Source organism: Somniosus microcephalus, chromosome 17 (assembly GCF_052327205.1).
Source record: "Somniosus microcephalus isolate GS21.2 chromosome 17, FLI_Smic_1.0, whole genome shotgun sequence".
NCBI lineage: Eukaryota > Metazoa > Chordata > Chondrichthyes > Squaliformes > Somniosidae > Somniosus > Somniosus microcephalus.
In genome coordinates this window covers 7,550,555-7,622,643 of record NC_141003.1, presented here as the reverse complement: position 1 = coordinate 7,622,643, position 72,089 = coordinate 7,550,555, and positions in this window count along the sequence as shown.

The window sequence follows — 72,089 nt, the reverse complement described above, 5'->3', positions numbered from 1 at the left end:
ATATAAGATTGTGAAGGGGTTGGATCGGGTGGATGCGGGGAGGATGTTCCCGATGATGGGTGAAACTAGAACTAGGGGGCATAGTCTTAGAATAAGGGGCTGCTCTTTCAAAACTGAGATGAGGAGGAACTACTTCACTCAGAGGGTGGTAGGTCCATGGAATATGCTGCCCAAAAAGCTGTAGAAGCTACATCATTACATAAATTTAAAACAGAAATAGACAGTTTCCTAGAAGTAAAGGGAATTAAGGGTTACGGGGAGCGGGCAGGAATTTGGACATGAGTCTAGGTTCGGATCGGACATGGCCCTGTGGGTAGCGGAGCGGGCCCAGGGGCCGTGTAGCCTGATCCTGCTCCTATTTTGTGTTTCTAATTCTGTTAGATTCAGGAGATGGTTCTGTGATAGTAGATTGGCGGTTAGGATCAGATCAGCCATGATCTTATTGAATGGCGGAGCAGGCTCGAGGGGCCGATTGGCCTACTCCTGCTCCTATTTCTTATGTTCTTATGTTCTAACCCTGGGGATTTATCCACTTTTAAAGTTGCTAACCCCCTTAATACTTCCTCTCTCACTATGTTTATTTCATCTAACATTTCACACTCCTCCCCCCGATAACAATGTCTGCTTCGCCCCTCTCCTTTGTGAAAACAGACGCAAAGTATTCATTAAGAACCCTACCGACATCTCCCACTGCCACACACAGATTACCCTCTTGATCTCTAATAGGCCCTACCCTTTCTTTAGTTGTTCTCTTACTCTTAATATATTTATAAAACATCTTTGGGTTTTCCTTGATTTTACTTGCCAAGAATCTTTCATGCTCTCTCTTTGCTTTCCTAATATCCTTTTTAATTGCACCCCTGCACTCTCTGTACTCCCCTAAAGATTCTGGAGTATTTAGCTCTCGGTATCTGTCAAACGCCTCCCTTTTTTTCTTTATGTCCCTAGACATCCAGGGGGCTCTAGATTTGTTAGTCCCACCTTTTTTCTTTAAGGGCACATATTTGGTCTGAACCTTCTGTATCTCCTCCTTGAATGCCTCCCACTGCTCTGACACTGTTTTACCTTCAAGTAGCTGTTTCCACTCCACTGTGGCTAAATCCCCTCTGAGCTTAGCAAAATTTGCTTTTCCCCAATTTAGAACTTTTATTCCTGGTCTATCCTTGTCCTTTTCCATAACTACCTTAAATCTAACAGAATTATGGTCACCAGCACCAAAATGCTCCCTCACTGATACGCCTTCTACCTGCCCAGCTTCATTCCCTAAAACTAAGTCCAGAACCGCCCCCTCCCTTGTTGGGCTTGCTACATACCGGCTAAAAAAGTCCTCCTGGATGCATTTTAGGAATTCCACACCCTCTATACCCTTCACACTAATTTTATCCCAGTTAATATTGGGGTAGTTGAAATCCCCTACTATTACTGCCCTATAGTTTTTGCACTTCTCTGAAATTTGTCTACATATTTGTTCTTCTATCTCCCTCTCACTGTTTGGGGGTCTGTAGTACACTCCCAGCAGCGTGATCGCCCCTTTTTTGTTTTTCAATTCGACCCATATGGCCTCATTTGATGATCCCTCCAACATATCATCCCTCCTCACAGCTGTAATAGTTTCTTCAATCAATACCACGACCCCTCCTCCCTTTTTACCTCCCTCTCTATCCCATCTGAAAATCCTGTAACCAGGAATGTTGAGCTGCCATACCTGCCCCTCTTTCAGCCACGTCTCTGTAGTAGCTATAATATCATAGTCCCAAGTATCTACCTGTGTCCTCAGCTCATCTGCCTTGTTCGCTATACTCCTTGCGTTGAAGTATATACCATTTAGTACAGGCAAACCTCCTTGTTGACTACTATCTAGCCCGCGATTCCTCTGTCCTTCCAATTTACTTTTTACGTTTTTGTTTTCCAATTCCAGTTTTTCTTCCCTCCCTATTGACTCCATACTTAGGTTCCCATCCCCCTGCCAAGCTAGTTTAAACCCTCCCCAACAGCACTAGCCAACCCTCCTACGAGGATATTGGTCCCGTTCCCGTTGAGGTAAGGGAGACAATACAAAAAAATTTGGGGGGGGAATTGCTTTCCCCATCTTCAGGGGTCTATGCCACTTCCCCAGCCTAGACCTCCCCAATGTGGGAGCCAAAACACTTCATCGCTCTCGATGTACCAGCCTTCAGTTTTATACCACCTTCTAACAAGGACCAGGGAAGCAGGAACTTCCAACATAGGGAATCCCAGCTCTGCCCCACTAACCTGGCTCACCCTACAAGGATGCTCCCGCCCTTTACAAGGCTAGCTGGGATTTCCAAATCAAGGTTGGGACCTCTGCTTATCCCGGCCTTTATCCGAACTGTTCTGCCGCACTCCTATCGGTGTCACAATGGGCAGTTGGCAGAACTGCCGAGGAAATACAACTACATGGTGTGAGGGTCAATGGTCTCCCTGAACCATGGAGAGACCATTTAAACAGTTAGCCAAGTCCAGCATCGGCTTCTTGCTGCCTCTCACTCTGCCTCGGTGCAGACACCCCTCACCACTCCACCTCCCACTCCATCATCGCTCAGCTCCATCTCTGCGCACACCTTTGGTGGTCACGACTCAGGACCTCTTAGGAGATGCTCCGTGGGGCCCCTGGATCCCAGTTTGGAAACCAAACTCTACAATAAATGGTGCAAAGACAAATAAATTCTACCTTAAGCCTGACCTATTAAGGTAAAGCTCTTTCAGAAACATCCATTTGTGCTGCTGTTGCAAATTTAAGCTACATCCTATGCATTGTCAAAAACTAAACACTGTCTTAAAAATGTATGGGCGCCTTACCAATGAGTCACAGCTGACAATGAATTTACAATCTCTGTGCCAACTGATGCACAAATTGGCTGCCGCATTTGCCTATGATACACTTCAAAACTACCTCTGTACTTTGGGTGTCCTTAGGACATGTAAGACTTTCTATAAATGCAAGTCCGTTCTTGTACAGAAATGTACAAATCCGGGCAGCAGGTTTCTGTTACAGGGGTGGGGATTTATTCACAATGTATTGTTTCTTAGACAGAAAGTACAACTGTGAATAAAATAACAGATTAAGAAAGCTTTTTCAGTGGTGCATTAATTGTCAGAACATAGTGACCTGAGGGCTTCTCAATAAAACACTCAAGGCATATCTTAAAAAGTAACAGAATACAACAGCAAATGACTATATTGGAAGAGGATTCCAGTCACAAGAGTATGATTACAACTCAGGTCAGTTGTAACAGTAAATTACACACGGAAATATATAGAAATTACCACACGGAAACAGGCCATTCGACCCAACCAGTCTGTGTGAGTGTTTACCCTCCAGGCAAACAAATAGTTCTAATCACATTTCCCCACCCTGTTCCCATATCCCTTCATCCCCACTCTCCTTCACCACCTCTCCAATCTTGAATGTTGATAGTTTCTGCCTCGGCCACTAACCCCAGAAGTGAATTCCACAGCCAGACAACTCCCTGTGTGAAGAGGGCTTTCCTGCCCTCTATTCTAAATCTCTCACATTTAATCTTCTAATCTTGTAGAGTACAAAAACAAAGAAGTTAAGCTAAAGCTTCATAAATCTGGAAGATTTACTACAATGATTTTGTTTTTTTTCTCCGTTTTGTTCCCTCTCCCGGGAGATTACACGGCTGTGGGGGCGGGGACGGGGGAAGGGAGGTCGAGGAGGGAAGACGTGTTGGGGGCGGGGCGGGGGAAGGGAGGTCGAGGAGGGAGGACGTGTTGGGGGCGGGGCGGGGGAAGGGGGTCGAGGAGGGAAGACGTGTTGGGGGCGGGGCGGGGGAAGGGAGGTCGAGGAGGGAGGACGTGTTGGGGGCGGGGCGGGGGAAGGGGGGTCGAGGAGGGAAGACGTGTTGGGGGCGGGGCGGGGGAAGGGAGGCCGAGGAGGGAGGACGTGTTGGGGCGGGGCGGGGGAAGGGGGTCGAGGAGGGAAGACGTGTTGGGGCGGGGCGGGGGAAGGGGGGTCGAGGAGGGAGGACGTGTTGGGGGCGGGGCGGGGGAAGGGGGGTCGAGGAGGGAAGACGTGTTGGGGCGGGGCGGGGGATGGGAGGTCGAGGAGGGAAGACGTGTTGGGGCGGGGCGGGGGAAGGGAGGTCGAGGAGGGAAGACGTGTTGGGGGCGGGGCGGGGGAAGGGAGGTCGAGGAGGGAGGACGTGTTGGGGGCGGGGCGGGGGAAGGGGGGTCGAGGAGGGAAGACGTGTTGGGGCGGGGCGGGGGAAGGGAGGTCGAGGAGGGAAGATGTGTTGGGGCGGGGCGGGGGAAGGGAGGTCGAGGAGGGAAGACGTGTTGGGGCGGGGCGGGGGAAGGGAGGTCGAGGAGGGAAGACGTGTTGGGGCGGGGCGGGGGAAGGGGGTCGAGGAGGGAAGACGTGTTGGGGCGGGGCGGGGGAAGGGGGTCGAGGAGGGAAGACGTGTTGGGGGCGGGGCGGGGGAAGGGGGGTCGAGGAGGGAGGACGTGTTGGGGGCAGGGCGGGGGAAGGGGGGTCGAGGAGGGAGGACGTGTTGGGGGCAGGGCGGGGGAAGGGAGGTCGAGGAGGGAAGACGTGTTGGGGGCGGGGCGGGGGAAGGGGGGTCGAGGAGGGAAGACGTGTTGGGGCGGGGCGGGGGAAGGGAGGTCGAGGAGGGAAGACGTGTTGGGGCGGGGCGGGGGAAGGGGGGTCGAGGAGGGAAGACGTGTTGGGGCGGGGCGGGGGAAGGGAGGTCGAGGAGGGATGACGTGTTGGGGCGGGGCGGGGGAAGGGAGGTCGAGGAGGGAAGACGTGTTGGGGCGGGGACGGGGGAAGGGGGATCGAGGAGGGAAGACGTGTTGGGGCGGGGCGGGGGAAGGGAGGTCGAGGAGGGAAGACGTGTTGGGGCGGGGCGGGGGAAGGGAGGTCGAGGAGGGAAGACGTGTTGGGGGCGGGGCGGGGGAAGGGAGGTCGAGGAGGGAAGACGTGTTGGGGGCGGGGCGGGGGAAGGGAGGTCGAGGAGGGAAGACGTGTTGGGGGCGGGGCGGGGGAAGGGAGGTCGAGGAGGGAAGACGTGTTGGGGGCGGGGCGGGGGAAGGGGGGTCGAGGAGGGAAGACGTGTTGGGGGCGGGGCGGGGGAAGGGGGTCGAGGAGGGAAGACGTGTTGGGGGCGGGGCGGGGGAAGGGAGGTCGAGGAGGGAAGACGTGTTGGGGGCGGGGCGGGGGAAGGGGGTCGAGGAGGGAAGACGTGTTGGGGGCGGGGCGGGGGAAGGGAGGTCGAGGAGGGAAGACGTGTTGGGGGCGGGGCGGGGGAAGGGGGTCGAGGAGGGAAGACGTGTTGGGGGCGGGGCGGGGGAAGGGGGTCGAGGAGGGAAGACGTGTTGGGGCGGGGCGGGGGAAGGGGGTCGAGGAGGGAAGACGTGTTGGGGGCGGGGCGGGGGAAGGGAGGTCGAGGAGGGAGGACGTGTTTAGCCACGATGATCGTGGTGAAGGGGCCGGCTCGATGGAGCAGCTGGGCCTTTCCTGCCCATCTATTTCATATGTTTGTATACCAGGGATGAGGGACTTCAGTTATGTGGAGGGACTGGAGAAGCTGGGATTGCTCTCCTTATAACAGAGAAGGTTAAGGGGAAATTTAATAGAGGTGTTCAAAATTATGAAGGGATTTGATGGAGTAAATAAGGAGAAACTGTTTCCAGTGACAGGAGGGTCGGGAACCAGAGGACACAGATCATTGGCAAAAGAACCAGAGGGGAGATGAGGAGAATTTTTTTAATTCAGCGAGTTGTTATGATCTAGAATGCGCTGCCTGAAAGGGCGGTGGAAACAGATTCAATAATAACTTTCAAAAGGGAATTTGATCAATTCTTGAAAAGGAAAAAATTGCAGGGCTCTGGGGAAAAAGCAAGGGGAAGTTGTACTAATTTATGAGGATGTTGCCTGGGCTGGGGAATTTTAGCTATGAGGAAAGACTGGATAGGCTGGGGTTGTTTTCTTTGGAACAGAGGAGGCTGAGGGGAGATTTAATTGAGGTGTATAAAATTATGAGTGGCCTAGATAGAGTGGATAGGAAGGACCTATTTCCCTTAGCAGAAGGGTCATGAACCAGGGGGGGCATAGATTTAAAGTAATTGGTCGGAGGTTTAGAGGGGATTTGAGGAGAACTTTATTCACCCAGAGGGTGGTGGGGGTCTGGAACTCACTGCCTGAAAAGGTGGTAGAGGCAGGAATCCTCATCACATTTAAAGAGTACTTGGATATGCAATTGAAGTGCTGTAACCTACAGGGCTACGGACCAAGAGCTGGAAAGTGGAATTAGGGTGGATAGCTCTGTCGGCCGGCACGGACACGATGGGCCAAATGGCCTCCTTCTGTGTTGTAAATTTCTATGATTCTATGATAATTGGATCGTTCTTTCAAAGAGCTGGCACTGACACAATGGTCAGGACCTCGCTGTCAACCTGCCTCCACGCTAACCTCCCAGGTGTCGGGTCTGTCATCGCTGAACAGACCCGACACCAAGCGGCAGGGGAGGCAATTTAGATCATTAGCTGGATTGTTATGAGGCAATTAATTATTATTTTAAATTTACCTTTAGATTTTTAGAGTTCGCCAACAGCTTCCCCGCTGCTCGGGGATCACATCAGGTAAGTAGTGTAATGTATGTACCTTTAAGGGGGGAACTATTTTCTACAGCTCGTGTATACTGTAGTACCGGCAGTGACCACACCTGTATATAACGCTGAGTAGTAATCTGTTGTTTCAGTTGCAGTTTGAACCACGTTGAGTAAACACCTGTTGTACCGTTCTCTGCAGTCCTTTTCTTATTATTACACGGATGTAACAGTGGCGACGAGCAAGTTCGAACCTACCTGCAACTCTGCATCACCTCCCAGGGATTCACTCCTGGAGAACAGTGGAAGAAGGTCGAGTCCAGAAGCACGGGCGTCAACCACGGGCAACCGCCCAGTCACCCAGCGGAGATTTGAGCATCGCAGGGGAGGCTGTCGAGAGCCAGGCTTGGCTTTCCAGTCACGGTGGTCCAGCGAAACGGGCTGGCAACAGGTACTGTGCAGACCCTTCCCGGACAGCGACGGTCTAGAGCCCGACCGAGCGGCACAGAAAAAGGCCGAGCAGCGTCGACGGGGGAGAGAGGGCAGAGCGCACAGGGCACAGCCGGTGTTCAGGACCGAGCGGCGTCAACGGGGGAGAGAGACGAGAGAGAGCAGAGCGCAGCCGGTGGTCAAGGGCCGAGCAGCGTCAACGGGGGAGAGAGGCGCGCAGGAAATCGCGAGGCGCTGCCATTGGCACGAGGACCGCAGAGAGCGGCGTTGGCAGCAGCGCAGGAGCAGCGCACAAAACCCACAGGACGTCGCCATTTGCCATGAGGACCGCCGAGAGCGGCATTGGCAGCAGCGCGGGAGACGCCATTTTAAGCCGCAGCGGGGAAGAAAGGAAAGCGCGGGAGATGCCATTTTAAGCCAGTCTAACCACACCCAAAAATGCCCAAGCGTGGCAGTATCACAGCGTTCGACAATGAAGTCGAAGATTGGACGACATATGTCGAACGCATAGAAGTATACTGCAAGGCGAATGAAGTGCCAGATGACAAGAAAGCGCTGGTATTGTTGAATTCAATGGGTGCAAAAACGTATGGCTTACTACGAAACCTAGTAACCCCAGAGAAGCCAGTAGAAAAGGATTTTGAAAACATAGTGTCAATCCTACAGGACCACTTAAACCCCACACCGCTGCTGATAGCAGAAAGATTTAAGTTTCACAAAAGGAACCAGCATAAAGATGAAAGTAATGCTGAGTATTTAACGGAACTGAGCAAGCTATCGAAACACTGCCAGTTTGGAACGGGACTAGCAGATACTTTAAGGGACAAGTTTGTGTGTGGGCTTCAAAGTGAAGGAACCCAGAAACGGCTTCTATCAGAAAAGGATCTTACGCTAGACAAGGCTTTCAGCATTGCAGTATCACACGAAGCAGCAGCACGGGGCGCTGCAGAGATACAATGGAGACCACAAGAATATGGCACAAATGAAATGTCATACGGAACAGTGAAGTGCTATTGCTGCGGCAGAACAACACACGACCATAATGATTGCTGGTTCAAGGACAAAGTGTGCAGACAGTGTGGAAAAGTAGGACACATAGCAAGAGTCTGCAGGTCGGGAAAGAAAACCAGCAGCAAGAAATCTCCACAGGAGAAGTACAAGAAGGTAGATAAGGTGATGGAGAGTAGTTCAGACGAACAGAAGAGTGATACAGACTCCGGAAGCAAGGAGCTGGGTTGTCTGAAACTACATAATGTGATCAAAACGGAGGATCACCAAACTATCTGGGTCACACTCAAGATAGCAGGAGTCCAAGTGAAAATGGAATTGGACACAGGATCAGCCCTAACAGTCATAAACCGAAGGGACTACAAGTGGCTATTCTCACATATACCCTTGAGAGATACAAAGATTGTCTTGAAGACGTACACGGGGCAAAAAGTCTACCCCAAAGGAAAAATAAGGGTGAACGTAATATATAACGGCAAGGAAACACCAAAAATGGACCTATATGTATTGCCAGATGGAGGACCACCACTACTAGGACGTGAATGGATCCGGAAGATACAGCTAGATTGGCATTCCATACAAGCACTGATTGTAGATGCCAAACAAGGATGACGACGTCACACCTGGACGACTGTCAAAAATGCTAACTGACGCACAAGAAGTGTTCCAGCAGGGACTCGGAACACTAAAAGGCATAACAGCGACGATCAAAATAGAGGAAAATGCAAGCCTAAAGTTTTTTAAGGCCAGACCGGTACCTTATGCCATCCGCCCAGCCGTCGAAGCAGAGCTGGAAGGTTTGGAACGTTCGGGAGTATTGTCCAAAGTGGACTGGAGCGAGTGGGCTACACCCATCGTTCCTGTAATGAAGAGGTCGTTGAGTAATACGCCTGGGGAACCAAAGAAGGTTCGCATCTGTGGGGACTTTAAGGTGACAGTGAACCCAGTCCTTCACACTGTACAATATCTGCTTCTGCGGATTGAAGATATTTTCGCCTCGCTATCTGGAGGAAATGCTTCACTAAGATTGATCTGGCCCAGGCGTACCTGCAAATGGAGGTAGAAGAAGCCTCGAAACAGTACCTCACGATCAACACTCATAAAGGTCTCTACCAATACAACCGGCTGGTGTTCGGGGTAGCATCAGCTCCGGCTATTTGGCAAAGGGCAATGGAACAAGTCCTGCAAGGGATTCCAGGGACCCAGTGTTATTTGGACGACATCCTGGTCATGGGCGGAAATGATAGTGATCACCTCGCCAACCTGGAGCAGGTGCTCACTAGATTGAAGGAATATGGGCTCCGAGCTAATCGAGTTTTTCCAGAAGCAGATCTCGTATTGTGGCCACGTTATTGATAAAGAGGGGTTACATAAGTCCCCTGAATAGATTGAGGCAGTAGTCAAGGCTCCAGCACCGGAAAATGTGTCACAACTGAGGTCGTTCCTCGGGCTGGTGAACTACTACCATAAGTTCTTGCCGAATTTGTCTACCGTGCTACACCCACTGAACACCCTACTGCAAACGGGGGTACCATGGAAGTGGAGTGACGAATGTAAACGAGCTTTCCAGAAGAGCAAAGCATTGATCACATCAAAAGAGGTGTTGGCTCATTTCAACCCAGCACTACCAATTCGCTTGGCGTGTGATGCATCACCCTATGGCATTGGAGCGGTGCTGTCGCACAAATTCCCGGACGGCTCGGAGAGGCCAGTAGCCTTTGCGTCTCGGTCACTAACCTCAGCCGAGCGTAACTATGCCCAGATTGACAGGGAGGCCCTCAGCCTAGTGTGGGAGTGAAAAAGTTCAATCACTATCTGCACGGGCAGAAATTCACCTTGCTGACTGACCACCAACCACTTGTCTCCATCTTTAATCCAAAGAAGGGCGTTCCGGTGATGACTGCGCAACGGCTACAAAGATGGTCCCTTTTTCTAGGGGCGCACCAATATGAAATCGAGTATAAGGGCACGAAATAGCATGGAAACACTGATGGGCTATCACGCCTGCCACTGCCTACTGCGGAGGAAGCACCAGCAGTGGATCCTGTCGAAATATTTCATTCGACTATAATTGAATGCTTGCCAGTAACTAACGCTGGTATAGAGAAGGAGACCCGAAATGACCCGACACTGTCTCGGGTATATGATTTGACGGTGAAGGGATGGCCAGCACATGGCGACTCACTGTTGCCAGCATTCTCATCCAGAAGAGAACAGCTGTCAGTATGCCAGGGGACCTTGATGTGTGGATCCCGAATGGTATTTCCACCCAAGTTAAGGGAGAGAGTGCTCAATGAGCTTCACGAAGGTCATCTGGGAGGGGTGAAAATGAAAAGCCTTGCTAGGGCTTATGTGTGGTGGCCGGGGATCGATCAGCAAATCGAGGACCTGACAAAGAGCTGCTCAGGATGCCAGAAGGTCCAAAATGCACCACCACATGCCCCTCTACACCCATGGGAGTGGCCCTCATCTCCATGGCAACGGGTGCATATTGATTTTGCTGGTCCATTCATGGACTCAATGTTTTTAATAGCCGTGGATGCGCACTCGAAATGGCCTGAGGTGATCAAAATGTCCTCCACCACCACGGAGAAAACTATTGCAGTCCTACGGACCACTTTTGCCAGGAACGGCTTGCCAGAACAGATTTGCTCTGATAACGGACCACAGTTTGTGTCCGAAGAGTTTCGAAGATTTATGAAAAGGAATGGGGTTAGGCATTACACATCCACCCCGTATCATCCGGCCACAAATGGGTTGGCTGAGAGGTTCGTACAAACCTTTAAAAAAGCAGTAAAGGCCATGAGCGATGACGACATTCCACTGCAGCATAAGGTGGACAATTTCCTGTTAGCCTACAGAAATGCAACATATGCAGTCACCAACCAGGCCCCGGCCATGATGTTCTTTAACCGAAGGTTGAGATCTCGTCTGGATTTGCTCAGACCAAATGTACGAAGAGATGTTGAGAGTAAGCAATTCCAGCACATCAATGAGAAGCCGACAAGGAGCTTCAATGTAGGGCAACCAGTCTTGGCCCGCGACTACTGAACAGAGAAATGGCAACCAGGAACGATATGCACACGGCAGGGGCCACTAATGTACACAGTGGACGTTGGGGAGAGCATCGTGAGACGCCATGCTGACCAGATCCTACAGTCACAGGAACGAGTCAACCCCATGCCTCGCCCATACGTACCTAGTGATGAACCCGACGTACAGGTAGCATCTACCCCAGAAACAGTAGCATCGGAAGCTGATGAACCAACCGACGACAGGGGGCCAGAATCGCCTCCGCACCAAGAGCAAGACACTCGGGAAAGGCGCTATCCAGAAAGGATCAGGAAGCCGCCCCAAAGACTGAATTTATAAATAGACTATTTTCAGCTAATGTTGCATGTTAAAAGTGTTAATTGTAATTAGTTTGATATTTAATTGTTAAATGAGTGTTATGGTACTGTTAATCTAAAAGGGGAGGAATTGTAATGTATGTACCTTTAAGGGGGGAACTATTTTCTACAGCTCATGTATACTGTAGTACTGGCAGTGACCACGCCTGTATATAACGCTGAGTAGTAATCTGTTGTTTCAGTTGCAGTTTGAACCACGTTGAGTAAACACCTGTTGTACCGTTCTCTGCAGTCCTTTTCTTATTATTACACGGACGTAACAAGTAGGTCGGGTGTTGTGTCAGCATGGGATGATTTATTAAACTGACAGCTGCAAATGTTCTATGAAAGCTCCCATTTCATAGGTCTTCACTTTCCAAGGTTAGAAGCTGTTGCTTACTGCATTTGGAAGACAGATTAACCTTGATGCAGCTTGCAAATTTGCTCCTCCATATTTTTCCCACTAGTTGGTGGCCTGTAGAATACACCTAGTAGTGTAATGGCACCTCTTTTGTTTCTCAACTCTAACCAAATAGATTCTGTCCTTGACCCCTCCAGGACATCCTCTCTCTCTAGCACTGTAATATTCTCCTTGATCAATACGTCCACCTCAATATCTTTTCTTCTCTATCTTTCCTGAACACCTTATATCCAGGAATATTTAAAACCCAATCCTGCCCTTTTAAGCCAGTCATTGCTATGACATCATATTCCTGTGTGGCTATTTGTAACTGCAGCTCACCAACCTTGTTTACTGTGCTTCGTGCGTTCACACACATGCACTGTAAACCTATCTTAGACCATCCTGTGTTCTCTCTTAGTCTGACCCCACCTAATACCGTACTACTTCTTACTTTAGTGCTATCTGTCTCTCCTAATCGTTACACTGTACCCATACCAAAGGTGCACACATGGGAACAATAGCTCGTTTGTGAGACACTTTGTTGTATTAATGCAAAACAATCTTCGCACAGCTGCTAGGCTGGAAAAAATGAAGTGAGAATTTCTAAAACTTCATGTCAATGAATTCCAAAAGCTGTGAAGTTGAAACTAAGTAAAAAGCAAAGTCACATTAAACTCTCCGATTACATTCTTTAAATGTGCAGAATAACACCTGAAAAATGTGCATGAGGATGCCATTGTGAATCCAGAAGAGCCCTTTAATGAGATGTTTCATGATAAGAGGGTTAATTATGGATTGACATGGCTCCAGGCAATGTATTATTGCATTCTTCAACTGTTTATGAAAGCATCAAACAACAGACTCCATAGCTCAGACCTGGTTTGGATTAGGGTGATGCTCTGTTAGAAATAACAGGTTTTCTTTTTCTTTTCATTTTCTGATTCAAGGAAGGTTCTCTTGTTCAAAATACTATTTTAAGTTCTATCAAATACTTCCCACTGTCACCATTTTCCATGCTATTTTTCTTCGCCCTGGGCATTTGCACGAGTCCCTCAAAGCCATTCTGATGTTCCAGTCAGTAGACATCTCCATAGACACCATCAATGTAGGTCACTGCGTGAATTAACAGAAGGTTTTCTTGAGCCGTGGCGGAGTGAGGTTTGACCAACTGGAGGTGGGGGAGGGGGGGGTCCAAGCCGAGATTTGGCCAACTTGGCAGGAAGGGGACCGAACTGTGCACAGGGGGATGCCTACCTAGCCTAGTGCAGAGGCTGAGCTGACAACAGAACCAATCGTGTTGACCCTGTTCTTGAGTGGCATGGGAAAATGATCCATTTAGTCAGGAGTTGTCTCCTTCTTGACATGACTAACAAAACCCATCATCCAGAGAAACTGAGTCAAACTTGGCTTTTGGTCCCAATAATTCAAGCAGATTAATCCAAAACAGTTATATTATTGAGACGGAAGTAGGCCATTCAGCCCCTCGAACCTCTACCGCCATTTAATTAGCTCAAGGCTGATCTGAACCTCAACTCCATTTACCCGACTTTATTTCACATCCCTTGATACCCTTACCCAACATAAATCTATCCATCTCAATCGTAACAATTTCAATTGACCCCAGCACCCACGGCCTTTTAGAGGACAGAGTATTATAACCAAGATTTGTAAAAGTGACATAGAGCATAAAACAGATGATTTGGTATTTATCACACTGCTGTTTGTGGGACTTTGCTGTGCGCAAATTGGCTGCTGCATTTCCTACATTACAACAGTGAATGCACTTCAAAAGTACTTCATTGGCTGTAAAGCACATTGGGACATCCTGAGGTTGTAAAAGGCGCTATATAAATGAAAGTCTTTCTTTCTTTCACATGTTACCATATTATAAAAAATAAGTAAACATGTTAATGTATCAGAAAAACCTTTAAAAAATAAATATAAGGCACCATTTGGGCCAGTTTACCAGCTATCTGATGCGCTATATTGCTTTAAACTAAGCAGGAAAGGATTTGCATTTATATAACACCTTTCGCAACCTCAGGATGTCACAAATGTAATGTAGGAAACGCAGCAACCAATTTGCGCACAGCAAGGATCCACAAAGAGCAATGAGATAATGACCAGAGAATCTGTTTTAATAATGTTGGGTGAGGGATAAATATTGGCCATAACTCCTCTGCTCTTTTTCGAAAAGTGCCATGGGGTCTTTCACATCCACCTGAGAGGGCAGATGGGGCTTCTTTTCAACATCTCATCCAAAAGACAGCACCTCTGATAGTGCAGCACTCCCTTGGTACTGCACTAGAGCGTCAGCCTGAATAACTGGCCTCAAGTCTCTGGAGTGGGACTTGAACCCACAACCTTCTGACTCGGCAGTAAGAGCTACCCACTGAGCCATGGCTGATACTGCAAAAGATCTGGTGAGACTGTACCATTAACTATCCATTAAGAAAAATAAATATTTTCCATTGGCAACTCTGAGCACACCCAATCATCGAAACCGATAAAATTCTGTCAGGCCTGGACAGACTAGATGCAGGAAGGATGTTTCTGATGGCCGGGGAGTCCAGAACCAGGGGTCATAGTCTAAGGGTAAGCCATTTAGGACTGAAATGAGGAGGAATTTCTTCACCCAGAGAGTGGTGAACCTGTGGAATTCTCTGCCACAGAGGGCGGTGGAGGCCAGTTCATTAAATTTATTCAGGTTACTGAATTTGGATGATCAGCCATGATCTCATTGAATGGTGGAGCAGGCTCGAAGGGCCGAATGGCCTACTCCTGCTCCTATCTTCTATGTTTCTATAATCACCACCAGTTAACTGAAGCAGATTGACGTACAGTGAAGGTATGGACCCCCATGAACTCAAGAATATCTGACGGAGGGCGTTAAACCAAGGAGAGGGATCGTATTGTAGTGAGTATGAAAATAAATTACAAAGCTAATCTATAAATGTGCACAAGAGAGATGTTTAGCTAGTTCGACACATCTTAGATTTTGATAAATTTTTGTGGTGTGGATGTGATTTGATTTGCTGCGGAATGAAATATATTTCCAGTTTTGGCAACTGGTGTGAGCATCAAACTCTCTTGAGTTACAATTAGTACGGCCAGACACAGCAGGAAGCTCCTTCTGCAGTGCCCACCGCCTATAGTGGGCAAGTTGGTGTCAACGCGATTTGCCCGCTATATGTGGTGGGCACTGTAACCAAGAAATTTAAATCAAGAACTCGCCCATGCTGAAGAGTCAGGACCAGGGTCCAAATCATATTCGGGCAGGGGGTGGGAGACCCAGTTCCAGCAAGAGCTAGTCTCGCATCACTTCAGTTTCACACCAGTTACAATATGACTGCAACCATTGTCAAGCCAACTTTGTAAGAGTACCTGCCGGCCGAGATCCTGGAGCTGGCGGGCAATGCGGTGCGGGACAAGAAGTTGCGCGTTTGGCACCCGATGCCGACCTCGACAGGAACAGAGGCTACCAACGAGCAGCAGGTCCAGAAGAGGGCCAAGAAGGCAAGTGATGTTTATTTTTAAGGCTCCTCTTGCTCCACCTGGTCCTCAAGGAAACCTTGGACATCACCTGTCCAGGGCTTCCTCTCCCGTACTGACCACGATCGTGCTCCCGCCGCCCCTTCCCACCTGACCATCAGGCACCCAGCGACCTCCTGCTGCGTTCGTCCCGCTCCCACTCACTGGCCTCCACGATGTTCCCGCTGGGCTCGGGCGGGAGTCGGGTCTGGACTTTGGTAATGAGGCCTGTGTATTAAAATGGCCGGGGCCTCACAATGGTGAGTCGGAGTGAGTCTGATGCTCTGTGGCTCAGTGGGCAGCACTCTCGCCTCTGAGTCAGAAGGTTGTGGGTTCAAGTCCTACTCCAGAGATTTGAACACAAAAAGCTAGGCTGACACTCCAGTGCAGTGCTGAGGAAGTGCTGCACTGTCGGAGGTGCCGTCTTTCAGATAAGACATTAAACCGAGGCCCCGTCTGCTCTCTCAGGTGGACGTATAAGATCCTATGGCACTATTTCGAAGAAGAGCAGGGGAGTTATCCCCGGTGTCCTAGCCAATATTTATCCCTCAACCAACATAACAAAAACAGATTATCTGGTCATTATCGCATTGCTGTTTGTGGGAGTATTGCTGTGCCCAAATTGGCTGCTGCATTTCCCACATTACAACAGTGACTCCACTTCAAAAGTACTTCATTGACTGTAAAGCGCTTTGAGATATCCGGTGGTTGTGAAAGGCGCTATATAAATGCAAGTCTTTCTTGCTTTCTCTTGCCACTGGCCCCACACTCCCCTCTCGCCCCAGGTTAAAATCAGGGCTACAGTGTTGCCTTACATAGATACATAGATACATAGAAGATAGGAGCAGGAGTAGGCCATTCGGCCCTTCGTGCCTGCTCCGCCATTCGATGAGATCATGGCTGATCCTTTAATTCAGTATCCCGTCCCCGCCTTCTCTCCGTAACCCTTAACCCCTTTTGCCCGTAGAAATATATCTAATTCCCTCTTAAATATGTTTAATGAGCTGGCGTACACTGCCCTCTGTGGCAATGAGTTCCACAGGTTCACCACTCTCTGAGTGAAGAAATTCCCCCTCATCTCTGTCCTAAATGGTTTAGCCCTTATCCTTAAATTATGTCCTCTAGTTCTGTTCTCACCCGCCAAGGGAAACATTCCTTCTGCATCCAGTCTGTCTAGACCTGTCAGAATTTTATACACTTCTATGAGGTCCCCTCTCAATCTTCTAAACTCCAGTGTGTACATCCCTAAACTACATAGTCTCTCCTCATAGGTCATTCCCACCATTCCTGGTATCAGCCTGGTGAATCGCCGCTGCACCCCCTCCATGGCAAGAACATCCTTCCTCAGATGAGGCGACCAAAACTGTACACAGTACTCGAGGTGTGGTCTCACCAGTGCCCTGTACAGCTGCAGCAAGGTATCCCTGTTCCTGTATTCTAACCCTTTTGCTATGAAGGCCAGCATACCGTTTGCCTTCTTGACCGCCTGTTGCACCTGCATGCTCGCCTTCAGTGACTGGTGTACAAGAACACCCAGGTCTCTCTGTACTTCCCCCTCTCCCAATCTATTGCCATTTAAATAATAATTTGCCCTCCCGTTCCTGCACCCAAGGTGGATAACTTCGCACTTGTCCACATTATAGTGCATCTGCCATTTATCCGCCCAATCGCCCAGTCTGTCCAAATCGCTCTGGAGCTTCCTGGTCTCTTCCTCTGAGCCCACCCCCCCTCCTAGTTTAGTGTCGTCTGCAAATTTGGAAATGCTGCATCCGACTCCCTGATCCAGGTCATTAATGTAAATTGTGAACAGCTGGGGGCCCAGGACAGATCCCTGTGGTACCCCACTTGTTACTGCCTGCCATTCAGAAAATGAGCCGTTTATTCCAACTCTCTGTTTTCTATCTGACAGCCAGTTCCCTATCCACGCCAAAACTTTCCCCTTTATCCCATGAGCCTCAATTTTCCATGCTAATCTTTTATGTGGGACCTTATCGAAGGCCTTTTGGAAGTCCAGGTACACCACATCTACTGGCTCTCCCCCATCTATTCTACCAGTTACTCCCTCAAAAAATTCCAATAGATTAGTCAAGCACGATTTACCCTTTGTAAATCCATGTTGACTCTGTCCTATCCTGTCCCCATTTGCTAAGTGCTCCGCTATTTCATCCTTAATGATGGACTCCAGCATTTTGCCCACAACTGATGTAAGGCTTACAGGTCTGTAATTACCTGCTTTTTCCCTACCCCCCTTTTTGAATAGTGGGGTAACGTTAGCTACCCTCCAATCCATCGGCACTGTTCCCGAGTCTAATGAATTCTGAAAAATCATCCTTAGTGCATCCGCTATCTCTAGGGCCACCTCCTTCAGTACCCTAGGATGCATGTTATCAGGCCCTGGGGATTTGTCCACCTTCAATCCCTTTAGCTTCCTTAACACCATATCCTTAGAGATATTGATTTGCGTCAGTTCCTCCTTTGCCAATGTCCCTATTTTTCCCGATATCCCAGGGAGGTTTTTTGTGTCTTCCTTCGTAAAGACTGACCCAAAGTATGCATTTAGTTGATCTGCCATTTCCTTATTTCCCATTATATATTCCCCCGTATCTGACTGCAATGGACCAACTTTGGTTTTCACCAGTCTTTTCCTTTTGATATATTTATAAAAGCTTTTGGAGTTAGTTTTTATATTTTCCGCCAGCTTGTTTTCGTAAGCTATTTTGCCCCTCTTGATCATGCCCTTTGCCCTCCTTTGCTCTATCTTAAACTGTTCCCAATCTTCCGCTCTGGCGCTTTTTTTGGCTATTTTATACGCCCTATCTTTGGATTTTATGCTGTCTCTAATTTCCCCTGTTATCCACGGTTGAGTCACCTTTTTAGATTTCCTTTTATGCCAGATTGGTATAAACAATTTTTGCAATTTTGTCATTCTATCTTTAAATGTTTGCCATTGTTTATCTACCTCCAGTCCTCCCAGGAACGTTGTCCAATCAGACCTACTCAGTTCCCGTCTCATGGCATCATAATTCCCCTTGTTTAAATTCAGGACCTTAGTCTCTGAGTCAATTTCTTCGCTCTCCATTTCGAGTGAGAAATCGATCATGTTATGATCGCTCTGACCCAAGGGTCCCCGTACAACAAGATTACTGATTAGTCCCTTCTCATTGCACAGTACCCAGTCCAATATAGCCTGTTCCCGAGTTGGTTCCTCGACATATTGATCCAGATAACCATCCCTTAAACACTCAAGGAATTCCTCCTCCTCATTATTTTTACTGATTAGGCTAGTCCAATCTATATGTAAGTTAAAGTCACCTATGATGACAGCTGTGCTCTTATTGCACGCTTCTCTAATTTCCCTCGTGATGCCCTCCCTAACCTCTATTTTACACAATGTAAATTTATGAAGGGTTTGATAGGGTAGAAGTAGAGAAGATGTTTCCACGTGGATAGTTCAAAATTAGAGGTCATAAATAGTCACTAATAAATCCAATAAGGAATTCAGGAGAAACTTTTTATACAGAGAGTTGTTAGAATGTGGAACTCGCTACCACAGGGAATAGTTGAGGTGATTGAAGTCAGTGGGAATCAGGGGAAAACTCTCCACTGGCTGGAGTCATACCTAGCACAAAGGAAGATGGCTGTGGTGGTTGGAGGTCTATCATCTCAGCCCAGGACATCGCTGCAGGAGTTCCTCAGGGCAGTGTCCTAGGCCCAACCATCTTCAGCTGCTTCATCAATGATCTTCCCTCCATCATAAGGTCAGAAGTGAGGATATTCGCTGATGATTGCAGTGTTCAGTTCCATTATCAAGGTGAAAGGTCACAGTCCTGAGTGCAAGACAATATCAAGGTGAAAGGTCACAGGCCCAGGTGCAGGACACTATCAAGGTGAAAGGTCACAGTCCTGAGTGCAGGACAATATCAAGGTGAAAGGTCACAGGCCCAGGTGCAGGACACTATCAAGGTGAAAGATCACAGGCCCTGAGTGCAGGACACTATCAAGGTCATAGAGTTATACAGCACAGAAAGAGGCCCTTTGGCCCATCGTGTCTGCGCCGGCCATCAAGCCCTATCTATTCTAATCTCATTTTCCAGCATTTGGTCCATAGCCTTGTAAGCTATGGCGTTTCAAGTGCTCATCTAAATGCTTCTTGAATGTTGTGAGGGTTCCTGCCTCTACCACCCTTTCAGGCAGTGAGTTCCAGATTCCAACCACCCTCTGGGTGAAAAAGTTTTTCCTCAAATTCCCTCTAAACCTCCTGCCCCTTACCTTGAAACTCTGCCCCCTGGTTATTGACCCCTCTACTAAGGGGAAAGATCACAGGCCCAGGACACTATCAAGGTGAAAGGTCACAGGTCCAGGTGCAGGACACTATCAAGGTGAAAGGTCACAGACTGCGGATACAGGACACTATCAAGGTGAAAGGTCACAGGCTGCGGGTTCAGGACACTATCAAGGTGAAAGGTCACAGGCCCTAAATGCAGGACACTATCAAGGTGAAGGGTCACAGGCTGCGGGTTCAGGACACTATCAAGGTGGAAGGTCACAGGCTGCGGATACAGGACACTATCAAGGTGAAAGGTCACAGGCTGCGGATACAGGACACTATCAAGGTGAAAGGTCACAGGCTGCGGATACAGGACACTATCAAGGTGAAAGGTCACAGGCTGCGGATACAGGACACTATCAAGGTGAAAGGTCACAGGCTGTGTGTCCAGGACAGTATCAAGGTGCACACAGTAGCTATAAACTCTGGGACTCGTTCCCTAAACCCACCTGCTTTCCTGTCTCTCCCCCCATTTCAAAAGGCTCCTCGAAGCCTACCACTTCAACCATGTCTTCAGTCGCCTCCTTTAACGCTACTCCCAACAACTGTGCAGCACTTGGTTTTGCCTTTACGAAGGTCTTTGAAATACTCCCTACATTAAAGGCCACTCTACAAGTACAAACCGCTGTTGGAACTTACGTAAAGTTCATCTAAAGAAAGAAACCACCATACAACTTAAAGTAATAAAAAATGTTTCATTATAAATGAGACAATAGACAAATATTGATGAATAATAGACAGAGAGACATTTGAAAACAGTTCTCCGTGACCTTCGCCCTTCACATCTCCTCGCTAGATTTGCTGGGTGACTTCACTTACCACTTGAAAGCTGATATGAGTCTTTGTTATTACTGAATGAGAAAGTGAAGAATGGAATATCGTCATTAGCAACCGAGGCAGATTGTAGTATATTGTTTGGAAACAAAACAACAACTGTATTAATTCAAGCAACATACTTGGATAGAGGAATTCACAGTGGGAGCATTAACTGCCTGGGTCGCTGTCGTTAACTACTTCACTTCACTAAGTGTGTTTATAGGAATCTGAAAACTTCTCCAGCCTTGTGATATTTGTATTGAAATTGCTCCATCCATGTACTTGGGTTAATATAATGAGTAAAATATAATTCACAAAAGTTCCTTTATATTGAAGTTGACAGAAAGGAGCTGTGGCCCAGTGGTAGCACTCGCACCTCGGAGTCAGAAGGTTATGGGTTCAAGTCCCACTCCAGAGACTTGAGCACAAAAATCTAGGCTGACACTCCAGTGCAATGCTGAGGGAGTGCTGCATTGTCGGAGGTGCCATCTTTCGGATGAGATGTTAAACTGAGGCTCGGTCTGCCCTCTCAGGTGGATGTAAAAGATCCCAATGGCACTGTTTTGCTGAAGAGCAGGGGAGTTATCCTGGCCAACATTTTTACCTCAACCAACATCACTAAAACAGATTATCTGGTCATTATCACATTGCTGTTTGTGGGAGCTTGCTGTGTGCAAATTTGCTGCCGCGTTTCCCACATTACAACAGTGACTCCACTTCAAACAGTACTTCATTGGCTGTGAAGCGCTTTGGGACATCCTGAGGTCATGAAAGGTGCTGTATTAATGGAAGGCTTTCTTTTCTTTTTAAAACGGGTTGGGTATATAATGGTTGGCTCAACTGATATCACTTGTTTTACATCACTGTGGAAAGTTAATATGACCCCGAGAGAGTGTGTGTAGAACCACGGGCAGCACTGGAACTAACATTGACAGAAACTGGATAGGAGAGTGACAGTGGTGCAGAGAATGAAATGTAGGAAGGTTCACAGACACAGGCTGAGGTTTATATTCCGGTCTATTTAACCACACAAATGGTGTGAAACGGGAGAAAATATTGAGGACGAGGTCCTACCATTAAGTTCAGCAGGACCTCCACCTTCCCCGGCCATTTGCACTCTCCCCGCCTCCCTGTAAGTGTGAGTTTGGGTGCCTCGTTACCTTTTTCTGACTATTAAATAGAAATTAAATTAAATTAAATTCATTAAATATATTCAAGAAGGAGTTGGATATATTTCTTAAGGCTAAAGGGATCAAGGGGTATGGGGAGAAAGCAGGGACCGGGTACTGAATTTGGATGATCAGCCATGATCGCATTGAATGGCGGAGCAGGCTCGAGGGGCCGAATGGCCTACTCCTGCTCCTATCTTCTATGTTTCTATATTTCTATGTTAATACATTGACTGATCAGATTAGTGGACCATCTCATTCGCCAAATCAGTCCAATGATTTCAGATAATATACATTCATAAAGGAAAGGACTTACATTTCATATCACGCCTTTCACAACCTCAGGACATCCCAAAGTACTTTTGAAGTGCAGTCACTGTTGTAATGTGGGAAACACGGTGGCCAATTTTGTGCACAGCAAGCTCCCAGAAACAGCAGTGTCATAAATGACCAGATAATTTGTTTTGATGATGTTGGTTGAGGGATAAAAATAGGCCAGGACGCGAGGAAGAGCTCCCCTGCTCTTCTTCGAAATAATGCCATGGGATCTTTTACGTCTAACATCTCCTCAGAAAGGTGGCACCTCCGACAGTGCAGCATTCCTTCAGTAGTGCACTGGAGTGTCAGCGTGGATTATGGGCTCCAATCCTTGGAGTGGGATCTCAACCCACAACCTTCTGACTCAGAGGCCAGAATTTTACCACTAAGCCAGGGCTGACACCGTGTTGCGTTTGAAGAATGCTCACGTATTTATACCACGTACTAAAAACTCTTCTTATTATTTCGATTTACCCAGTTTGTTTTCTCCTTCGAAATACTTGTTAGCTTTTGGGTTTAATCTACACGGAGCAAAGTTAAACGTAGGTCTGGTTAGAATTTATAAAATGTTGGTTGTGAGTGTTTTGCAGGTTTGTTTCTGTTAGTTGCTAAAAGATATATATTAGTGGTGGTGATGGGTGTTAATTGCTCTTTGCACCCGTTTTAAAATGAACATTTGCTGAATGTGTGTATGATTATTTCAAGCAGTAAATTTTATTCTAATTAATAGTTTCACCGAGTTGTGTCACAGATCAAACGCGATACTGTTGTGGGGGAGACTGATCCTGGAACAGGCCTTTGATCTGAGATATCCTGCACACTCTTCATAGTTCACATTTCATTCTTCGGTCAGCATTTTGCTGAGGCTGAAATACATCTCCAGCTCTTCCAACATTTGATTATACCCAGAGCTTCTTCATCAATTCTTGCCCTGTGCATCTAGGCAGGACTCACTGGGGCCTACTTTGACTTTCGGCCGCTGGACCTAGCGGAGTCGCTAGTGCGCTAGTCGGCCGCCCATTCCGGGGGCTTAGAAGCCCCTCAGTGCGATTTGGAGATCACAGCCTCATTTAAATCTGGCAAGCAAGCTAAGGGGAACCAAACGGGTGTCTCAGTGCAGCTTACAGATTGAAACCTCAGGATCGGGCTGGGGTGGCTGGCAGCAAAGTGAGATGAGGGTGGGGGGGGGGCGGGGGGGGGCGGTCACGGGGCGGCAGTGGCTCAGATTATTTTTGTAGTCCCCAGAGGAGCAGACCTACCTTTACCAGGCACCTTCAGTTCCAAAAAGACCACGGTCCATCTGGTTCACCTCATCTTTTGATTAGGCACTCTACGGCCCTCTGGACTCAACACAGAGTTCAACAATTTCAGATCGTAACCTCGGCCCCCATCATATTTATATTTTTTATCCACACATTTGGTTTGTGGTTTTTTTTCTTCCCTCCCACAGGGCAGCTGTCCTTCATTCTGCCAGCGCAATTCACACTTCATCTCGAGCCATCCTTTGTTTCTTAACCTGTCCCATTACCACCTCCTCTCGCCTTGAATATCTCTTAATCTCTCTTTACTTCTCCTGCCTTCCATCCTATCACAGACCTTCCCTTTTTTTCCTTTCATCCCCTCCCCCATTGCCCAGCCCCTAAACTTGCTTTTAAATCTGCTCCATTTCCTGCTTTATTCCAGTTCTGACGAAAGGTCTTCGACCTGAATCGTTAACTCTGTTTCTCTTTCCACGGATGCTGCCTGGCCTGCTGAGTTTTTCCAGCGTTTTCTGTTGCTATTTCACCCTCTACCGTCCTGGGAGTCACATGGCGGAGTTGTTGACTAATCACAGCAACCAATCTCTATCAGTGAGTCTACAACAGACCCAGACATGAGGTGAGGAAACCCCAGTGGTGGAGAGCTTTGGGAACCAGAGGTCCACAGTCACCTGTTCCTCCCGAGCCTGCTGCACTCACCTCACATCATGTCTCCAATTACTCATATACTGGATCCCCAAATCTTGGGTTATAACAATACAAGGTGCCAAACTAAATAAAAAGTCATTTCTCAAGCTTACTAGGTTGATGTTATTGATTCTATTAAATCAGCAAGAAATTGACAAGTTCAAAGGGTGATCAATGTGTGGAATAAACTTCCAGAGAGAGGAGCAGAGGCAAAAACAATGGAATCATTTACAAAACAATTAGGTGCCATAATGAGGGATGTTAGGATCTTGAGAGAGAGAGATGAAATAAGATGGGCCAAATGGCCTTCTTCATCTCTAATTGTCCTGTGATCTCAGCATCAAGCACTCCCAGATTGGATATGCCACGGGTTAGGTACAGACTGAAGTTTCCTATCTGTTGTACCATGGTCCCAACCTCCGCACGTTCTCGCTGCTGCTGTTAGGCACTCCATTCCCCATGGCTGCTCTCCTTTAGTCTTCTGACCATAACTGTCGGTTAAGGCCAATTATAGGCAGGTTTGTGCTCCCAACCTGAATCCTCCGAGAACAGATCTGAGACTTTTCAAATCTCCCACTGAATATTCACCCTGTAAGCAGAGGCTAGACTCAGGCCCAAATTCAGACGAAAAATGACGGGCAGGAAAAGACCCACTGGTCCATTCAGCTTGTCCCACACAATTGTGATGCATCACAATACAGTCACTCCCCACCCCACCCAGAGCCATGTGATCTCCTGGGAGAGGCGAAAAAACAGATTTAAAAACCCACTCTAATCTGGGGAAAAAATCTGGAAAATTCCTCTCTGAGCCCTTATGCAATCAAATCTAGTCCAGGAGATCACTGTGGCCCTGAATTCTCAGCAGTACCTACCTTCTGTAAGAGGTGATCTCCGCCCCAGCCAGAAACAGGGCCAGCTCTCACTTGAAGGAATTCAGCAAATCAGCATCCACCGCACGGGCCGGCACCTGTTCCTGAGGTCATCTATTCTCTGGGAAAAGAACCACCTCCTGACATCCAACCTAGATCTGGCTTTTACATAATTTGAGATTGTGACCCCTGGTCCTCCTGAACCTATTTAGTTGAAACAAAAATAGTTTACACCAACGCAATCTAACTCCGGGGGTAAAAACCGCTGCACAATGCACTCTCTCTCTCTCACCGATTCCTCATTTAATTGGGCAGAGGTGGGCGGGGGATTTTTCTCCCACTTTCTCCAGTCGCTTTCGCTAATTCAAAACATTTACATGCACTTCAGAAATTAAGCATAGTTTCATGTATTGTTTACACCTTATCAGATCTAGAAATATTTAGGTGCTTAGATAAATTACTTTCACCCAGGTAAACGGAACCATTTGCAGGGCTATGGGGAAGAGCGGAGGAGTGGGATTAATTGGAGAGCTCTTTCAAAGAGCCAGCACAGGCAGGATGGGCTGAATGGCCTCCTGCTGTGCTGTGTGATTCTGTGATTCTAAGGTAATCTAGACAGATTTTGTTTTTATTTTAACTCAATGCCTGTAAACGAGTAAATTGTGTGCAGTTTTGGTCGCCTTATCTGAGGAAGGATGTTCTTGCCATGGAGAGAGTTCAGCGAAGATTCACCAGACTGATACCTGGGATGGCAGGAATGACGTATGAGGAGAGATTGGGTCGATTGGGCTTGTACTCGCTGGAGTTTAGAAGAATGAGAGGGAATCTCATTGAAACATAAAATTCTAACAGGACTAGACAGACTAGATGCAGGAAGGATGTTCCCGATGGTCGGGGAGTTCAGAACCAGGGGTCACAATCTAAGGATAAGGGGTAAGCCATTTAGGACAGAAATGAGGAGGAATTTCTTCACCCAGAGAGTGGTGAACCTGTGGAATTCTCTACCACAGAAGGCAGTTGAGACCAATTCATTAAATATATTCAAGAAGGAGTTGGATATATTTCTTAAGGCTAAAGGGATCAAGGGGTATGGGGAGAAGGCAGGGACAGGGTACTGAATTTGGATGATCAGCCATGATCTCATTGAATGGCCTGCTCCTAATTCTTATATTCTTATGAATCTTCAAATGTTGCTTCAGTAACAAGAAGAAACAAAGAAATACTGGGAAAGAAAAAGAGAGAACAGAACAACAAAAAAATCACAAAGAAAGATAGTGACAAAATGAGACAATGGAATATTGTGTCCAATTCTGGGCACCGCACTTTAGGAAGGATGTGAAGGCCTTAGAGAGGGTGCAGAAAAGATTTACGAGAATGATTCCAGGAATGAGAGACTTCAGTTATGTGGATAAACTGGAGAAGCTGGGGTTGGTCTCCTTAGAGCAGAGAAGATGGAGAGGAGATTTGATAGAGGTGTTCAAAATCATGAGGGGTCTAGACAGAGTAGATAGAGAGAAACTGTTCCCATTGGCAGAAGGGTCGAGAACTAGTGGACACAGATTCAAGGTGATTGGCAAAAGAACAAAAGGCAACATAAGGGAAAACTTTTTTACGCAGCGAGTGGTTAGGATCTGGAATGCACTGCCTGAGAGCGTGTTGGAGGCAAACTCAATCGTGGCTTTCAAAATGGAATTGGATAAGTTCCTGAAGGAAAAAATTTGCAGGGATACAGGGAAAGGGCGGGGCAGTGGGACTAGCTGAGGTGCTCTTGCAGAGAGCCTGCACGGGCGTGACGGGCCGAATGGCCTCCTTCTCTGTTGTAACCATTCTATGATTCTATGAAAATATAGAAGTGGGAATAGTAAAGAAAACAAAGAGGAAGAAACAGAAATAAAGGGAAAATAGGACTTTGTAAAGAAAAATTGAAGAGTGAACAGCAAACAAGTTAGAGTGTGTGAGAAAAAAGGAAATAAATAACATTATAAAATAAAGAACAACTGAAGACAAATATATTGGGGTAGATCTTTGTGCGATAGTGTGATACGGGTGATAGGGAGGCGGCAGCCTGTTTCACAGCTCGCCCCAGTTTTATTTACACTGACTTCAATGGGGGGAGATGTAAAGCGGGTTGCTGACTCGGTATCACCCGTTTTACGCTAGTGCACAAAGTCAAGGTCTACCCATTGAGTGAAAGAAGAAAGAAAGATTTGCATGTAAGAATTTTGTATGTTTCAATAAGATCATCTCTCATTCTTCTAAACTCTAGAGAATATAGGCCTAGTCTACTCAATCTCTCCTCATAGGACAATCCCCCCATCCCAGGAACCAGTCTGGTGAACCTTCGTTGCACTCCCTCTATGGCAAGTATATCCTTCCTTAGGTAAGGAGACCAACACTGTCCACAATACTCCAGGTGTGGTCTCACCAGGGCCCTATATAATTGCAGTAAGATGTCTTTACTCTTATACACAAATCCTCTTGTAATAAAGGCCAACAAAGAACAGGAGGAGGCCAATCAACCCCTCAAGTCTGTTCCACTATTTAATTGGATCAAGGCTGATCTTTACCTCAACTCCATCTACCCGCCTTTGCTTCATATCCCTCGATACCCTCACCCAACAAAAATCTATCGATCTCAGCCTTGAAAGCTCCAATAGTCCCCCCAGCATCCACAGCCTTTTGGGGGAAGAGAGTTCCAGGTTCACACTTACCTTTAAATGAGTAAATAAAGATAAAGAAATGCACACAAATGGCGTTTGACTGAAAACAGCCTGGGCCATGCCAGCTCGTCATTGAGTACAAGTGTATTACAAGGCTGACTTTTCAGCACTGTTACAATGCATGTTAGTTATTGGGAGTGAGGAAGCATTGCTGACTTTAAGCATCTCAAACCCTCACGTTCTGTAATCCACCCAATCCCGTAGCAAGTTCTGAAGTGTAGTGATGTTCTAACACATCCTGTTTACTTTTATAAGCAGTACGATGTGTCCCTGTGCTCCACGTACAGTTAGCTGTGTAGAATAGCCACACTACTGTATTCTGTAGCTACTTAGAAACCCCCTGCTGAGCTGTACATGGAGTGCTCACCCTGTCCACTACTGTACTGCCCTCGCACGCTCCTGTTGTTTTTAAGAATTCCTGACTTGCAAACAACAACTTGTATTTATATAGCACCTTTAAAGTGGTAAAACGTTCCAATGTGCTTCACAGGGGAATTAACAAACAAAATTTGACACCGAGCCACATAAGGGGATATTGGGGCAGGTGACCAAAAGCTTGGTCAAAGAGGTCGGTTTTAAGGAGCGTCTTAAAGGAGAAGAGAGAGGTAGAGAGGCAGAGAGGTGTAGGGAGGAAATTTCTGAGCTTAAGGCCTAGACGGCTGAAGGCATGGTCGCCAATGGTGGAGCGATGAAAATCGGGGATGTGTAAGAGGCCAGGATTAGAGGAGTGCAGAGTTCTCGGAGGGTTGTTGGGCTGGAGGAGATTACAGAGATAGGGACCTCTCTCAGTCGACATTCACTGCGCTTGGGTGTGGTGCTTAGAAACATAGAAACATAGAAGATAGGAGCAGGAGTAGGCCATTCGGCCCCTCGAGCCTGTGCCGCCATTCAATGCGATCATGGCTGATCATCCAAATTCAGTACCCTGTCCCTACCTTCTCCCCATATCCCTTGATCCCTTTAGCCTTAAGAAATATATCCAACTCCTTCTTGAATATATTTAATGAATTGACCTCAACTGCCTTCTGTGGTAGAGAATTCCACAGGTTCACCACTCTCTGGGTGAAGAAATTACTCCTCATTTCTGTCCTAAATGGCTTAACCCTTATCCTTAGACTGTGACCCCTGGTTCTGGACTCCCCGACCATTGGGAACATCCTTCCTGCATCTAGTCTGTCTAGTCCTGTCAGAATTTTATAAGTTTCAATGAGATCCCCTCTCATTCTTCGAAACTCCAGCGAGTATAAGCCCAATCGACCCAATCTCTCCTCATACATCATTCCTGCCATCCCAGGTATCAGTCTGGTGAATCTTCGCTGAATTCCTTCCATAGCAAGAACATCCTTCCTCAGATAAGGCGACCAAAACTGCACACAATACTCAAGATGTGGTCTCACCAAGGCCCTGTACAACTGCAGCAAGACATCCTTGCTCCTGTACTCAAACCCTCTCGCTACGAAGGCCAACATACCATTTGCCTTCTTAACCGCCTGCTGCACCTGCATGCTTACCTTCAGCAACTGGTGCACAAGGACACCCAGGTCTCGTTGCACTTCCCCTTCTCCCAATCTATTGCCGTTCAGATAATAATCTGCCTTCCTGTTTTTGACACCAAAGTGGATAACCTCGCATTTATCCACGTTATATTGCATCTGCCATGCTTCTGCCCAATCACCCAACCTGTCCAAATCATCCTGGAGTTTCTCAGCATCCTCCTCACAGCACACACGCCCACCCAGCTTTGTGTTGCCTGCAAACTTGGAGATATTACATCTAGTTCCCTTGTCTAGATCATTAATATGTATTGTGAATAGCTGGGGTCCAAGGACCGATCCCTGCGGTACCCCACTAGTCACTGCCTGCCACTCGGAAAAAGACCCATTTATTCCAACTCTTTGCTTTCTGTCTGCAAACCAGTTCTCTATCCAAGTCAGTACCTTGCCCCCAATCCCATGTACTTTAACTTTACACGCTAATCTCTTATGCGGGACCTTATCGAAAGCCTTTTGAAAGTCCAAATACACCACATCCACTGGTTCTCCCGTATCTATTTTACCAGTTACATCCTCAAAAAATTCAATTGATAGATTCAATTGAACTGTGACAATGGAGGAATCGAGTGCTGTGATTTTATTTTTGTCACATCTATGTTCTTCGAAATCCCAGTCAAGTGTGTTTGATTGAGGACCCAGCCTCTTAAGATCAATGTTTTTGTGAAAGAGCATGATAGATTCTGCTGTTGGTCAGGATTAGCTGTTGGGAGAAGCTGTGGGTAATTTACCAGGTTCACTCACCTTATTGTACATATTACAAAGAGAATCCTGTTAACTCACAGCGACCCACAGGGATTTTGTTTATTCATTCTGGGGACGTGGGCGTCGCTGGCAAGCCCAACATTTACTGCCCATCCCCAGTTGCCCTTGAGAAGGTGGTGGGTGCAGAAATCTGCAAACTCATTTGAGCCTTTAAAAGTGTGTGAAAGCCTCGAAACCCATGATATAAACCAGGTGTTGCTTTTAATTTATTTTAAACTGCAGATGCTGGAAATGTGAACCAAAACAAAAATACAGGAGATGCTGGAAATGCTCAGTAGGTCAGACAGGATCTGTGGAGGGAATGGAAGAGTTAATGGCCCAGAAATTCGGGTTGGGGGCTTCCCGCGGGTGCAAGCCTCCGACCTACACTTACCTAGCACACCGGCCATTGAGCTGTGGGCCCGCGTGGGATTCCGATCCTGGGCCTCCTCCAACTGCCGGCGCACAGTGCTTGCGTATCCCAGGGGCGCAGTTAGTTCAAAGCGTCCCCTGGGATCACGTGGGCCATGGAGATAAGTGGTAGCAGGGAATGCTTCATTCATAAGTTTGACAGGAAAGGCTGTCAAAACTATAAATACTATAAGCCCCAAAACATCACTAAAACTTCAAATCATTTTTTTTTAAATCACATTTTTAAAATAACTATAAATTAAATTACTATTTTAAACAATAATTTACATTTTGAAAAAATTAATTACATTTTCTGACAGTGCTAAAAATAAACTTACCTTTCTTTAAAGTATTTAAAAATAATAAACCTGTGGAAAAAATGTATTAATTTTAATTAATTCACCACTTACCTTGTTAAAAGCAGGCCTTGCACCTGCTTTTTACATGTGTAACTCCTGGAGACTTACCCTCCCGGAGAAACCTGCAAAAATAACGGAGGTTCCAGGCGTACGCGCTGCCTCTCCGGCGCACGCGTTCGACTTCTGAACCCCTTCCTTTAAGGGAACGGAAGTTCCGGTTTCCCACGCATGCGCAGTGCATGCACAAAACCAGCACTTCCATTGGGCCTACGGGTGAGTACCCAGTGTGTACTCACCTGTGGAGACCCGAATTTCTGGGCCAATATTCTGCGGTTAAACCCTTCAGATTTTTTACAAGATAAGGGAGTGAAGGGTTATGGGGAGCGGGCTGGGAAGTGGCTTTGAGCCCAAGATCAGCCATGATTTTATTGAATGGTGGAGCAGGCTCGAGGGGCCAAGTGACCTATTCCTGCTCCTATTTCTTGTTATGTTCTTATGTTCTTCCTCAAAACTGCTGTGCGCTTTAAATACTTCCTATTTTTAATTTAATTTAATTTAGTACAGGCAAGGGATGTGAGTGGTTATTATTACAATGTGACTTATATTATATAACTCATATAACTTATATTATGGTGGCATAGTGGTTAGCACTGTTGCCTCACAGCGCCAGGGACCCGGGTTCAAATCCGGCCTCGGGTGACTGTGCAAACTCCACACAGACATTCTCCCCGTGTTTGCGTGGGTTTCCTCCGGGTGCTCCGGTTTCCTCCCACAGTCCAAAGATGTGCGGGTTAGGTTGATTGGCCATGATTAAAAAAAAATTAAAAAATTGGCCCTTAGTGTTAGGGGGGATTAAATACATGGGGTTACGGGGATAGGGCTTGGGTGGGATGGCTGTCGGTATAGGGACCGGGTGCTAGGGTTTGGATGATCAGCCATGATCTCGTTGAATGGCGGAGCAGGCTCGAAGGGCCGAGTGGCCTACTCCTGCTCCTATCTTCTATGTTTCTATGTAACTTGTTTGTTTACCTTCATGCTTTTGGAGGTTAGAACATTGCACTTTTTTATTTATTCATTCTCTGGGTGTGGGCGTCACTGGCAAGGCCGACATTTACTGCCATCCCTAATTGCCCTTGAGACGGTGATGGTGAAAAAATATAAACTAAGTAAAGAAAGACTTGCATTTAAATAGCGCCTTTCACAACCTCAGGACGTCCCAAAGCGCTTTACAGCCAATGAAGTACTTTTGAAGTGTAGTCACTGTTGTAATGCAGGAATTACGGCAGCCAATTTGCGCACAGCAAGCTCCCACAAACAGCAATGTGATAATGACCAGAGAATCTGTTTTAATGATGTGGGTTGAGGGATAATTATTGACCAGGACCCCGGGGAGAGCTCCCCTGCTCTTCTTCGAAATAGCACCCTGGGATCTTTTACGTCCACCTGTGGGAGCAGACGGGGCCTCGGTTTAACGTCTCATTCAAAAGGCGGCCCCTCTGACAGTGCTGCGCTCCCTCAGTAATGCACTGGGAGTGGTCAGTCTGGATTATGGGCTCAAGACTCTAGAGTGGAGCTTGAACCCACAACCTTCCGACTCAGGTGAGAGTGTGACCGCAGAGCCAAAGCTAGCCCTTAAGTGGTGAATTTTACAAAGCCACTATGTTTGAGTGCACTAAAAAGTTTCCCCCTCTTTAGACAGCTAGTACTGGGGGGTGGGGGTGTCAGTGATAACATGTTATACTGGGTGAAAGCAATAACATTTCAATACTGTTAGTTATACAAGATCCACACCCAGTAACAGCTGCAGGGATGTGGGGAAGGGTGTGGGCCATTTGAAAACGAGATGTGTGGGTGTTCAGATACAGACATCACGGAATTTATGCCTTGTCTTATTGATTATACGTGTTGAACACTCCTCATATAATTATCATACTCAATAAATGCTCAACATATTTTTAATTAAACCACAACAGTAAAGAGATCTTATGTATTAATCAAGATAAAAAGGCCTGACCAATTTATCACAGAATGTGAAGTGATCATTTTAAATCACAAAGGAGGTTACAATTATTTCTGGCTATAAGGTTGCCATGGGAACATTTGTGGACACATCATTTTTCTGTAACTTGATAAGGGTGTGGTAAATACCAATAATTTATATTTAGATCCAAGGCCAATGCATAGTCAGAATATCTTCATAAATGGTATCATTGATGTGAGTTGCTTAACTTGAACTCAGTAAAGTTGGCTCAGTTCAGAGGGTAAACGCGGACACGGGCTGGTTGGGTCGAGTGGCCCGTCTCTATGTTGTAACTTCTGTGCAACTTAGAGCTAGTCACAGTCCAACTACATAGAAATACCTAGAAATTACAACACAGAGACAGGCCAGTCGGCCCAAGCAGTCTGAGTCAGTGTTTACCCTCCCCGTGAGCAAATAGTCCCAATCACATTTACCCAGCCTGTCCCCACATCCCTCCAACCCAGTTTCCTTCGTCCACCTCTCCATCTAAACTGGAATGTTGACATAGTTTCTTCCTCAACCACTAACTTCACCTTAACTCATGGAGCCCATTCCAAAGGAAAGACTGTCGGTGGGTCCATGAGCAGGCAGTGAACTCTCGCTATCCATTCAACTCTGCCCTGGGTTTGAATCCAGCCTGGACTGATGAGGTGATAGTTTGCAAGTGAAATTTCTGGGAAGTTCCCAGCAACTTCCTAGACCAAAAACCGCCCTGAATTCCAGCACTAATTGCCAATCTCACTCAGAGAGGTGGTGAAGATAACCAGTGTGAGGTTGAGGTATGGGCCGCTCTTCTTATGCTGGGGTTAGGGAATGTTTTTTGGGGGCGAGACAAGAGCTTTGTGGAATCAGTGCTACGCCTCATCTGGAGGTCAGTATAGACAGTGTCAGCTGTGGCTCAGTTGTAGCACTCTCACCTCTGAGTCCAGAAGGTCATATGGTTCAAGTCCCACTCCACAGACTGAATCATATAATCCAGGCTGACACTCCCAGTGCAGTGCTGAGAGAGTGCTGCACTGTCGGAGATGCTGTCTTTCAGATTCGATTTTAACCCAAGGCCCTGTCTGCCCTCTCATGTGGATGTAATAGATCCCATGGCAATACCTTGAAGTAGAGCAGGGGAGTTCTCCCTGGTGTCCTGGAGAAAATGTACCCCTCAACCAACATCACTAAAACAGATTATAATTTATCTCATTGCTGTTTGTGGGAGCTTGCTGTGCAAAAATAAGCTGCCGTATTTCCCAATAGTGACAACAATTCAACACTTCAATGGCCGTGAGGTCATGAAAAGCACTATAGAAATGGAAGTCTTTCTTTCCTGGGATTTTGCATCTTCAATTCAATTCAATTCAATTTTATTTGTCATATATGCAGCAGACGTGTGTACTGCACAATGAAATGTTGATTTTTACGAGTCCTCCCAACATTGGAATAAGTATGGCATAACAATGATAAAATACTAATAGAAATACTAATAGAAAGACAGTAATAATAAATAAAACAACAGTAATAAATAATAATAAATTAATCGTTCATGAGTCTTATGGCCTGGGGGTAGAAGCTGTTTCGAAACCTGTTGGTACGAGACCGTATGCTTCGGTATCTCTTACTGGACGGGAGCAGGGCGAAGAGGTTGTGGCTGGGGTGACTCGCGTCTTTAATGATTCTCAGGGCCTTCCCCCGGCACCTCTCGGGGTAGATATCCTGCACAGCAGGTAGTTTAATTCCTATAGTGTGTTGTGCAGCTTTCACTACCATCTGTAGAGCCTTGCGGTCTGTGGCAGTGCAGTTGCCATACCAGGTAGTGAAACTGACAGAAGCAGAAACAATAATCCCATTACAAATTATCATTCTTTTTCCTTGTAACTAAGAGCAAGTAAATTAACATTGATCACTTCAGTGGGAGTTCAACATGCAGTTGGGGTGCTGGGCTGGGTGAGTTGGAGTACTAGCAGGAGGCGATTGGATGGAGACAATGAATTTTCTCAGGTAATTTACCGCAATCTCTCTGAGAATGAAGATATTAAAATGGCACTCAATCATGTACACTATGTCGAATTATAGGAATTCGAACACAGAAGGAGGCCATTCGGCCCATTATGTCTGTGCCGGTGCTAGCTCTTCAGTTGGGACTCTCAACTCAAATGGCATTTCCTTGCCGTTTCCCTGTATCATGTTATATTCATTCTTTTCAAAAGTTTATCCAATTCACTTTTAAATCAAAGAACTGCGGATGCTTACAGCACAGAAGGAGGCTATTCAGCCCATCAAATCTGTGCCAGATCTTTCCCAGAACATTCCAAAAATAATCCCACTGCCCCACTCTCTCCCAACACCCTGTATCTTCCTACACTTCAACCATTTACCCATTTTCCCTTTAAGAGTTGCGATGGTCTCTGCCTCAACCATTCCCTGTGGCAAAGCACGCCATGCTCCAACAACCCTCTGTATAAAGAAAGATCTCCTAACCTCCCTCCGAGCTTCTCTTAGTGATCATCTTAAGCTTCTATTAAATCTCGTCTTAGCCTTTCTCTGCTCCAGCAGAAATAGTTCCAATTTCTCAAGTCTCCCCATATAACTATAATTAAGTCCCTGGAACCACCCTAGTGTATCTATGTCATACGCCCTCTATGGCTTTGCGATCTTACGAAAATGACAGACAGGAAAAGACCAGCTGGTCCATTGGGCCTGCCCCACACCATCATGGTGCCTGAAGCATCATAATTCACAACACTCCTCACCCACCATCATCCGTGTAATCCCCTAGGAGAGGCAACAAAACCAGATACAAAAACCCATGGCCAATTTAGGGGGAATAAAATCTGGAGAATTCCGCTCCGACCCACTTAGGTGATCATTACTAGCCAAGGAGATCACATTGACCAAGATCTATATGACTTTGTTTTTCACCTATCGTGATCTTCACTCAGGAATTGGTCCAACTCCCTTTTGAAGGTACGCAACGAATCAGGACTCACTGCACGACTATCCTTTCTATGATTGTGGATAGCACGTTTAGGGAGTTGGTCATACTGCAGGTAAAGGCTGCACAGGCAGGAAGGGAATGGGTGACCACCAGGCAGAGTAGTAGGCGCAGGCAGGTAGTGCAGGCATCCTGTGGCCATCCCCCTCTCAAACAGATATACCGCTTTGGATATTGTTGAGGGAGATGGCTTATCGGGGGAAGGCAGCAGTAGCCAACTTCCTGGCACCGTGGGTGGTTCTGCTGCACAGGACGGGAGGAAAAAGAGCGGGGGAGCTATAGTGATAGGGCATTCTATTGTAAGGGGAATAGATATGCATTTCTGCGGCCACAAACGAGACTTCAGGATGGTATGTTGCCTCCCTGGTGCAAGGGTCAAGGATGTCTCGGAGCGGCTGCAGGGCATTCTGAAGGGGGAGGGTGAACAGCCAGCTGTTGTGGTGCAGATACAGTAGGGACCAACGATATAAGTAAAAACCGGGATGAGGTCCTAAAAGCTGAATATAGGGAGTTAGGAGGTAAATTTAAAAATAGGACCTCAAAGGTAGTAATCTCAGGATTGCGACCAGTGCCACGTGCTAGTCAGAGTAGAAATAGAAGGATATTTCAGATGAATATGTGGCTAGAGGAATGGTGCAAGGGGGAGGGATTCAAATTTCTGGGACATTGGAACCGGTTCTGAGGGAGGTGGGACCAGTATAAACTGGACGGTTTGCACCTGGGCAGGACCTGGACCGATGTCCTAGGGGGAGTGTTTGCTAGTGCTATTGGGGAGGGTGTAAACTATAATGGCAGGGGGTTGGGAACCTGTGCAGGGAAACAAAGGAAAGGGAAGCAAGGATAGAAGCAAAAGATAGGAAGGAGAAAAGCAAAAGTGGAAGGCAGAGAAATCAAGGGTGTAAATCAAATAGGGCCACAGTAAATAATAATTCTAAGAGGATTAAGAGTGTTAAAAAAAACAAGCCTGAAGGCTTGTGTCTTAATGCGAGGAGCATTCGTAATAAGGTGGATGAATTAGCTGCACAAATAGATGTAAACGGATATGATATAATTGGAATTACGGAGACATGCCTCCAGGGTGACCAAGGCTGTGAATTCAACATCCAGGGGTATTCAATATTCAGGAAGGACAGGCAAAAAGGAAAAGGAGGTGGGGTAGCATTGCTGGTTAAAGAGGAGATTAACACAATAGTAAGGAAGGATATTAGCTTTGATGATGTGGAATCTGTATGGGTAGAGCTGAGAAATACCAAGGGGCAAAAAACGTTAGTGGCAGTTGTATACTGACCCCCAAACAGTAATGCTGAGGTTCGGGATGGCATTTAATGGGAAATTAGAGACGTGTGCAATAAGGGCACAGCAGTTATCATGGGTGACTTTAATCTACATATAGATTGGGCTAACCAAATTAGTAACAATACTGTGGAGGAGGAATTCCTAGAGTGTATACAGGATGGTTTCCTGGACCAATATGTCGAGGAACCAACTGGAGATCAGGCCATCTTAGACTGCGTTTTATGTAATGAGAAAGGATTGGGGAACGTTACTTAAAGGGTTGACGGTGGATAGGCAATGGCAAACATTTAAAGATCGCATGGGTGAACTACAGAATTTGTTCATCCCTCTCTGGCATAAAAATAAAACAAAAAAGGCGGCGCAACCGTGGCTAACAAGGGAAATTTGGGATAGCATAAGATCCAAAGAGAGGACATATAAATTGGCCAGAAAAAGCAGCAAACCTGAGGATTGGGAGCAGTTTAGGATTCAGCAAAGGAGGACAAAAGGATTAATTAAGAGGGGGGAAATAGAGTATGAGAGTAAGCTTTCAAGGAACATAAAAACTGACTGTAAAAGCTTCTATAGATATGTGAAGAGAAAAAGATTGATGAAGTCAAGTGTAGGTCCCTTGCAGTCAGAATCAGGGGAAATTATAATGGGAACAAAGAAATGGCTGACCAATTAAATGCATACTTTGGTTCTGTCTTCACAAAGGAGGACACAAATAATCTCCCAGAGATTTTGGGGAACATAGGGTCTAATGAGAGGGAGGAACTGAATGAAATCAGTATTTGTAGGGAAATGGTGTTAGGGAAATTGACGGGATTGAAGGCCGATAAATCCCCCGGGCCTGATAATCTACATCCTAGGATACTTAAGGAAGTGGCCCTAGAAATAGTAGATGCATTGCTGGTCATCTTCCAAAATTCAATGGAATCTGGAACAGTACCCATGGATTGGAGGGTAACTAATGTAACCCCACTATTTTAAAAGGGTGGTAGAGAGAAAACAGGGAATTATACCAGTAAGCCTGACATCGGTAGTGGGGAAAATGCTAGAGTCCATTATAAAAGATGTAATAGCAGAGCACTTGGAAAACAGTGACAGGATCGGACAAAGTCAACATGGATTTACAAAAGGTAACTGGTAGAATAGATAAGGGAGAACCAGTGGATGTGGTGTATTTGGCTTTCGATAAGGTCCCACATAAGAGATTAGCGTGCAAAGTTAAAGCACATGGGATTGGGGGTAAGGTACTGACTTGGATAAAGAACTGGTTGGCAGACAGGAAGCAAACAGTTGGAATAAATGGGTCTTTTTCCGAGTGGCAGGCAGTGGCTAATGGGGTACCGCAGGGATCGGTGCTAGGACCCTAGCTATTCACAATATATATTAATGATCTAGACAAGGGAACTAGATGTAATACCTCCAAGTTTGCAGGCGACACAAAGCTGGGTGGGCGTGTGTGCTGTGAGGAGGATGCTGAGAAACTCCAGTATGATTTGGACAGGTTGGGTGATTGGGCAGATGCGTGGCAGATGCAATATAACGTGGATAAATGCGAGGTTATCCACTTTGGTGGCAAAAACAGGAAGGCAGATTATTATCTGAATGGCAATAGATTGGGAGAAGGGGAAGTGCAACGAGACCTGGGTGTCCTTGTGCACCAGTCACTGAAGGTAAGCATGCAGGTGCAGCAGGCGGTTAAGAAGGCAAATGGTATGTTGGCCTTCATAGCGAGAGGATTCGAGTACAGGAGCAAGGATGTCTTGCTGCAGTTGTACAGGGCCTTGGTGAGACCACACCTTGAGTATTGTGTGCAGTTTTGGTCACCTTATCTGAGGAAGGATGTTCTTGCCATGGAGGGATTGCAGCGAAGATTCACCAGACTGATACCTAGGATGGCAGGAATGATGTATGAGGAGAGATTGGGTCGATTGGGCTTATACTCACTGGAGTTTAGAAGAATGAGAGGGGATCTCATTGAAACTTATAAAATTCTAACAGGACTAGACAGACTAGATGCAGGAAGGATGTTCCTGATGGCGGGGGTGTCCAGAACCAGGGATCACTGTCTAAGGATAAGGGGTAAGCCATTTAGGACAGAGATGAGGAGGAATTTCTTCACCCAGAGAGTGGTGAACCTGTGGAATTCTCTACCACAGAAGGCAGTTGAGGCCAATTCATTAAATATATTCAAGAAGGAGTTAGATATATTTCTTAAGGCTGAAGGGATATGGGGAGAAAGCAGGGACAGGGTACTGAATTTGGATGATCAGCCATGATCTCATTAAATGGCGGAGCAGGCTCGAGGGGCCGAATGGCCGACTCCTGCTCCTATCTTCTATGTTTCTATGTTTCTATGATGGGGTGTCCAATGCTGAACACCGTACTCTAACTGTGGCCTAACCAATGTTTTGTAAAATTTTATCAGTACTTCTTTACTCTTGAACTTACACCGTGTCTGAGCCGTGGCTCAGTGGGCAGCACTCTCGCCTCCGAATCAAGAAGGTTGTGGGTTCAAGTCCCACTCCAGAGACTTGAGCACAATGTTTAGGCTGACACTCCAGTCACGGAGCGCTGCACTGCCGTCTTTCAGTTGAGTTGTTAAACCGAGGTCCTGTCTGCTCTCTCAGGTGGGTGTAAAAGATCGCATGCCACTATTTTGAAGAGCAGGGCAGTTCTCCCCGGTGTCCTGGCCAATATTTATCCCTCAATCAACATCACTGACGTAAGAAAACTACTAGGCACTTAGTCTGAGTATTAAACAAGGCTTTAATCAACTGTTTTTCAACATGGAGATCTAGTTCTGTCCTTCACTAGTTCCTGTTAAAGAATGTCCTGAGCAAGCTGGGCCCATGCCCGAGTATTTATACTCTCCCTGGACAGTGCCACCAGCAGCTGCCCAGTATTATTTCATATGTTATTTCCACATGAATGACAAGATTCATGTCAATCATTAAAACAGATTATCTGGTCATTATCACATTGCTGTTTGTGGGAGCTTGCTGTGCGCCAATTGGCTGCCGTGTTTCCTATATTACAAGAGTGACTACCCTTCAAAAAGTACTTCATTGGCCATGAAGCATTTTGGGATGTCCTGAGGTTGTGAAAGGTGCTATATAAATGCAATTTTTAAAATTTCTTTCTATGCCCAAATCCAAATCATCAGTATACATTACAGACTATCTCGGATGTTCACTGGTAATGAATGGCTCCCTGTCTGAGGTTTCCTCTGCGAATTTCCTTCGGCCTTCTCCCAATCGGCTGCCGTAAAGTCAGCAGAGGATTGGCACAAACCGTGTAAACGCAGTTTCCGTGATCGAGGAAATTCCCGCGTTTCTCTCTATTGTAAATGATTTTCACCCCTGTTAACTAAACTAGGGTTAAACTCCTGCAATTCGCAATATCCTGATCTACTGCAAAATCAGTCATCATGCATATTTTGTTTTAAAAAAATGTAAAATCCCTGATCTCTGTGTTAAATACAATCAAAGAGTGGAAACCCATTCAGAAACTCGCTGAGAGGGAGACAGACTAGCCGAGGAATACTACCTGAGCCCATTCTGTAGGGCAGTGTGTGCAGACTTGTCCCAGGCACGATTTTTAAAGGAAGCCTCAGGCCAATGGGTTAGCTGGTCACACACGCCAGGATGGATGACACCTCGTGAACAGGAGCTCCACTCGGCTCAATGTACAACAAAGCTATGGGACTGGCCGCCTGCAGGAGCTCCTGCTTCTGGTGAACAGTCCCAGAGGCTCATCACTCAGCACAGCCCCAGCCTCCTCGCTGCAGACTTGAGCTCTCTGCTCGATCAGTTCTTCCTCCACCCCCTCTGCCTTTCACTCTAAAACCTCTTGTGTCTCCATTGACTATCATGCCTTTCTCTCCTCCTTAAGTTGTACAACTCATTTTCTTTTCCATCCGTCCCCTAATTGTTACCCTCTCCATCTGTAACCTCGGTCTTTCTTACTCTCGCTCTTTCTCTTTTGCTCTTCTGCTATCTTTTGCTCTTCTCTATCTTGTTCTCTGTTTCTCCCTGTCTCTCAATGGGAAGTCAAATTGGACAGATTGTAAATTGGGTGGCTGATTCTAGCTTCCTGACAAGCGGTTAGGTTAAAATTACTCTCTCTTTGTCGCTCTCTCCCTTTCTCGCAGTCCCATTCTCTCAGTCTCACTCTCCTAACTGGGTCACTCTCTCTATGTCGCTCTCTCGTACTCTCTCAATCTCACTCTCCCCGGTCTCTCCCACTCTCTCTGCCTCGGTCTCACTCCTCTCTCTCTCTCACTCTCCTCTCGCTGTCAACTTTCTCTAACTCACTTAGTCTCTCTCTCTCTCTATCTCACTCCTTTCTCTAACTCTCTTTCTCTAACTCTCTCTCACTCTCTCTCTCTCACTCTCTCTATCTCCCTCTCACTTGTCTCGCTCTCTCTCTCTGTCTTTCTCACCCGCTCTGCCTTTACTCTCTTTTGTCTCTCACTGTCCTCTTCTGACTCTCCACATTTCTCTCCTTGCCTCTCTGTCTTTCTCTCTCCCCCTCTCTGTCTCTCCCTGTTCTCTCTCCCCTCCCTTGCTCCGCGACAGTCCAAGTTGCTTCAGCCTGCCTGGCATGTCCTTCCTTGCACTGAAGCCCACAGCTGTCAGTGAGGGGAGGAGCAGGCCGGGGCCGGGGCCCGGGGCTCCAGTGATGCGGCTCCCGGGTGCGGGAAACAGACGCGAGCAGGTCGGTAACATAGCCTGGGGTCGGGGCTCCGCGGACCGGACCGCCGGGAATCAGACCGAAATAGCGGGGGGCGGGGGAGGGGTTATTAAAGATTCCAGGGAGTTCCCCACCTCCCGGGACATTTCCCAGAGGCTGGGAATGGATTAAAGGGCTGAAACTGATCAAACGGAGTCTCCTTAAACCCCCTGCCCATTATTAAAGGGGATGCGCTGGGGCCGCCCCGAGCAACTGTCCAACCGGCGGAGACACCGACTGAAGCTCCCGGAGCCCGGGCTCAGCACAGAGTCCCTGGGCAAAGGGTTAAAGCAGAGCCACACACCCGGAGTTAAAGGAGACTGGGCTCGAACAGAGAGAGAGAGAGAATCTATATGAGATCACCAGAGATGGGGTAAACATGGCCATAGAGGATATAAATATGATCTTTCATGAGGCAGCTGTAAAAGCCGACCTCGTGAAACAGAAGAGGAAGAGTCACAAAAGACAAAATAAAAATAAGAAATGGTTTGACCACGAATGCAAAAATGCCAGAAAAGACCTGAGAAAAATATCAAACCAAAAGCATCGCCAACCAAACAATCCGGACCTACGTACTAGATACAATGAAACCCTCAAAAGATATAAACACACCATTAGGAACAAAACACAAAACTATACCCACAAAATACTAGAAGAAATTGAAAACTCCACCAACCCAAAACAATTCTGGGAAATGTGGAATAACCTGAGTACAACACAATTGCAAGCATTACCAATCCAAGATGGCGACATCTGGAGAACACATTTTGAAAACCTCTACAAAGACATCCCAATAAACGAAACAAACCCAAGTCAACATCAGGTCACAGAAAAACTCCACACATTAGAAGCAACAATCAAAGACAGCATAATCCTGCCCATTGCACTGTACGGTAGTGAAGTATGGGGCCCGCTAAATCACCAAAGCTACACTAAATGGGAAAAACATACAATAGAAGCCCTACATGCAGAATTCTGCCGAAGCATCCTTCGCACCCAAAGGAAAACGCCAACAAATGCATGCAGAGCCGAACTAGGCAGATACCCACTGATAATAAACATCCAAAAACGAGCACTAAACTTCCTAAATCACCTCAAATCTAGCTCCCCAGACACCCTTCATTTCAAAGCCTTTCAGACCCAAGAGCTAAACCCAGAAAAGAGTCCCCTGAGTCAGCTGCTACGGAAACTAAGTACTCAGCCGGACCCTGACCAGCCCCAGACCAACACAGCCGCCCAAACACCAATCCGAGTGAACCAAATCATTAAAAAATGCAAAGAAACCTACCTGGAACATTGGAACAAAATAACCGAAAGCCAAAGCAGATTAGAATGTTACCGGGCCCTAAAAAGAGAATATAAACTGGCAGACTACCTCACGACCATCAGAGACACAAAACAGAGACAGACCCTCACCAGATACAGACTAAGCGACCACCAACTGGAAATTGAAAAAGGCAGATACAAGAAATCCTGGCAGCCTAGAGAGAATAGAATATGCGATCAATGTCTGGCTGGCGAGGTTGAAACAGAAATGCATTTCCTCCTAAAATGCGAAAAATTCAACACATCAAGAAACATATTATTCAACAAGCTAAGCCAAACAACCCCAGATTTCAAGGAATTGGATGATCTGTCAAAATTGAGATTAGTCCTAGGAGAAGGAGACAGACCATACCTTGGGGCCAAATATGTAACAACATGTCACAACCTGAGGACTGTTTAAAATTAAGACTGTTTAAAATTAATATTGAACGTACCAAATGAAGTACAAAGACTGTTTAAAATTAATATTGTTTAAAAGTAATATTGTATGTACCCAACAAATGTCAAATCGATTGACACCTACAGAATGTTGGAAAACTGTACCTTTTTGCTATGTAAGCTTTGGCAATATGGTTCTCTGTAAACTTTCATGCCAATAAAGCATTTTAATTGGAAATTGGAATTGGAGAGAAATACATAGAGAGAGAGAGAGATACAGAGAGACAGAGAGAGAGAGATACAGAGAGAGAGAGACAGCCATCACAAATCGGAACAACCTTGACTGTGAAATAAATAAAAGCGGCAGGGAGGTAGTGCAACTCTGCCGAGCCTTAGGCCTGTACATAGTTAACGGTAGGTTCAGAGGGGACTCCTTAGGGAGACTCACCTATTCCTCAACTCTTGGGTCTAGTGTGGTGGATTATACAATCACTGACATGGACCCCTGCGATATCAACGCATTCACTGTCAGGCAGCAATCCCCCCTCTCAGACCATAACCAAATAAATGTGTACCTTAAACTTTCTGCCCAAACTACAGACACAAAAAAGGAACCCAGTAATCTCCATAAACTAAACCAGACATACAGATGGGCCCCAGACAGTGGAGATAAATTCATCACAGCACTAAATTCACCTGATCTCACAAGTAAAATATCAAAATTTAAAGAAAATCTATATGAGATCACCAGAGATGTTGTAAACATGGCCATAGACGATATAAATAGGATCTTCCATGAGGCAGCTGTAAAAGCTGACCTTGTGAAACAGAAGAGGAAACGTTACAAAAGACAAAAAAATGAGAAATGGTTTGATCACGAATGCAAAAACATAATATCCTTAGAAAAAATCAAATAGGCTTTCTTCCAAAACACCGCACCACCGACCATATCTATACCCTTCACACTCTCATTGAAAAACATATACACCAAACAAAAAATGGGAAAATATTCGCTTGTTTCATTGACTTCAAGAAAGCCTTTGACTCTATTTGGCACGAAGGGCTCTATTACAAACTTCTTCAGTGTGGAATAGGGGGCAAAGTCTATGACCTTATTAAATCGATGTATCTGAAAAATAAATGCGGTGTCAAAATTGGAGACAAACGCACCGGTTTCTTCACCCAGAGAAGAGGCGTCCGGCAGGGTTGCAACTTGAGTCCGACCCTGTTCAACATATACATAAATGAGTTAGCAGACAAGCTGGAGCAAAGCGAGTCACCGGGTCTCTGTCTCCTGGATGGGGAAGTGAGGTCCCTGTTCTATGCGGACGACCTGGTTCTGCTGTCTCCCACAGAACAGGGATTACAGCAACATTTAGACCTACTCGACAAATACTGCCAAAATTGGGCCCTGACAGTAAATCTAAAGAGAACCAACATCATGATTTTTCAAAAAAGGCCCAGATGTCAGGAAAACAAATACCAGTTTACTCTCAGTGATACCATCATAGGACACACTATGAGCTACACTTACCTTGGTCTAACCATTACAGCATCAGGGAGCTTCAACATAGCAGTGAATGCACTAAAAGAAAAAACCCGAAGAGCCCTATATGCAATAAAAAGAAAATTCTACAACATCCAAATTCCAATCAAAATCTGGCTCAAAATATTTGATAGTATAATCCTGCCCATTACGCTGTATGGTAGTGAAGTATGGGGCCCACTCAATCACCATAGCTACACTAAATGGGAAAAACACACAATAGAAGCCCTACATGCAGAATTTTGCCGAAGCATTCTTCGCACCCAAAGGAAAACACCAACAAATGCATGTAGAGCCGAACTAGGCAGATACCCACTGATAATAAACATCCAAAAACGAGCACTAAACTTTCTAAATCACCTCAAATCTAGTTCCCCAGACACCCTTCATTTCAAAGCCCTCCAGACCCAAGAACTGAACCCAGAAACGAGTCCCCTGAGTCAGTTGTTACTGAAACTAAGTTCTCCTACCCAGCCGGACCCTGACCAGTCCCAGACCAACACTGCTCCCCAAACACCAATCCGAGTGAACCAAATCATTAAACAATGCAAAGAAACCTACCTGGAACATTGGAACACAATAACCAAAAGCCAAAGCAGATTAGAATGCTACCGGGCCCTAAAAAGAGAATATAAACTGGCAGACTATCTCTCGACCATCAGAGACACAAAACAGAGACAGACCCTCACCAGATACAGACTAAGCGACCACCAACTGGCAATTGAAAAAGGAAGATACAAGAAATCCTGGCAACCTAAAGAAAATAGAATATGTGATCACTGTCTGGCCGGCGAGGTTGAGACAGAGGTGCACTTCCTCCTAAAATGAGAGAAATTCAACGAGACAAGAAACATATATTTTGACAAGCTCAGCCTTACAACCCCGGATTTCAAAGAATTGGATGACCTGTCAAAATTAAGAATAGTCCTGGGGGAGGGAGACAGACCATATCTTGGTGCCCAATATGTAACAACATGTCACAACCTGAGGAACATTGAGTGACTAACGAGCACACCCATAGCATATATATGCTAAAAATGTTTAAATCAATACCGAATGTACCCAACGACTGTTTTAAATTAATACTGAATGCACCCAACGAGGGTCAACGACTGTTTAAATTAATACTGTCTGTACCCAACGAGGGTCAAAAACGTTTGACACCTACAGAATGTTAGAAACCTGTACTTTTTGTTATGTAAGCTTTGGCAACATGGTTCCCTGTAAACTTTCATGCCAATAAAGCATTTGAATTTAATTGAATTGAAATTGAGAGATACAGAGAGAGAGAGAGAGAGAGAGATACAGAGAGAGAGAGAGAGAGAGAGAGAGAGCGAGAGAGAGACAGAGAGCGAGAGAGAGACAGAGAGAGAGAGAGAGGGAGAGAGAGAGGGAGAGAGAGAGGGAGAGAGAGAGAGAGAAGCCGAGAAATAAACAAAGAGACAGCGAGAGATACAGAGAGAGAAAACCTCTCTGTAGAGAGAGGGACAGAGTGAGAGAGCGAGAGACCGAGCGACCCGGCACCAGGACACCGAGAGCCCGGAGACACCCGGGACACAGCCCGGCTCACCGAGACCGAGAGACCGGCCCAGAGACACAGTAAGGCCCGGGGACAGAGAGAGAGAGAGAGAGCGAGGTCGCGGGAACAGAGAGAGAGAGAACCCGGGAACAGAGAGAGAGATCCCGGCAACAGAGAGAGAGGACATCGGAGCGGGAGGGAGCGAGAGAGCGTGAGAGAGAGAGAGGAGAGGAAACACCAGCTGGAGAAAAAAGCTGGAGAGAGAGAGAAACAGAGGCCTGAACCGCGAGACCGGAGACCGGGAGGAGCAGCCAGAACCAGGACAATAAATAAGAGGCCTGGGGAGGGTGAACCCGAGAACGCGAGGCCCAGAGACCGCGGGATCGGAGACCGGGAGGAGCGGCCCGAACCGGGAAAACAAGTAAGAGGCCTGGGAAGGGCGAACCCGAGACCGCGAGGTCGGAGAACGGGAGGAGCGGCCCGAACCGGGAAAACAAGTAAGAGGCCTGGGGAGGGCGAACCCGAGACCGCGAGGTCGGAGAACGGGAGGAGCGGCCCGAACCGGGAAAACGAGTAAGAGGCCTGGGGAGGGTGAACCCGAGACCGCGAGGCCCAGAGACCGCGGGAACGGAGACCGGGAGACCAGGGCAGAAAACAGCCTGGTCAGTCAAAAAACCCGGGGGCCTGAGACCGACACGACGACATGAGGAGATCCGCCCAGAGCGCGGAAAGCGAATGAGTTCGGGGCACGGAGAGTGGACGAGTTTGGAACACGGAGAGAGAGATAGAGTCCGAGGCCCGGAGAGCGAGTGAGAGAGTCGGAAGAGAAAAAAAAAAAACCGGAGAAATAAGTTTTACCTAATTCTACCTAAGTTTCATTTTAGTTAAAGTTAGTTCGGAAAAAGTTTAATTTTATTTAAATACCTGAAAAAAGAACAACAAACCCGCGAGGAAAAGGAATAGAAACCCGAGAGAAACGATAAACTACCCGAACCAAGATCCTGTGAGAGAAAGAGAAAGATAAACCTTTAAGAACAGCTATATCAAAGATGAACCCCTGAAAAACTCCCAATTTTGGACCTAAAAGTGGGCTAAGGTGGAACACGACACAAAAAAGAGGAAAAAAAAGATATCTATCTGAGACAAAAAACAAACGACTACAATGAGCAGGGAAATGATATATCCTGAGCAATGCACAAAAAATAAAGCAAAGGAAAAATACAAGTACACAACACTAAAAAATAACCCAGAGATCCTCTACATTGACTATACCACACACAAAGGGACTAAGCTGAAGAACAACCTCATATTCTACACCGAATACGTCACCTCCTGGAAGGAGACTTTACAAAAACACTACGCATACGTCTCCAGTGAAGGTATTAGCAGTGGAGGCAGACTGAAAATATGTAAAGATGGAAACCTAGATAAAGATGACCCCCTGCTAACCATAAGCTACTACAACAAAAATAGAAAGATCATGATACAGGGGAATGTGGAAAATCTGGACTCCTTCGAAAAGGAATTCCCCCAGTTGAAAACTATGGCAGACACAAAGAGGACCAATGGACAGGAAGCAAAAGAGAGTCGAACAGAGGATGATGAGAACCAAGTGGAGGAAGAAGAAGAGAGACCAGCAGAGGAAAACACCTCCCTGTCCATCTCCACCCCCCCCACACCTCTCAACGAAAACAAAATGATGAAAGAGAATCTGGCCAAACTAGAACTTGATTTCAACGAATACAGAGAAACACTGGCCAAGAATCTGAAGGAGGAATTCAAACAGCTAAAAACGGAACACGAGTCCACCATCCACAAGATGACAAAGACCATAGAGGAGCAAAGAAATGAGATCAAAGAACTCCGTACTCAACTAAACAAAACGAAGGAGACCGTAGAAAGGCTCAGCAGGCAACACAAACCTCTTAAGGTCCAAAAACCTGAGGACACAAAAACAACACACACAAGGACACAGAACCCGCCGGATGCCACCCCACACGACGACACACCGAAAGCCACAAACCCCGCTCCAACCAGCCCTCAGTCGAATCATGCCCAGACTACTGCTACCCAGTCCTCACACACAGGAACACAAAAACCGACAGATACCCCCCCAAACGAGGACACACCGAAAGCCCCAAACCCCGCTCCTGCCACACAACATATCCCAGAAACCCAGCCAACAACCAGCCACCAGGCGAGTCCTACCCAGACTACTGTTACCCAGTCTGAAAAACCAGCCCCTCAGGCGGTCCTGCTGACCGACTCCAACGGAAAGTTTCTGGACCCCCAGAGGCTGTTCCCAGACCATCAAGTCCTGAAAAAATGGTGCAGCAACACAGACCAAGCAATGAAGATCCTGAACAAAGAATCCCTTGGAAGCCCCAAATGGATTGTGATCCACATAGGCACGAACGACCTACGCACCCTACAGGAAGGCACTGCTAGGGCGGTGAGCAGGATGGCGGAAAAGGCCAGCAGGGAATTCCCCGAGGCGCGGATCGTGATCTCCACACTACTGCCCAGAAAGGACACCCCAGCCTATATAATCCACAACACCAACAGGGAGATCGACACGAGATGTTCTGTCCTCCCCAACGTCTCCCTGGCCCATCATCCAAACATCAACACAAGGGACCTCTATGACGAAATACATCTACTCAAACAGCGGATGTGGGTCTTCGCAAGAAACCTCATAAACACTGCCAAAAGACGCAGCCCTCCCACCCCCTCTACCATTGGGAGCCCAAACAGGACCACCAATGTCCCCCACCCCCCATTACAAAACCAACAACAGAACCGTGCTTTTATACCTGACCCAAGACCCCCCTCTAGACCACAGACTGTAGACCAAGAACTGAGAAAGATCATGACGATGCTGAACAGCCTGATAGAAAGCCGGAGAAATTATTAATATTGTTATTTATCATTATCATTATTGATCAGTATTATTACTATTATTAGATAGATATATGTGCATGCCTCATGAAATTTATACTAAATCATCATTTAGCATTATAGAAAATAGTGTTTCCACACTCATCCCACAAAATAGGTCCATTTTATTTCGTTTTATTGAACTATATAAATGCGTTCTTTCCACATAAGCGGCTGGAATATCCAGGGCCTCCGCTCCTCAACTTTTGGGATGAAGAGTACAGACCCTGAATTCCTAAAAGCTATAAAAGACATTGATATAATTGTGTTAACAGAAACATGGTGCCAAAAGGACGTGCCGACCCACTGTCCTCCAATGTACCATGAAATCATTGTGCCCTCAGTAAAGAACACTAAAACACGCAAGGGCAGAACCTCCGGGGGAATCTTGGTGTGGTATAAGGGAGAACTGGACAAACACATCTCACCGGTAAAACAGGGAAAATCACACGTATGGCTAAAACTAGATAAAAATATAGGAATAGCAAAAAAAGATGTTTACTTATGTGCGATCTACATACCTCCAATAGAATCGCCATATTTCGAAGAGGAGTTATTTGATACTCTCCACATGGAAATCAGCCATTTCCAGGCCCAAGGAAAGGTGATAATATGTGGGGACCTAAATGCAAGGACCGGTTGTGAACCTGACTTCATAGACCCACAGGGAAACAACCATGTGTTTGGCCAGACCCCTTTAGATGTCACACCAGCCATCGCAAATCGGAACAACCTTGATCGTGAAATAAATAAAAGCGGTAGGGAGGTAGTGCAACTCTGCCGAGCCTTAGGCCTGTACATAGTTAACGGTAGGTTCAGAGGGGACTCCCTAGGGAGACTCACATACTCCTCAACTCTTGGGTCGAGTGTGGTGGACTATACAATCACTGACCTGGACCCCTGCGATATTAACTCATTCACTGTCAGGCAGCAATCCCCCCTCTCAGACCATAACCAAATAAATATGTACCTTAAACTTTCTGCCCAAACTACAGACACAAAAAAAGAACCCAGTAAGCTCCATAAAATAAACCAGACATACAGATAGGCCCCAGACAGTGGAGAAAAATTCATCACAGCACTAAAGTCACCTGATCTCACAAGTAAAATATCAAAATTTAAAGAAAACCCATACGAGTTCACCAGAGATGGTGTAAACATGGCCATAGAGGATATAAATATGATCTTCCATGAGGCAGCTGTAAAAGCCGACCTTGTGAAACAGAAGAGGAAGCGTCATAAAAGACAAAATAAAAATAAGAAATGGTTTGACCACGAATGCAAAAATGCCAGAAAAGACCTGAGAAAAATATCAAACCAAAAGCATCGCCAACCAAACAATCCGGACCTACGTACTAGATACAATGAAACCTTCAAAAGATATAAACGCACCATTAGGAACAAAACACAAAACTATACCCACAAAATACTCGAAGAAATTGAAAACTCCACCAATCCAAAACAATTCTGGGAAATGTGGAATAACCTGAGTACAACACAATTGCAAGCATTACCAATCCAAGATGGCGACATCTGGAGAACACATTTTGAAAACCTCTACAAAGACATCCCAATAAACGAAACAAACCCAAGTCAACATCAGGTCACAGAAAAACTCCACACATTAGAAGCAACAATTAAAGACAACCAAAACCCTCTAGACTCCCCAATCACATGGAAAGAACTGGCCACAAAAACAAAATCTCTCCACCTAAAGAAAGCCTGTGGCCCAGACAACATCAAAAATGAAATGCTCAAGTTCAGCAATATGGAGATGCAGGGTGCAGTACTCAAATTATTCAACATCATATTACGTTCAGGCTGTTTTCCCGATATCTGGTGCCAAGGACTAATCTCCCCCATATATAAAAGTGGAAACAAATCAGACCCAAATAACTACCGCGGCATCTGTGTCAACAGTTGTCTAGGGAAGTTATTCTGCAGTATTCTAAATAGTAGATTACTTGATTTTCTTAACAAACATAATATCCTCAGAAAAAACCAAATAGGCTTTCTTCCAAAACACCGCACCACCGACCATATCTATACCCTTCACACCCTCATTGAAAAACATATACACCAAACAAAAAATGGGAAAATATTCGCCTGTTTCATCGACTTCAAGAAAGCCTTTGACTCTATATGGCACGAAGGGCTCTATTATAAACTTCTTCAGTGTGGAATAGGGGGCAAAGTCTATGACCTTATTAAATCAATGTATCTGAAAAACAAATGCGGGGTCAAAATTGGAGACAAACGCACCGATTTCTTCACCCAGAGAAGAGGCGTCCGGCAGGGCTGCAATTTGAGCCCGACCCTGTTCAACATATACATAAATGAATTAGCAGACATGCTGGAGCAAAGCGAGTCACCAGGTCTCCGTCTCCTGGATGGAGAAGTGAAATCCCTGTTCTATGCGGACGACCTGGTTCTGCTGTCTCCCACAGAACAGGGATTACAGCAACAACTAGACCTACTCGACAAATACTGCCAAAATTGGGCTCTAACAGTAAATCTAAAGAAAACCAACATCATGATTTTTCAAAAAAGGCCCAGATGTCAGGAAAACAAATACCAGTTTACCCTCAGTGATACCACTATAGGACACACTATGAGCTACACCTACCTTGGTCTAACTATTACAGCATCAGGGAGCTTCAGCATAGCAGTGAATGCACTAAAAGAAAAAGCACGAAGAGCCCTATATGCAATAAAAAGAAAATTCTACAACATCCAAATCCCAATCAAAATCTGGCTCAAAATATTTGACAGCATAATCCTGCCCATTGCACTGTATGGTAGTGAAGTATGGGGCCCGCTAAATCACCAAAGCTACACTAAATGGGGAAAACACACAATAGAAGCCCTACATGCAGAATTCTGCCGAAGCATCCTTCGCACCCAAAGAAAAACGCCAACAAATGCATGCAGAGCCGAACTAGGCAGATACCCACTGATAATAAACATCCAAAAACGAGCACTAAACTTCCTAAATCACCTCAAATCTAGCTCCCCAGACACCCTTCATTTCAAAGCCTTTCAGACCCAAGAGCTAAACCCAGAAAAGAGTCCCCTGAGTCAGCTGCTACTGAAACTAAGTACCCAGCCGGACCCTGACCAGCCCCAGACCAACACAGCCGTCCAAACACCAATCCGAGTGAACCAAATCATTAAAAAATGCAAAGAAACCTACCTGGAACATTGGAACAAAATAACCGAAAGCCAAAGCAGATTAGAATGTTACCGGGCCCTAAAAAGAGAATACAAACTGGCAGACTACCTCACGACCATCAGAGACACAAAACAGAGACAGACCCTCACCAGGTACAGACTAAGCGACCACCAACTGGAAATTGAAAAAGGCAGATACAAGAAATCCTGGCAGCCTAGAGAGAATAGAATATGCGATCAATGTCTGGCCGGCGAGGTTGAAACAGAGATGCATTTCCTCCTAAAATGCGAAAAATTCAACACATCAAGAAACATATTATTCAACAAGCTAAGCCAAACAACCCCAGATTTCAAGGAATTGGATGACCTGTCAAAATTGAGATTAGTCCTAGGAGAAGGAGACAGACCATACCTTGGGGCCAAATATGTAACAACATGTCACAACCTGAGGACTGTTTAAAATTAAGACTGTTTAAAATTAATATTGAACGTACCAAATGAAGTACAAAGACTGTTTAAAATTAATATTGTTTAAAAGTAATATTGTATGTACCCAACAAATGTCAAATCGATTGACACCTACAGAATGTTGGAAAACTGTACCTTTTTGCTATGTAAGCTTTGGCAATATGGTTCTCTGTAAACTTTCATGCCAATAAAGCATTTGAATTGGAATTGGAATTGGGAGAGAGAGAGGGAGAGAGACAGAGAGAGAGAGATAGAGAGAGAGAGAGAGAGAGAGAGAGAGAGAGACAGAGAGAGAGAGACAGAGAGAGAGAGAGATACAGAGAGAGATACAGAGAGAGAGAGAGAGAGAGAGAGATACAGAGAGAGAGCGAGAGAGAGAGAGAGAGATACAGAGAGAGAGAGAGAGAGAGAGAGATGGAGAGAGAGAGATATACAGAGAGAGAGATACAGAGAGAGAGAGAGACAGAGAGATAGAGATAGAGAGAGGAGAGAGAAATACATAGAGAGAGAGAGATACAGAGATAGAGAGAGAGAGCCAAATTACTGCATATCTTAAAAGGACAGAAACAACCAACACAGAAACACAGCCCAGTAAGCTGTACAACATTAAAAAATCCTACAGATGGGCCCAAAACAGCACAGAAAAATACCAGAAAGCAATTGGCAGTCAATCAACTCAATCTCTCTTGGGCACCTTTCTGGAAAACACATATACTCACAATAAAGAAGGCGTAAACCTGGCAGTGAATAACCTAAATAATATTTTTGATAATTTGGCATCAATGTCGAACTTGAAATCTCGCAAGAGTAAACCCAAAACATAAAACCACGGAAAATGGTTTGATTCAGACTGTCATAACATGAGGAAAAAACTCAGAAAAGTATCAAACCAAAAACACAGACAACCAGAAAATGAGGAATTACGCCTTGCTTATTGTCAGGCACTAACACAATACAAAAACACACTCAGAACCAAGAAAGAACAGTATATTAAGAATACACTCAGCTCCATTGAGGAATATATTGATTCTAATTGTTTCTGGGACAACTGGAATACATTACACAAAAAGCAACACGACGAATTGCCCATTCAAAATGGAGACACATGGGAAAACCATTTTGAAAAATTATACCAGAAATACACACTAAGCCCAGAGCAAGATCAAATATGTAAAGAATTGGAAAAGCTCAAACTGACCATAAAAGATTACCAAAACCCGTTAGACTCCCCAATAACTGAAAAAGAGCTATTTGAAAATCTCTAGGACCTGCGACCAAGAAAAGCTTGTGGTGCAGGTGGCATCCTAAACAAGATGCTTAAAAACACTGACGATAAAATGAAATTGGCTATCCTAAAACTCTTCAACTTGGTTCTGAGTGTCGGTTACTTCCCTGATATCTGGAACAAAGGACTCATAATGCCCATATACAAAAGTGGAGACAAAGCTGACCCAAATAACTATCGAGGCATCTGTGTGAACAGTAATCTGGGGAAGGTATTCTGTAGTATCATAAACCAAAGACTTATAAACTTCCTTAAGGAGCACAATGTCTTGAGTAAAAGTCAAATTGGATTCTTACCAAATTATAGAACATCGGATCATATTTTCACCCTACACACCCTAATTGACCAAAACAAAAGCAAAACTTTTGCCTGCTTTATAGATTTCCAGAAGGCTTTCGATTCTATTTGGCACGACGGTCTATTCTTAAAACTCATTGAAAGTGGTGTAGGGGCAAAAACATATGATGTAATCAAATCAATATATACAAACAATAAATGTGCAGTTAAAATTGGAGACAAACAAACAAAATATTTCTCACAGGGGCGTGGCGTGGTGCAGGGCTCATTTATCTCGCCGACACTCTTTAATATTTATATAAATGAATTGGCAAAAATACTTGAACAATCTACAGCACCTGGCCTCGCCCTATATTACTCCAAGGTTAAATTCCTCCTCTATGCAGATGACCTGGTTCTGCTCTCACCAACTGAGGAGGGTCAACAGCAGAACCTGGATCTGCTAGAGTCGTTCTGTCAGACCTGGGCCCTGACAATAAACCCCCAAAAAACCAAAGTTCTTGTGTTCCAGCAACGATCCAGACATCAGGGACCCAGAATAAACTTCACATTAGGAGCAACTAAAATTGAACAAACTACAAATTACACATACTTAGGCTTAAAAATCAGTACTACGGCAAATTTTCATTTGGCTGTGAATGAACTGAAAGAGAAAGCAAAAAGGGCTTTCTATGCCATTAAAAAGTCAATCCAAATAGAAATTCCAATTGGCATTTGGCTCAAAATTTTTAAATCAGTAATTGAACCAATTGCACTTTATGGCAGTGAGGTGTGGGGTCCGCTAACACAACAAGAATTTGCAAAATGGGACAAACATCCAATTGAGATCCTACATGCAGAATTCTGTAAAAGTTTCCTCCGGACTCAGAGGCAAACTGCAAACAATGCATACAGGGCAGAACTAGGCCAATATCCACTACTAATTAATATCCAAAAAAGAGCCATCAAATTTTGGAAACACCTAAAAATGAGCAACCACCGCTGCTATCATTACAAAGCCCTGAAATGCCAAGAGATGATCATAGAGAAGAATCCCCTCAGTCAACTGGTCCTGGGACGCAATGAAGTAACTACTAACACTAATAATAATAATCAGCCCCAGGACAGTGACATCCTAGCACAGAGAATTCGACCCAACACAATTATTACTAAACAAAAAGAAAAATATTTGACCTATTGGACAGAAACGACAAAAGCCCAAAACAAACTCGATTGCTATTTGGCCCTAAACAGACAATACACCATGGCTGAATACCTGACCATGGTAAAAGATAGCAAACTGAGAAAAACCTTCACAATGTACAGACTTAGTGAGCATAGCCTGGCCATCGAAAAAGGCAGACAAAGGCAGACCTGGCTGCCCAGAGAGGACAGGATATGCTCTCACTGCAGTCAAGGAGTGGTGGAGACAGAGATGCACTTCCTCACAACTTGTGGAAACTATCAGGACATAAGGGGGAATTTCTACCCAAAATTCATAAAAATATGCCCTGAATTCAAAAATTTGAATGAGCACCAAAAACTCCCATATCTATTAGGGGAACAAAGAAAATGCGTAACTTTAGCAACAAATTATGTTACAGCTTGCCATAAGCAGAGGGACAACCAGTGAGCATTAAATCTAAGAAAAGATTATATGTATATTATATGTGTGTATCTTTATGTATACATGGGTATATTTGTCTATACACTGTATGTCTAGATCTGCATTTATGTGTTCAATCATACATGTTTTTCTGTGCTTTGGCAACATAAGATGTATCTTGTCATCATGCCAATAAAGCAATTTGAATTGAATTGAATTGAATTGAGAGAGAGATACATAGAGAGAGAGAGAGAGAGATACAGAGATAGAGAGAGAGAGAGAGAGAGAGAGAGATAGAGAGAGAGAGCGAGATACATAGAGAGAGAGAGATACAGAGATACATAGAGAGAGAGAGAGATACAGAGATAGAGAGAGAGAGAGAGAGAGAGAGAGAGAGATACATAGAGAGAGAGAAATACAGAGATAGAGAGAGAGAGAGAGATACAGAGATAGAGAGATACAGAGAGAGAGATACATAGAGAGAGAGATACAGAGATAGAGAGAGAGAGAGAGACAGAGATACATAAAGAGAGAGAGAGAGATACATAGAGAGAGAGATACAGAGATACACAGAGAGAGAGAGAGAGATACAGAGATACATAGAGAGAGAGATACAGAGATACAGAGGCAAGACGGTCTATTCTTAAAACTTATTGAAAGTGGTGTAGGGGGAAAACATATGGTGTAATTAAATCAATGTATACAAACAATAAATGTGCAGTTAAAATTGGAGACAAACAAACAAAATATTTCTCACAGGGGCATGGCGCAGGGCTCGTCTATCTTACCAAGACTCTTTAATATTTATATAAATGAATTGGCAAAACTACTTGAACAATCCACAGCACCTGGCCTCGCCCTATATGACTCCAAGGTTAAATTCCTCCTCTATGCAGATGACCTGGTTCTGCTCTCACCAACTGAGGAGGTCTACAGCAGAACCTGGATCTGCTAGAGTCGTTCTGTCAGACCTGGACCCTGACAATAAACCCCCCAAAAAACCAAAGTTCTTGTGTTCCAACAAAGATCCAGACATCAGGGACCCAGAATAAACTTCACATTAGGAGCAACTAAAATTGAACAAACTACAAATTACACATACTTAGGCTTAAAAATCAGTTCTACGGCAAATTTTCATTTGGCTGTGAATGAACTGAAAAAGAGAAAGCAAAAAGGGCTTTCTATGCCATTAAAAAGTCAATCCAAATAGAAATTCCAATTGGCATTTGGCTCAAAATTTTTAAATCAGTAATTGAACCAATTGCACTTTATGGCAGTGAGGTGTGGGGTCCGCTAACACAACAAGAATTTGCAAAATGGGACAAACATCCAATTGAGATCCTACATGCAGAATTCTGTAAAAGTATCCTCCGGACTCAGAGGAAAACCGCAAACAATGCATGCAGGGCAGAACTAGGCCAATATCCTCTACTAATTAATATCCAAAAAAGAGCCATCAAATTTTGGAAACACCTAAAAATGAGCAACCCCCACTGCTATCATTACAAAGCCCTGAAATGCCAAGAGATGACCATAGAGAAGAGCCCCCTCAGTCAACTGGTCCTGGGACTCAATGAAGTAACTACTAACACTACTAATAATAATAAACCCCAAGACAGTGACATCCTAGCACAGAGAATTCGACCCAACACAATTACTACAAAACAAAAAGAAAATATTTGACCTATTGGACAGAAACGACAAAAACCCAAAACAAACTCGATTGCTATTTGGCCCTAAACAGACAATACACCATGGCTGAATACCTGACCATGGTAAAAGATAGCAAACTGAGAAAAACCATTGACAATGTACAGACTTAGTGAGCATAGCCTGGCCATCAAAAAAGGCAGACACAGGCAGACCTGGCTGCCCAGAGAGGACAGGATATGCTCTCATTGCAGTCAGGGAGTGGTGGAGACAGAGAAGCACTTCCTCACAACTTGTGGAAACTATCAGGACATAAGGGGGAATTTCTACCCAAAATTCATAAAAATATGCCCTGAATTCAAAAATTTGAATGACCACCAAAAACTCCCATATCTATTAGGGGAACAGAGAAAATGCGTAACTTTAGCGACAAATTATGTTACAGCTTGCCATAAGCAGAGGGACAACCAGTGAGCATTAAATCTAAGAAAAGATTATATGTATATTATATGTGTGTATCTTTATGTATACATGGGTATATTTGTCTATACACTGTATGTCTAGATCTGCATTTATGTGTTCAATCATACATGTTTTTCTGTGCTTTGGCAACATAAGATGTATCTTGTCATCATGCCAATAAAGCAATTTGAATTGAATTGAATTGAATTGAATTGAATTGAATTGAATTGAATTGAGAGAGAGAGAGAGAGATACAGAGATACATAGAGAGAGAGAGAGAGAGAGAGATACAGAGAGAGAGAGATACAGAGATACATAGAGAGAGAGACATAGAGAGAGAGAGAGAGAGAGAGAGAGAGATACAGAGATACATAGAGAGAGAGAGAGAGAGAGAGAGATACAGAGAGAGAGAGAGAGAGAGAGAGAGAGACAGAGAGACAGAGAGAGAGAGAGAGAGAGATACAGAGAGAGAGAGATACAGAGAGACAGAGAGACAGAGAGAGTGAGAGAGTGAGAGACAGAGAGAGAGAGAGAGAGACAGAGAGAGAGAGAGAGACAGAGATACATAGAGAGAGAGAGATACAGAGATAGATAGAGAGAGAGAGAGATAGAGAGATACATAGAGAGAGAGATACAGAGATACAGAGATACAGAGGCATGACGGTCTATTCTTAAAACTTATTGAAAGTGGTGTAGGAGGAAAAACATATGATGTAATCAAATCAATGTATACAAACAATAAATGTGCAGTTAAAATTGGAGACAAACAAACAAAATATTTCTCACAGGGGCGTGACGTGGCGCCGGGCTCGTCTATCTCACCGACACTCTTTAATATTTATATAAATGAATTGGCAAAACTACTTGAACAATCTACAGCACCTGGCCTTGCCCTATATTACTCCAAGGTTAAATTCCTCCTCTATGCAGATGACCTGGTTCTGCTCTCACCGACTGAGGAGGGTCTACAGCAGAACCTGGATCTGCTAGAGTCGTTCTGTCAGACCTGGGCCCGGACAATAAACCCCCAAAAAACCAAAGTTCTTGTGTTCCAGCAAAGATCCAGACATCAGGGACCCAGAATAAACTTCACATTAGGAGCAACTAAAATTGAACAAACTACAAATTACACATACTTAGGCTTAAAAATCAGTTCTACGGGAAATTTTCATTTGGCTGTGAATGAACTGAAAAAGAGAAAGCAAAAAGGGCTTTCTATGCCATTAAAAAGTCAATCCAAATAGAAATTCCAATTGGCATTTGGCTCAAAATTTTTAAATCAGTAATTGAACCAATTGCACTTTATGGCAGTGAGGTGTGGGGTCCGCTAACACAACAAGAATTTGCAAAATGGGACAAACATCCAATTGAGATCCTACATGCAGAATTCTGTAAAAGTATCCTCCGGACTCAGAGGAAAACCGCAAACAATGCATGCAGGGCAGAACTAGGCCAATATCCTCTACTAATTAATATCCAAAAAAGAGCCATCAAATTTTGGAAACACCTAAAAATGAGCAACCCCCACTGCTATCATTACAAAGCCCTGAAATGCCAAGAGATGACCATAGAGAAGAGTCCCCTCAGTCAACTGGTCCTGGGACTCAATGAAGTAACTACTAACACTACTAATAATAATAAGCCCCAAGACAGTGACATCCTAGCACAGAGAATTCGACCCAACACAATTACTACTAAACAAAAAGAAAATATTTGACCTATTGGACAGAAACGACAAAAACCCAAAACAAACTCGATTGCTATTTGGCCCTAAACAGACAATACACCATGGCTGAATACCTGACCATGGTGAAAGATAGCAAACTGAGAAAAACCATTGACAATGTACAGACTTAGTGAGCATAGCCTGGCCATCAAAAAAGGCAGACACAGGCAGACCTGGCTGCCCAGAGAGGACAGGATATGCTCTCATTGCAGTCAGGGAGTGGTGGAGACAGAGAAGCACTTCCTCACAACTTGTGGAAACTATCAGGACATAAGGGGGAATTTCTACCCAAAATTCATAAAAATATGCCCTGAATTCAAAAATTTGAATGACCACCAAAAACTCCCATATCTATTAGGGGAACAGAGAAAATGCGTAACTTTAGCGACAAATTATGTTACAGCTTGCCATAAGCAGAGGGACAACCAGTGAGCATTAAATCTAAGAAAAGATTATATGTATATTATATGTGTGTATCTTTATGTATACATGGGTATATTTGTCTATACACTGTATGTCTAGATCTGCATTTATGTGTTCAATCATACATGTTTTTCTGTGCTTTGGCAACATAAGATGTACCTTGTCATCATGCCAATAAAGCAATTTGAATTGAATTGAATTGAATTGAATTGAGAGAGAGAGAGAGAGATACAGAGATACATAGAGAGAGAGAGAGAGAGATACAGAGAGAGAGAGAGAGAGAGAGATACAGAGATACATAGAGAGAGAGACATAGAGAGAGAGAGAGATACAGAGATACATAGAGAGAGAGAGAGAGACAGAGAGACAGAGAGAGAGAGAGAGAGAGAGAGATACAGAGAGAGAGAGATATAGAGAGAGAGAGATACAGAGAGAGAGAGAGATAGATAGAGAGAGAGATACAGAGAGACAGAGAGACAGAGAGAGTGAGAGAGTGAGAGACAGAGAGAGAGAGAGAGAGACAGAGAGAGAGAGAGAGACAGAGATACATAGAGAGAGAGAGATACAGAGATAGATAGAGAGAGAGAGAGATACAGAGATACATAGAGAGAGAGATACAGAGATACAGAGATACAGAGGCATGACGGTCTATTCTTAAAACTTATTGAAAGTGGTGTAGGAGGAAAAACATATGATGTAATCAAATCAATGTATACAAACAATAAATGTGCAGTTAAAATTGGAGACAAACAAACAAAATATTTCTCACAGGGGCGTGGCGTGGCGCCGGGCTCGTCTATCTCACCGACACTCTTTAATATTTATATAAATGAATTGGCAAAACTACTTGAACAATCTACAGCACCTGGCCTTGCCCTATATTACTCCAAGGTTAAATTCCTCCTCTATGCAGATGACCTGGTTCTGCTCTCACCGACTGAGGAGGGTCTACAGCAGAACCTGGATCTGCTAGAGTTGTTCTGTCAGACCTGGGCCCTGACAATAAACCCCCAAAAAACCAAAGTTCTTGTGTTCCAGCAAAGATCCAGACATCAGGGACCCAGAATAAACTTCACATTAGGAGCAACTAAAATTGAACAAACTACAAATTACACATACTTAGGCTTAAAAATCAGTTCTACGGGAAATTTTCATTTGGCTGTGAATGAACTGAAAAAGAGAAAGCAAAAAGGGCTTTCTATGCCATTAAAGAGTCAATCCAAATAGAAATTCCAATTGGCATTTGGCTCACAAATTTTTAAATCAGTAATTGAACCAATTGCACTTTATGGCAGTGAGGTGTGGGGTCCGCTAACACAACAAGAATTTGCAAAATGGGACAAACATCCAATTGAGATCCTATATGCAGAATTCTGTAAAAGTATCCTCCGGACTCAGAGGAAAACCGCAAACAATGCATGCAGGGCAGAACTAGGCCAATATCCTCTACTAATTAATATCCAAAAAAGAGCCATCAAATTTTGGAAACACCTAAAAATGAGCAACCCCCACTGCTATCATTACAAAGCCCTCAAATGCCAAGAGATGATCATAGAGAAGAGTCCCCTCAGTCAACTGGTCCTGGGACTCAATGAAGTAACTACTAACACTAATAATAATAATCAGCCCCAGGGCAGTGACATCCTGGCACAGAGAATTCGACCCAACACAATTGTTACTAAACAAAAAGAAAAATATTTGACCTATTGGACAGAAACGACAAAAACCCAAAACAAACTCGATTGCTATTTGGCCCTAAACAGACCATACACCATGGCTGAATACCTGACCATGGTAAAAGATAGCAAACTGAGAAAAACCTTCACAATGTATAGACTTAGTGAGCATAGCCTGGCCATCGAAAATGGCAGACACAGGCAGACCTGGCTGCCCAGAGAGGACAGGATATGCTCTCACTGCAGTCAGAGAATGGTGGAGACAGAGATGCACTTCCTCACAACTTGTGGAAACTATCAGGACATAAGGGGGAATTTCTACCCAAAATTCATAAAAATATGCCCTGAATTCAAAAATTTGAATGACCACCAAAAACTCCCATATCTATTAGGGAAACAGAGAAATTGCGTAACTTTAGCGGCACACTATGTTACAGCTTGCCATAAGCAGAGGGGCAACCAGTGACCATTAAATCTAAGAAAAGATTATATGTATATTACATGTGTATCTTTATGTATACATGGGTATATTTGTCTATACACTGTATGTCTAGATCTGCATTTAGGTGTTCAATCATACATGTTTTTCTGTGCTTTGGCAACATAAGATGTATCTTGTCATGCCAATAAAGCAATTTGAATTGAAATTGAAATTGAATTGAGAGAGAGAAACAGAGATACATAGATAGATAGAGAGAGAGAGAGAGAGACAGAGAGAGATAGAGAGAGAGAGAGAGATACATAGAGAGAGAGAGGAGAGATACATAGAGAGAGAGAGATAGAGATACATAGAGAGAGGAGATACAGAGATAGAGAGAGAGAGAGAGAGGTACATAGAGAGAGAGAGAGAGATACAGAGATAGAGAGAGAGAGAGAGAGAGATACATAGAGAGAGAGAGAGAGATACAGAGATAGAGAGAGAGAGAGAGATACAGAGATACATAGAGAGAGAGAGATACAGAGATAGAGAGAGAGATACAGAGAGAGAGAGAGAGAGAGATACAGAGATAGAGAGAGAGAGAGAGAGATACATAGAGAGAGAGAGAGAGATACAGAGATACATAGAGAGAGAGAGAGAGATACAGAGATACATAGAGAGAGAGAGATACAGAGATAGAGAGAGAGCGAGAGATACAGAGATACAGAGATAGAGAGAGACCAGCCCCAGACCAACACAGCCGTCCAAACACCAATCCGAGTGAACCAAATCATTAAAAAATGCAAAGAAACCTACCTGGAACATTGGAACAAAATAACCGAAAGCCAAAGCAGATTAGAATGTTACCGGGCCCTAAAAAGAGAATATAAACTGGCAGACTACCTCACGACCATCAGAGACACAAAACAGAGACAGACCCTCACCAGGTACAGACTAAGCGACCACCAACTGGAAATTGAAAAAGGCAGATACAAGAAATCCTGGCAGCCTAGAGAGAATAGAATATGCGATCAATGTCTGGCTGGCGAGGTTGAAACAGAAATGCATTTCCTCCTAAAATGCGAAAAATTCAACACATCAAGAAACATATTATTCAACAAGCTAAGCCAAACAACCCCAGATTTCAAGGAATTGGATGATCTGTCAAAATTGAGATTAGTCCTAGGAGAAGGAGACAGACCATACCTTGGGGCTAAATATGTAACAACATGTCACAACCTGAGGACTGTTTAAAAGTAAGACTGTTTAAAATTAATATTGAACGTACCAAATGAAGTAGAAAGACTGTTTAAAATTAATATTGTTTAAAAGTAATATTGTATGTACCCAACAAATGTCAAATCGATTGACACCTACAGAATGTTGGAAAACTGTACCTTTTTGCTATGTAAGCTTTGGCAATATGGTTCTCTGTAAACTTTCATGCCAATAAAGCATTTGAACTGAACTGAGAGAGAGATACAGAGATAGAGAGAGAAAGATACAGAGATACATAGAGAGAGAGAGAGAGAGAGAGAGAGAGAGATACAGAGATACATAGAGAGAGAGAGATACAGAGATAGAGAGAGAGAGAGATACAGAGATAGAGAGAGAGATAGAGAGAGATACAGAGATACATAGAGAGAGAGAGACACAGAGATAGAGAGAGAGCGAGAGATACAGAGATAGAGAGAGAGATAGAGAGAGATACAGAGATACATAGAGAGAGAGAGAGAGAGATACAGAGGACAGATTACACAGGATATACGGCACAGAAACAGGACATTCTGCCCAAACAGTCCATACCGGTGTTTATGCTCCACTTGAGCCTCCTCCCGTTTTTCCTCATCTAAATCTATCAGTATAACCCTCTATTCCCTTCTCCCGCATATGCTTATCTAGCCTCCCCTTAAATGCATCTATACTATTCACCTCAACCACTCCCTGTGGTAGCGAGTTCCATAGAAACATAGAAGATAGGAGCAGGAGTAGGCCATTCGGCCCCTCGAGCCTGCTCCGCCATTCAATGCGATCATGGCTGATCATCCAAATTCAGTACCCTGTCCCTGCCTTCTCCCCATATCTCTTGATCCCTTTAGCCTTAAGAAATATGTCCAACTCCTTCTTGAATATATTTAATGAATTGGCCTCTACTGCCTTCTGTGGTAGAGAATTCCACAGGTTCACCATTCTCTGGGTGAAGAAATTCCTCCTCATCTCTGTCCTAAATGGCTTACCCCTTATCCTTAGACTGTGACCCCTGGTTCTGGACTCCCCGACCATCGGGAACATCCTTCCTGCATCTAGTCTGTCTATTTCTGTTAGAATTTTATAAGTTTCAATGAGATCCCCTCTCATTCTTCTAAACTCCAGCGAGTACAAGCCCAATCGACCCAATCTCTCCTCATACGTCATTCCTGCCATCCCAGGTATCAGTCTGGTGAATCTTCGCTGCACTCCCTCCATGGCAAGAACATCCTTCCTCAGAAAAGGCGACCAAAACTGCACACAATACTCAAGATGTGGTCTCACCAAGGCCCTGTACAACTGTAGCAAGACATCCTTGTTCCTGTACTCAAACCCTCTCGCTACGAAGGCCAAAATACCATTTGCCTTCTTAACCGCCTGCTGCACCTGCATGCTTACCTTCAGCGACTGGTGCACAAGGACGCCCAGGTCTCGTTGCACTTCCCCTTCTCCCAATCTATTGCCATTCAGATAATAACCTGCCTTCTTGTTTTTGACACCAAAGTGGATTACCTCGCATTTATCCACGTTATATTGCATCTACCATGCTTCTGCCCAATCACCCAACCTATCCAAATCATACTGCAGTTTCTCGGTATCCTCCTCACAGCACACACGCCCACCCAGTTTTGTGTCGTCTGCAAACTTGGAGATATTACATCTAGTTCCCTCGTCCAGATCATTAATATATATTGTGAATAGCTGGGGTCCAACGGCCGATTCCTGCGGTACCCCACTAGTTTCTGCCTGCCACTCGGAAAAAGAGAGTCGTTTATTCCAACTCTTTGCTTTCTATCTGCCAACCAGTTCTCTATCCAAGTCAATACCTGCCCCCAATCCCATGTGCCTTAACTTTGCACACTAATCTCTTATGCGGGACCTTATCGAAACTCTTTTGAAAGTTCAAATACACCACATCCACTGGTTCTCCGTTATCTATTTTACCAGTTACATCCTCAAAAAATTCCAGTAGATTAGTCAAGCACAATTTACCTTTTGTAAATCCATGTTGGCTTTGTCCGATCCGGTCACTGTTTTACAAGTGCTCTGTGTAATGTATGTAATGTATATATATACCTTAAGGGAGAGAACCACTTTTTACAGCTCCTGTGTACTGTAGTACCGGCAGTGACCACACCTGTATATAAACCCTGAGTAGTGATCTGTACAGTTAGTTCTAGAGTAACCCTCATTCAGTAAACACCAGTTGAATGGTTCCCTGCAATCTGTTGTCTGATTATTGAAGGACACAACATTAAGATACACGGATATAACATTGGCGACGACGCAGATTCGAACCTACCTGCAACTCTGCATCACCTCCCAGGGATTCGCTCCTGGAGAACAGTGGAAGGCGGTCGAGTCCAGAAGCACGGGCGTCGACCACTGGGCAACCGCCCAGTCACCCAGCGGAGATTTGAGCATCGCAGGGGAGGCTGTCGAGAGCCAGGCTTGGCTTTCCAGTCACGGTGGTCCAACGAAATGGGCTGGCAACAGGTACTGCGCAGACACTTCCCGGACAGCGGCGGCTAGAGCCCGACCGAGTGGCACAGAAAAAGGACGAGCAGCGTCGACGGGGGAGAGAGAGAGGGCAGAGCGCACAGGGCGCAGCCGGTGTTCAGGACCAAGCGGCGTCAACGGGGAGAGAGACGAGAGAGAGCAGAGCGCAGCCGGTGGTCAAGGGCCGAGCAGCGTCAACGGGGGAGAGAGGCGCGCAGGAAAACGCGAGGCGCTGCCATTGCCACGAGGACCGCAGAGAGCGGCATTGGCAGCAGCGCAGGAGCAGCGCACGAAACCCACAGGGCGTCGCCATTTGCCACGAGGACCGCCGAGAGCGGCGTTGGCAGCAGTGCGGGAGACGCCATTTTAAGCCGCAGCGGGGAAGAAAGGAAAGCACGGGAGACGCCATTTTAAGCCGCAGCGGGGAAGAAAGGAAAGCGCGGGAGACGCCATTTTAAGCCAGTCTAACCACACCCAAAAATGCCGAAGAGTGGCAGTATCACAGCGTTCGACAATGAAGTCGAAGATTGGACGACATATGTCGAACGCATAGAAGTATACTGCAAGGCGAATGAAGTGCCAGATGACAAGAAAGCGCTGGTATTGTTGAATTCAATGGGTGCAAAAACGTATGGCTTACTACGAAACCTAGTAACCCCAGAGAAGCCAGTAGAAAAGGATTTTGAAAACATAGTGTCAATCCTACAGGACCACTTAAACCCCACACCGCTGCTGATAGCAGAAAGATTTAAGTTTCACAAAAGGAACCAGCATAATGATGAAAGTAATGCTGAGTATTTAACGGAACTGTGCAAGCTATCAAAACACTGCCAGTTTGGAACGGGACTTGCAGATACTTTAAGGGACAAGCTTGTGTGTGGGCTTCAAAGTGAAGGAACCCAGAAACGGCTTCCATCAGAAAAGGATCTTACGCTGGACAAGGTTTTCAGCATTGCAGTATCACACGAAGCAGCAGCACGGGGCGCTGCAGAGATACAAAGGAGACCGCAAGAATATGGCACAAATGAAATGTCATACGGAACAGTGAAGTGCTATCGCTGCGGCAGAACAACACACGACCATAATGATTGCTGGTTCAAGGACAAAGTGTGCAGACAGTGTGGAAAAGTAGGACACATAGCAAGGGTCTGCAGGTCGGGAAAGAAAACCAGCAGCAAGAAATCTCCACAGGAGAAGTACAAGAAGGTAGATAAGGTGACGGAGAGTAGTTCAGACGAACAGAAAAGTGATACAGACTCCGGAAGCAAAGAGCTGGGTTGTCTGAAACTACATAATGTGATCAAAATGGAGGATCACCAAACTATCTGGGTCATGCTCAAGATAGCAGGAGTCCAAGTGAAAATGGAATTGGACACAGGATCAGCCCTAACAGTCATAAACCGAAGGGACTACAAGCGGCTATTCTCACATATACACTTGAGAGATACAAAGATTGTCTTGAAGACGTACATGGGGCAAAAAGTCTACCCCAAAGGAAAAATAAGGGTGAACATTATATATAACGGCAAGGAAACACCAAAAATGGACCTATATGTATTGCCAGATGGAGGACCACCACTATTAGGATGTGAATGGATCCGGAAGATACAGCTAGATTGGCATTCCATACAAGCACTGACTGTAGATGCGAAAAAGGATGACGACGTCACACCTGGACGACTGTCAAAAATGCTAACTGACGCACAATAAGTGTTCCAGCAGGGACTCGGAACACTAAAAGGCATAACAGCGATGATCAAAATAGAGGAAAATGCAAGCCCAAAGTTTTTTAAGGCCAGACCGGTACCTTATGCAATCCGCCCAGCCATCGAGGCAGAGCTGGAAGGTTTGGAACGTTCAGGAGTACTGTCCAAAGTGGACTGGAGCGAGTGGGCTACACCCATCGTTCCTGTAATGAAGAGGTCGTTGAGTAATACGCCTGGGGAACCAAAGAAGGTTCGCATCTGTGGGGACTTTAAGGTGACAGTGAACCCAATCCTTCACACTGTACAATATCCGCTTCCGCGGATTGAAGATATTTTCGTCTCGCTATCTGGAGGGAAACGCTTCACTAAGATTGATCTGGCCCAGGCGTACCTGCAAATGGAGGTAGAAGAAGCCTCGAAACAGTACCTCACGATCAACACTCATAAAAGGTCTCTACCAATACAACCGGCTGGTGTTCGGGGTAGCATCAGCTCCAGCTATTTGGCAAAGGGCAATGGAACAAGTCCTGCAAGGGATTCCAGGGACCCAGTGTTATTTGGACGACATCCTGGTCACGGGCGAAAATGACAGTGATCACCTCGCCAACCTGGAGCAGGTGCTCACTAGATTGAAGGAATATGGGCTCCGAGCTAATTGCCACAACTGCGAGTTTTTCCAGAAGCAGATCTCGTATTGTGGCCACGTTATTGATAAAGAGGGGTTACATAAGTCCCCTGAAAAAATTGAGGCAGTAGTCAAGGCTCCAGCACCGGAAAATGTGTCACAACTGAGGTCGTTCCTCGGGCTGGTGAACTACTACCATAAGTTCTTGCCGAATTTGTCTACCGTACTACACCCACTGAACACCCTACTGCAAACGGGGGTACCATGGAAGTGGAGTGACGAATGTAAACGAGCTTTCCAGAGGAGCAAAGCATTGATCACATCAAAAGAGGTGTTGGCTCATTTCAACCCAGCACTACCAATTCGGTTGGCGTGTGATGCACCACCGTATGGCATTGGAGCGGTGCTGTTGCACAAATTCCCGGACGGCTCGGAGAGGCCAGTAGCCTTTGCGTCTCGGTCACTAACCTCAGCCGAGCGTAACTACGCCCAGGTTGACAGGGAGGCCCTCAGCCTAGTGTGGGGAGTGAAAAAGTTCAATCACTATCTGCATGGGCAGAAGTTCACCTTGCTGACTGACCACCAACCACTTGTCTCCATCTTTAATCCAAAGAAGGGCGTTCCGGTGATGACTGCGCAGCGGCTACAAAGATGGTCCCTTTTTCTAGGGGCGCACCAATATGAAATCGAGTATAAGGGCACGAAACAGCATGGAAACGCTGATGGGCTATCACGCCTGCCACTGCCTACTGCGGAGGAAGCACCAGCAGTGGATCCTGTCGAAATATTTCATTCGACTATAATTGAATGCTTGCCAGTAACTAACGCTGGTATAGAGAAGGAGACCTGAAATGACCCGACACTGTCTCGGGTATATGATTTGATGGTGAAGGGATGCCCAGCACATGGCGACTCACTGTTGCCAGCATTCTCATCCAGAAGAGAACAGCTGTCAGTATGCCAGGGGACCTTGATGTGTGGATCCCTAGTGGTAATTCCACCCAAGTTAAGGGAGAGAGTGCTCAATGAGCTTCACGAAGGTCATCTGGGAGGGGTAAAAATGAAAAGCCTTGCTAGGGCTTATGTGTGGTGGCCGGGGATAGATCAGCAAATCGAGGACCTGACAAAGAACTGCTCAGGATGCCAGAAGGTCCAAAATGCACTATCACATGCCCCTCTACACCCATGGAAGTGGCCCTCATCTCCATGGCAACGGGCGCATATTGATTTTGCTGGTCCATTCATGGACTCAATGATTTTAATAGCTGTGGATGCGCACTCGAAATGGCCTGAGGTGATCAAAATGTCCTCCACCACCACGGAGAAAACTATTGCAGTCCTACGGACCATTTTTGCCAGGAACGGCTTGCCAGAGCAGATTTGCTCTGATAACGGACCACAGTTTGTGTCCGAAGAGTTTCGAAGATTTATGAAAAGGAATGGGGTAAGGCATTACACATCCGCCCCATATCATCCAGCCACAAATGGATTGGCTGAGAGGTTCGTACAAACCTTTAAAAAAGCAGTAAAGGCCATGTGCGATGATGACATTCCACTACAGCATAAGGTGGACAATTTCCTGTTAGCCTACAGAAATGCGACAAATGCAGTCACCAACCAGGCCCCGGCCATGATGTTCTTTAACCGAAGGTTGAGATCTCATCTGGATTTGCTCAGACCAAATATACGAAGAGATGTTGAGAGTAAGCAATTCCAGCACATCAATGAGAAGCCGACAAGGAGCTTCAATGTAGGGCAACCAGTCTTGGCCCGCGACTACCGAACAGAGAAATGGCAACCAGGAACGATATGCACACGGCAGGGGCCACTAATGTACACAGTGGATGTTGGGGAGAACATTGTGAGACGCCATGCTGACCAGATCCTAGAGTCACAGGAACGAGTCAACCCCATGTCTCGGCCATACGTACCTGGTGAGGAACCCGACGTACAGGTCGCATCTACCTCAGAAACAATAGCATTGGAAGCTGATGAATCAACTGACGACAGGGTGCTAGAATCGCCTCCGCACCAAGAGCGAGACACTCGGGAAAGGCGTTATCCAGATAGAATCAGGAAGCCTCCCCAGAGACTGAATATATGAATGGACTATTTTCATATAACATTTTATATTAAAAATGTTAATTGTTAAATGAGTATTATGGTACTGTTAATCTAAAAGGGGAGGAATTGTAATGTATGTAATGTATACACCTTAAGGGGGAGAACTACTTTTTACAGCTCCTGTATACTGTAGTACCGGCAGTGACCACACCTGTATATAAACCCTCAGTAATGATCTGTACAATTAGTTCTAGAGTAACCCTCATTCAGTAAACACCTGTTGAATCGTTCCCTGCAGTCTGTTGTCTGATTATTGAAGGACACAACATTAAGATACACGGATATAACACTCTGCTATTACATCTTTTAGAATGGACTCTAGCATTTTCCCCCACTACCGATGTCAGGCTTACCGGTCTGTTATTCCCCGTTTTCTCTCTACCACCTTTTTTGAACAGTGGGTTAACATTAGCTACCCGCCAATCCATGGATACTGTTCCAGAGTCTATTGAATTTTGGAAGATGACCAGCAATGCATCTACTATTTCTAGGGCCACTTCCTTAATTACCCTAGGATGTAGATTATCAGGCCCTGGGGATTTATCGGCCTTCAATCCCGTCAATTTCTCTAACACCATTTCCCTACAAATACTGATTTCTATCAGTTCCTCCCTTTCATTAGACCCTATGGCCTAGAAATTCAGTATCGCCACGTTTGGGGCGTTATAGTCGAGCGGTCGCTAAATTTAGTGCCCGGCGCAAATTATCGCCACCTTCAGCGAAATTGACTTGCTTCGCCGCAAGAGATTCTAGATGTGCTAAATCAGGCGCTGCACGACTGTCCTAAGGCGCTAAGCCGGAGAGGCGAGGCGCTACCACCAAGGGCGGGCACAGCGCAGGTGCGGCCAGTTAGCGATTGCATGCAGACACGCTGGCGTCAGTGACCTCTTAAAGGGGGAGGGTCGATTTGGCTTGCAGCCACGCCCTGCACATTGGAGCCCTGATTCTCGGCCTGGACAGACCTGCTGCGACATTCTAACGCCTAGGACCATGGAGAGGGCCAGGAAGCGAGCGCAGTGGTTCAGTGAGGGGACGCTGAAGGTTCTGGTTGGCGCAGTGGAGCACAGGCGAGCTATCCTCTTTCTGGACAGTGGCAGGAGGCCGCTGCCCAGCGAATATCGAAAAGCTTGGAGGGAGGTGGCACACAGAGTGACCTCCAGCAGCATGGTACCTAGGACCCCGACGCAATGCAGGAAGAAGTTCAACGACCTCACTCGGATTGTCAGGGTGAGTACCCTTTCCAGTATCCTCTTCATCCCTGCATGTGCACCTCACTTTATGGCCAAAGGGTCCTAAAAGCCCCAATGCCCAGCCCTCATCCAACACCTATGGGCCTCTCATGAAACTCACGTGCACATTCACCACTTTACACACTGTAAGGGCTATTCGACCATG